The 68,315-nt window shown below is 53.3% G+C and overlaps 3 protein-coding genes across 9 annotated transcripts in view; all 3 read left to right on the forward strand.

Annotated features, from left to right (window-relative positions):
* Nucleotides 1–461: 461 nt before the first annotated feature.
* Per2 (period circadian regulator 2) lies at nt 462–38,875 on the forward strand. 2 transcript variants are annotated; one of them, XM_070003626.1, is made up of 24 exons: nt 462–575; nt 4,929–5,054; nt 6,460–6,708; nt 8,033–8,101; nt 8,720–8,874; nt 12,402–12,523; nt 13,204–13,405; nt 18,211–18,262; nt 18,911–19,053; nt 21,092–21,170; nt 22,964–23,070; nt 23,486–23,639; nt 23,960–24,068; nt 24,743–24,868; nt 25,044–25,128; nt 25,996–26,161; nt 26,250–26,356; nt 27,090–27,254; nt 28,373–28,612; nt 30,625–31,436; nt 32,320–32,506; nt 33,393–33,585; nt 34,750–34,900; nt 36,871–38,875. In XM_070003626.1, the coding sequence occupies exons 3-24, from the start codon at nt 6,479–6,481 to the stop codon at nt 37,018–37,020; spliced, it is 3,804 nt and encodes a 1,267-aa protein (XP_069859727.1). In that variant the 5' UTR covers nt 462–575; nt 4,929–5,054; nt 6,460–6,478; the 3' UTR covers nt 37,021–38,875. The 2 variants fall into 2 exon arrangements, with proteins under 2 accessions (XP_069859727.1, XP_069859816.1); XM_070003715.1 differs by having other exon boundaries at nt 26,047–26,161.
* Nucleotides 38,876–43,218: 4,343 nt separating this feature from the next.
* Nucleotides 43,219–45,411, forward strand: Hes6 (hes family bHLH transcription factor 6). Of its 3 annotated transcripts, XM_070019420.1 has the most exons (5): nt 43,219–43,385; nt 43,463–43,549; nt 43,928–44,009; nt 44,145–44,587; nt 44,844–45,411. In XM_070019420.1, exons 1-4 carry the CDS (start codon nt 43,305–43,307, stop codon nt 44,567–44,569), a joined length of 675 nt encoding a protein of 224 aa, XP_069875521.1. In that variant the 5' UTR covers nt 43,219–43,304; the 3' UTR covers nt 44,570–44,587; nt 44,844–45,411. The 3 variants fall into 3 exon arrangements, with proteins under 3 accessions (XP_069875521.1, XP_069875471.1, XP_069875591.1); XM_070019370.1 differs by having other exon boundaries at nt 44,145–45,411; XM_070019490.1 differs by lacking the exon at nt 44,844–45,411 and having other exon boundaries at nt 43,928–43,969; nt 44,145–44,359.
* A 7,226-nt stretch (nt 45,412–52,637) lies between these two features.
* Nucleotides 52,638–68,315, forward strand: part of Ilkap (ILK associated serine/threonine phosphatase) — a 24,100-nt gene continuing 8,422 nt past the window's right edge. Inside the window, exons 1-8 of one of the 4 annotated variants that reach the window (XM_070007901.1) lie at nt 52,639–52,781; nt 59,788–59,853; nt 60,289–60,345; nt 63,234–63,350; nt 64,422–64,548; nt 66,376–66,482; nt 66,840–66,933; nt 67,421–67,508. In XM_070007901.1, coding sequence (XP_069864002.1) covers nt 52,727–52,781; nt 59,788–59,853; nt 60,289–60,345; nt 63,234–63,350; nt 64,422–64,548; nt 66,376–66,482; nt 66,840–66,933; nt 67,421–67,508 — 711 coding nt within the window. In that variant the 5' untranslated portion in view covers nt 52,639–52,726. Of the gene's footprint in view, nt 52,782–53,582; nt 53,600–59,787; nt 59,854–59,975; nt 60,001–60,288; nt 60,346–63,233; nt 63,351–64,421; nt 64,549–66,375; nt 66,483–66,839; nt 66,934–67,420; nt 67,509–68,315 lie in introns of those variants that run through there. The other 3 variants (XM_070008141.1, XM_070008059.1, XM_070007990.1) reach the window with 3 other exon arrangements.

The raw sequence follows: 68,315 nt of genomic DNA on the forward strand, positions 1-68,315 counted from the left end.
CTGGCTTCGCGCCCTGGGCCCTCCCCGCCGAGGTGGCCGGTACCCGGCTCTAGGCCGCCGCCGGGCATCGCCTGCGCGGGACCCAACCCGCAGGTGCCAGCCGCAGGTGTCGGCCCCCCGCCCCGCAGTGGTACGTGCCACTCCACGCTCCGTGAGGCGGCGGCCCCCTGGGCGTCGTGAATGGAAAGCGTCCAGGCCGGAAGTGGAAGAGACCACTCGCGAGGACGAGAGGGGGAGTGCGAGTGCGCCGCGTCTTCATTGAGGAACCTGGAGAGGTGAACATGGAGTTCCATGTGCATCTTATGTAAAGAGAGCGACAGCCGCCAGCACCAATGGACGCGTAGAGCTCGCAGGCCCGGCCCCCCTGATATGCAAATGAGGTGGTGGTGCAGCCAATGGCTGGCGCGGGAGGCGGGCGCACCGCGCACGGTCACGTTTTCCACTATGTGACAGCGGCGGCCCGAGCGGCGGCGACAGCGGCTTTGCGGGAATTCGCGGCTCTCCGCGGTGGCGGGCGCGGGTCTGACGGACCGACGGGCTGACCGGGGACCGACTCACGGGCGGACGTGGACGCGGTGAGTGGGGCGGCGCGCCGGCCGGCGGCTGCCGGCTCGCCGCTTACGTAACCGGCGGGGCCGGGCGGCCTCGGGAGGGCGGCGGGGGTCCCGCGCCGCCGGCCGCGCTCGACGCCCGCAGGCGGACGGGACGACGTGCGTGCGGACGGCGCGGCTTCCCTGCAGGGCCGCGCTGCCCTGCGCCGGGGGTCCGCAGGCCGGGGCAGAGCTCCCCAGCAACTCACGGGGGTCCGCAGGCCGGGGCAGAGCTCCCCAGCAACTCACGGGGGTCCGCAGGCCGGGGCAGAGCTCCCAGCAACTCACGGGGATCCACAGGCTGAAGGTCCAGGCAGAGCTCCCCAGCAACTCACGGGGGTCCGCAGGCCGGGGCAGAGCTCCCCAGCAACTCACGGGGGTCCGCAGGCCGGAGCAGAGCTCCCAGCAACTCACGGGGGTCCGGAGGTCCAGAGGCTCAGGCAGAGCTCCCCAGCAACTCACAGGGGTCCGCAGGCCGGGGCAGAGCTCCGCAGTAACTCACTGCCTGTCCTGCTGTAAACATTTTTTTAAACCAGACTTCCCCTCCGCCCAGGGGTCATGGGGTCAGGGGGGTCAGGGACTTGGGACTTGGGGAGACCCTGGGGTCACAACAGAGTTCATGCCTGGGGAATTCCATGGATGGGCACTGGGCCAGGAACTTGGCCTGATGAGAAGGTCCCAATGCCAAGCAAGATCTGGGAAGCCTGAGAGCAGGGGACCACCTGATGCCCCCCACTCCCCCTGCCCCTTGCCCTTATTTCCTCTCCCGAGCCAGACTGGTAGTTCCATTGAGGGCGAGTCATCTCATCCTTTTGGGGGTATCCTTGGCTGCCTGGCACAGACATGGACCAGGTGGTGGGTAGTGCTGGCTTCTTCCTCCCGGAAGGCCAGGGTAGGCATGACAGCCTGGTTACCAGGGTTTCTGTAGCCTCTACAGAGGGAGGCTGTGTGATTCACACTCAGAACAAAGGAGCCATCAAGGCCTAGCCTCAGGTGAACTGATGAAGAAGTGCAAGTACGTGGCAGGCAGGTCTTCTTGGCCCCTGGGTCAGCATGAGCTCCAGAGCTGCAGGCGGGGCCTAGGATGGTGCATCCTGAGCCTTACTGGATTCCAGGAGGGGCCTCAGCACCTTGGCAGGAATCCCTAGGTGACACAGCAGGGCCACCGGCCTAGCCTTTGAGAGGAGCCCCCTCAAGTTCCTCACCCCAGACTGGGTTTGGCTGAGAAGCGAACAGGATTGTATCTGAAAGTTTTAACTGAAAAAAAATTTTTTTAACTATAAGGCCAATCACTTTTGGTAAGTTTTATGTGCATAATGAAGCAAGTGTCTCCTTTTATTTAAGTGGTAGCTATGTGGTGTGCCAATTCAGGGATGGCACTGTCGGTGTTTGCAGTTATCGGTCACTGTCGTCTTGGCGTGATCCATGGGTACAGAACCGGCCCAGTGCTGGCTTTCCGTGGAAGGTAGCTCTACACCAGCCGGCTGCTGCCCTGTGACTCAGCTGTTGCTCCAGGATCTGCTTCAACCCTAGAGTTTATCGTCCCAAACACCTACTCAGAAGGTAGAGAGGTTTCTGGTGCACTCCTGCCTTTAGGGTCACATAATGTCACCCTGTAAGGCATGTCTGTGTACTCAGAAGGAAATAGGAAAGATGTGTCACTGTACTGCCTCTCTCAGAACTTTCTGGAAAACACTGGAGCTGTACATGCCTGTTTTTAAATGATGATGTAACTTCCCCAGGCCTCCACAGACCACAGGCTCCAGCTCTGGAAAGTCAATGAGTGGCCAGAGTACAGAGAAAGGGAAGAGCTGCACTCTGGGTGTGGCTTTCACCCGGCACAAACTACACGTTCGGCTGAAGTGACAACACACAACCAGCCGTTTTAAATTCAGGGCTAACCACTTCTTGATAACCAGCAGCTTTATAGACACCCAGGTGATCTGTCCTCTTGGCACATTGCCATCTGCTCACCCAGGAGATAGCTAGCACGTGTAGCCTCTGCTGCCTTCGGCCGGGGCCAGCACTGCCCTCTGGAGAGTTGATCCTCATTTCAAGTCTTTCTGCCTATGATGTGAGGTCTCAAGATGCTCACAGTATTTCCAGATCTACAGTAAATTAGGAGCAGCGGATGAGCATCGCAGCCAGGGACAGGCCACAGCCACTTGGTCAGAGGCTGGCGCTCCTGGCAGAGTGGGAAGTATAGAAAATTAGAACTGCTTGCTTAAACACTGCGTAGAATAACAGCTCTGGCTCATGAAAGGAAAATGCTGGGCCTCCTAGAAGCCACCTGCATGTGGGACAGCTCTGACCCCGAACACAGAGGCCTGCTCACCATCTTCGCATCATTTTGCCTTTCAGGACTGAAAGGGCTGTGGGAGAGTCCTGGTGAGGTAGACGCTGTCTCACCCGCCGGCCTCCTTTCCCTCCATATTTGGACAGCCTGCCACATTTTCCTTGCTTACCCAACCGTCACCATGGAGAGCGTGGCTGTTTATTTAGCAGGACAAACATTTTCTCCGGATTACAGCAGGCAGGCCCCAGGGAGTTGGCTCCTACCAGGAAGTAGAAAACATTTTTAATATTTGGGGTTGTAAAATACCGCAGGGCTTGCAGACGCACTGGGAGGCTGTCTGTTCCCTGTTATGTAAAGTGGAAAAGAGGCAGAGTGAGCAGGGCTGTGGGAGGCAGGGCTGGGGGAGACCCGGGAGTGTAGGCTGGTCCCAGGGTGTGCGTGTTTGGCGAAGCACACCCAGCTGTGACTATAAGATGTACATTTCTATACTTCCATGTCAGAGAAATGGGCCCCACAAATGACAAAGCCCTTTGCTGATTTTCCCCAGAAGAGGCAGGAGGGAGGAAGGGCCTGAGGCTCTCCCATACCAGTGGCTGTGGAGGTTAGAGCTGGGGCCCAAGATGAGCTATCATTTTCTTCTAAAATTAAAAAACAGAACAAAAACCTGTTACTGTTGATGAAGGAAAGAGTGGCTAGCTGTGAATGTAGAGAGGGCAGGGCAGTGAGTCCAGCTCCCATCAGACAGACAGCCCTTCCCCTGTACCCCTTCCACCAAAGGCCTTGGTTTCATCCCTCACTGTACTCGCTCAGTGCCTATCTGCTGAGGCCACCACAGAGGTGGCCAGGTGACCCCCACCTGGGTCTCAATCTGATCCTCGCATGTCCTAGATCTGACCATTCTTTGGGGCAAAGCCAGTGGGCAGGCATTTAAAGGGGTGGCGGGACCTCAGAAATGCTCAGGCCTAGAGGCTCCCCGGGCCCCCCTGGGCCGGGCTGGCCTTCTCCCTCCCAGCCCCTTTCCCTCCCCACTCCACCTTGGCAGAGCCAGGTTTCCAGGAACTCCTGGCTGCTGCCCAGCGGTTCTGGGTCCATGTCTGAGTGCGGGAGGCAAAGTCTGCTTTTACTGTGGTCAGGTCTGCCAGCTTGGCAGAATGAGGTCGTCCATTAGAGCAGCTGGTGCTAGGCGGCACATTTTCTAGAATGGTGAGGTTTCTGAGGATTTGGCTTACTTTGTTGTTTGGCATGCTAGATGGACCCTCTTAGCAAAAAGGTTCATCGTCCCTCACGGGTAATTTTGTACCCACGGTGAATCCTATTCAAACAGCCTCCTGGAAGCTGGAGCACACAGGGTGCAAACAAGTAACCCCGGGAGCCCATGCAGAGGCCCCAGGGCCCATATAGAGATTCTGAGCTTTTAGTTCTTTGTATACAAGCCAGACCCAGCTCCCAGGGCAGTGAATGCTCTCCCCTCATGCCCCTCAAATCACTTTCGTGGCCCAGTCTGTTTCCTTGTCATGATTACTTCTGATAATGCAAACTGATATTTCTTGGGCACTTGCTACATTCCGGATGTTTCACCGGGGTTGTGTCCTCTAAACCCCCTAACTTCCAGAAAGAGGCAGCACTTGTTTGGTTCTTTTGTTGTTGTTGTTGTTTTTGGTGGGGCCTGAACTCTGGGCCTGGGCGCTGTCCCTCAGCTCTTCAGCTCAAGGCTAGCGCTCTACCACTTGAGCACCACTTCCATCTTTTTCTGCTTATGTGGTGCTGAGGAATTGAACCCAGGGCCTCATGCATGCAAGGCAAGCGCTCTACCACTGAGCCACCTTCCCAGCTCTGCACCTGTTCTCATATCACCTTAGGGCCTAAGCTAGATTATCCATTGCTTTTAAAGAAGAAACACAGCACAGAGACGTCAAGGAACTCTTCCAGGATGACACAGCCAGGAAATGGTGGGGCCCAACTACAGTCTTGGGCCTCCTGGGCCTGTTAAACAGCCACTCTGCCACTGCTCTAATCACCTTTCTTTACTCTCATTACATTAGACAGAACTCCCAGCACAGTGCTCAAGAAGGCCAGAATACTGGACCTGCTAAACTGGAACGATGCTGGCATTGTAGGTTTTCAGAGTTTGGGATATTGGCAAACTCCAGTTCTCCGCACCATAACAAGTAAGTGTCATTGCCGTGGCTCCCTTCGCTGAAGCCCTTCCTCTCAGCAATGTGGACAGGAACTTCTGAGACAAGATGGCTTGTACTGACGTGGCTCTTCCTGTTTGTAGTTGATCTGTTTCTTGTGTGATGTGAGTGCTGATAGGATTTTCTTTGTTCTTGGAATTTGGTATGATTTTCATTGGGATTTCACTAAGCATCAGACTCTTTCTGTAATTTTGCCAGTGCTCAGGGTTTCTACCTATGGACAGGTTCAAATCTGTCTTCAGTTTCATGTGTATCTTCATTTTGCTTTCTGCTCAGTGCTCTGAGCTTTTCAGAAAGAGCTATTATCCACAAGCAAAACTGCAGGTTTCCTCCATATCTCTCCCCTCCTTGTTAACTAAGTAGGCCATTTCCTTTCCTTTGCATTAAATAAAACAACTTTGTCAGCTAGGCACGGTGTTCTATGCCTGTAATCTCAACACTCAGGAGATGAGTCACAAGGATCAAGAGTTAGAGGCCAGCCTGGGCTGTATATAACAAGACTCAAGAAGGTCTGAGAGATACAGAGAGACAGAGAAAAGGAGGAGGGAGAGGAAAATCCATGAGACTCTTATCCCTAATAAACTAGTCAGAAAAAGCTGAAAATGGCACTGTGGTTTAAGTGGTAGAGTGCTAGCTTTGAGCATAGACAAGCTCAGCAATAGAGCTCAGGCCCTGAGTTTAAGCTCCAGGACTTGCAAAAACAAAAACAAAAATGCATACTTTAGTAACCATCAGTACCCATTTTCTCATTTACAAGTTGAGACTGTTTTGTGATCTTGAATCCAACACTTAAGTATGGTCAGAACAGCAGAGCATGATGGCACACACCTGTCATCCCAGCAGGCTATAGAATGAGATTTGGTCTCAAAAAAAAAAACAAAAAGCCAGCCAGGCACCAGTGGCTCACGCCTATAATCCTAGCTACTTAGGAGGCTGAGATCTGAGGATCAAGGTCCAAAGCCAGCCCGGGCAAGAAACTCCGTGAGACTTTTATCTCCAATAAACCACTAGAAAACTGGAAGTGGCGCTGTGGCTCAAGTGGTAGAGCACTCGCCTTGAGCTGAAGAGCTGAGGGACAGCGCCCAGGCCCAGAGTTCAAGCCCCACAACCGATTTAAAAAAAAGCCTTCCTCACACATCTTCCCTCACTGAAGCCATCTTCTCCCCTCTTGACTCAAGTCAAGTGTTCTGCTAGCGTGCCATTTTCCTCTCAGCCTGCGTTACCTCTTCCATCAACTCCATCTTCTGAGGAAAGGCAGGCACTGCTCTGAGTGTGCCTTTTCTGTGGTGTGTGGAAGGGTCAGTGGACTGCTGTTCCCAGTGCCGCAGTCATCCCTGCTTGCTCCTTCTGGTGTTTGACCATAGGCCTCTCTTCCCAGCTTCGTTCCAGAGCCGGAAATGAATGGCTACGCAGACTTTCCCCGCAGCCCCAGCAGTCCTGCTGAGGCGTCCAAGGAGACCCAGCCGGGTCAGGCTGCGCTCCAGGAAGATGTGGACATGAGCAGTGGCTCGAGTGGAAATGAAACCAACGGCAACTGCTCCACAGGCCGTGGCTCCCAGGCCAGCGACTGTGAGGACAGTGGGAAGGAGCTGGGGATGTTGGTGGAGCCTCCCGACTCCCATCAGAGGTAGGGGGCGAGCGGCGCTGTGCGGCAGAGCTGTGGGTGTGCTGTTCATGGGAAATGGATGGCTTTCGCATCTTTGAACCATCGTCCACAGGTTGATCAGTACTTCTGTAACTCTTACAGAAAATGTACTAGAGTCTGTCTTCTTCCAGTGATGCCAGTGTCCTCTTTATATGTTGTGTGCCTGATGCCAAAAGACAGACACAGTGCAGTGAGTTCTTTCAAGGCAGAGGGGCTGGGTAATCCAGCCAGCAGATGCTCATACTAACACGGCAGGTTAGAGAAGATAAACTTGCAAGCTGGGCACTGGTGCTTATGTTTACAATCCTACCCCCTTAGAAGGCTGAGATCTGAAATTTCTGGTTTGAAGCTAGCCTGAGGGGACAAATTCAAGATGTTCTTATCTCCAATTAGCCAGCAAAAAGCTGAAACTGGAGGCATATCTCAAGTGGTAGAGGGTCAGCTGTGAGCAAAAAAGCTAAGCAAGAATGTGAGGCACACTAGGTGCCAGTGGGTCATACCTGTAATCCTAGCTACTCAGGAGGCTGAGATCTGAGGATCAAGGGTCAAAGCCAGCCTGTACAGAAAAGTCTGTGAGACTCATTTCCAAATAGCCTCCAATGGTCTGGAAGTAGAGCTGTGACTCAAGTGTTACAGTGCCAGCCTTGGGCCAAAATGCTAAGAGATGGTGCCCAGGCCCTGAGTTCAAGCCCCAGGACGGGCACACGTATACACAAAGTATGAGGCCCTGAGTCCAAGCCCTAGTACTAACATACACAAAAAAGGAAAATGAGATTGTAACCCCTCTGTACAGTATTTTCACAACAAAAAAACATAAAAAAAGAAAATGAAAATGAACTTACATTGAGGGAGAGACTTAAGTGGTGCAGTACCTTGTTAGCAAGTAAAAGGCCTCGTGTACCTCCCCCCCACCAAAAAAAAAATAAAAGAATCAACTTGTTCCTTCTGTTTCAGTCATTCATGGATCTGATATTCATTCCTATGTTCCAGTTTTATCTGAGCTTCATCTTCTTCCTCCTTCCCTTCCTCCCTCCCCCCTCCCTCCCCCTTCCCTCCCCCCTCCCTCCCCCCTCTCTCTTTCTCTCTCTCTTTTTTCTTTCTTTCTCTTGTTTTTGTTTGTGGTGCTGAGGATTATACCCAGGGCCTTGGGCATGCTAAGCCTTGCCCCACTGATCTGAATCCTAACCTGGCCACCCGTCTTCTTAAATCTCTTACTGTGGTGTTCCTGGCCTGTTTTAGCTGGCTGGAGGGGGAGAAGTGGATGGAGCATGCGATGTCTGAGTTTTGCTTGCATCTGTTTCCACAGTCCCAGTGCCTTCAGCCTGCTCATGGCGGAGACTGAGCACAACCCGTCTACGTCTACCAGTGGCTGCAGGTGAGGCCCGCCACATTCTGTACACAGGTTCTTTCTGGGACTCAGAACACTGGCAGAGGTCAGGTGGAATGGGGTGACTTTTTTGCTGGTCATACAGCCAGGTCCATGTGACTGCCAGTACCCTTGCTTTACACAAACACACACACACACTTACACAAACACACACACACGTACACATGCACACATGCACGCACGCACACACGCACTCTCTCTCTCTCTTTCTCTCTCTCTCTCTCTCTGTGGCTCCTCCCACTGGGAGGCCCTCCCAGCTCTATTCCAAGGCAGCCTTGACTGGGTCCTTTCCTCAGTCTTTTGGGGTTTGTAACAAACCTCTTGGGGAGGGCCCTGATGGAATGCCATTTTCTCCAGCAGCTCTCTCCTCCTGAGAGAGGACACTCCTGGGAACTTTGGTCTCCTGGACAGAGACATGCAGCTATGTCTGCAGACTTGGTTGGTGACCACAGCCAGCAAGGGTGCTGGGTGCAAGGGTGCTGCTGGCCCATCGTGGGTGAGGCCACAGATGCCGCTGCACACCCTGCGGCACCCTATGAAGAACTCCCTACGAGACCACTCAGGACAACTAGGAAACTAACAGTATTGCTTCCTTGAACTCTGCAGCAGCGAGCAGTCTTCCAAGGCAGACACACACAAAGAACTGATAAGAACCCTGAGGGAGCTGAAGGTCCACCTCCCTGCAGACAAGAAGGCGAAAGGCAAGGCCAGCACGCTGGCGACCTTGAAGTATGCCCTGAGGAGTGTGAAGCAAGTGAAAGGTATGTCTGCCCCGCCCTTGTTGTACCTGCAGAGACAAAGTTTAGGGCCCCCAAACTCCAGCTTAGGTTGTGTTGACTCTGTAATGCACTCCTAAAATAGCAAAGGCACTGATGGAAACCTGATGTCAGCACATTGGTTGGAAAGTGCAGTTCATTGGAAGTTTTCTTTTAGAGGAGAAGCTACTGGATAAAAGAAATACTTATAGCCGAGTGCCAGTAGCTCACGCCTGTAATCCTAGCTACTCAAGAGGCCGAGATCTAATGATCATGGTTCAAAGCCCAGTCTGTGAGACTCTTATCTCCAATTAACCACCAGGAAATCAGAAGTAGCACTATGTCTCAAGTAGGAGAGCATTCGCCTTGAGCTGAAGAGCTCAGGGACAGTGCCCAGGCCCAGAGTTCAAGCCCCATGACCACCACCACCAACAACAGAAGAAATATTTACTATATAAACCTTTTATGCTCTAGACTGGATCAGGTCATGCTCAGAAAAGTCTACCATCTTAAAAGTTCTGCCGGGAGAGTTGGTATTGTGACGATTGTCACACATTGCTCATGAGTGATCCCAGTTTAGAGTAGAGGTAAAACACAACACTCCTCGGAGTACTAAGTGTGGTGGTACATGCCTATAGTCCTAAGTACTTAGTAGGTAGAACCAGCAAGATCCTGAGTTCTGAGTCTTCCCAGGCAAAGTTAGTAAGGCACTTGGCTCAAGTCATAACAACAATAATTTTTAACGTGCCACAAAAAACCCTCAGTACTTACCTGTGAACTTGTTTCCCAGTAACACAATGTGAAAGACACATGAAAGCAGGCAAGGTCAAACCCCAGGACTTCTTAATTCATGAACTCCGGTGACTCAGTTCTTGTTTGTCTAAATATGTTTACCTAAAAATCTTTCCTGCCTGGTGGCCACTTCAACCAGGAAGGAGGGAGGCTGGCAGAGAGCTGCTCTCCATCATGCACGGGGCCTCCAAAGTGCACATTCTGCTCTTCCTGTGTTTGGACTTCAGAGCAGAAGGCAGAATGTACAAGGGCTGGGGCTGGGGGTTTAGCCCAGCGGAAGGGCACCCGCCCGGCATGCGCAAGGCCCTGGGTTCAGTCCTCAGCCCTGGGGGAAAAAAAAAAAAGAATGTACAAGGGCTTTTAGAACTGGCTGCCGAGGGCTTAGATGGAGTTTTCATGTGAGCACGTGTGGACCTCTTCAAACACCAGTTCAGGGATCCACAAGCACAGTGCTAGTCCCAAGAACTGCCCAAGACCTAAGGGGTGTCCTGTTCCCTGCACCCCAGGCTCCTGAGAACCTCATGAGAGCTTGGTCCTTTTCCGGGCAGGTTCCTCATCTCCTGGGTCTCAGTAGGCAACCCTGCCTCCAGGAGAGGGAGGAAATGCTGGCCCCTGGGAGAGGCAGGGCCCTGGCTAGAGGACTGCAGTGACAGCCTACAGCCCCTCCTGGAGTTCAGACCCAAGACCCCTGGCGGAGTTGTCCAGGCCAGCCTAGTGCTGATCCGGTAGCCTGTGGCTGGCTGCTGAGCGACGGCGGCGGCGGGATGTGTGTTTCCTCTGGTGTGCGGAGCGCACAGCCGGCATGGGGAGGAAGTGTCCACTCGAGCGTCTCTGCCCTCCCAGCACTGCGCACTTATGCGTTTCCCTTCTCTTCGCAGCACTAACCATGGAGAAATTCTCTAGCTCGTGGCCTCATGATGGGCAGGCAGTCCAGTGTCTCCCCGGGGCCTATCTCACGTGATAAGCACTTGCCTACCAAGTGCGATGCCCGGGGGTCAATTATCAACACCTCAAAAGAAAAAGAAAAACCATGCATCAAAACAGAGTCTAGGCTGTGATGCAGGCAGAGCCGTGGCTCCATCCCGGTGATGCTGTGAGGCGCACACAGGGAGCAGCCTTGTCTCCACAGACATGAGGGTGAACCACACTTCAGTCTTCATGTTCTTCATGCCAGCTTTCATCCAGTGCCGGTCTGTGGGACCCCCAGAGCCAGTGGGAAGGGTGGCTGCTGTGCTGGCTCGTGCTCATGTGTCTGGTCTGAAGACTCCTCTTTTCTAACCTGCTGTCTGTTTTATGAGGTCTGATATGGTCAAAACAGTGCCCCTACTGCCGGGAGGCCCAGGATACCACATGGGGACCTGGTGCCCCTGGTGCCCTGTCTTACCCGGAGGGCACAGCTCTGAGGCACATGCCTGGAGCAAGCCAATTCACTGAGAGGAGCAGCTGGAGGGAAGTCCATCCAGACTGGCTGGAAGTCTGCCCTTAAGATACTATGTCGGGGGGCTGGGAAGGTGGCTCAGTGGTAGAGCACTTGCCTTGCATGCCTGAGGCCCTGGGTTCGATTCCTCAGCACCACATAAGCAAAAAGAAAAAAGCCGGAAGTGGCGCTGTGGCTCAAGCTGTAGAGCGCTAGCCTTGAGCTGAAGAGCTGAGGGACAGCGCCCAGGCCCGGAGTTCAGGCCCCACGACCGGACCAAAAAAAACAAGATACTATGTCGGGATGGATGCCAGTGGCTCACATCTGTGACCCTAGCTACTCAGGAGGCTGAAGTCTGAGGATTGTGGTTCAAAGCCAGTCTGGGCAGAAAAGTCTCCACGAGACTCTGATTTCCAATCAACTACTCAAAAACTGGAAGTGGTGCTGTGGCCCAAAGTGGTAGAGAGATAGCCTTGAGCAAAAGAGCTTAGGGACAGTGCCCAGGCCCTGTGTTCAAGCTCCACAACTGGGGAAAAAAAAAAAAAAGATGTTGGTCAGGGTGTAGCTGCTTGACCTCTGCAGTAGCTTCAGACCTTGGGAGCTCTGTCAATTCGAGAAGTTTACTGTGCTTTCCAGCAGTCTATGGCTTGACCTGAGAGCATACTCAGAAGCCTATGGACTTCTGAAGGTGGAGAAATCAAACCAGAGGAGACCCAGTTCTGGGTCCAGAAGTCTCACCACCATGCTGTAGGAGGCTCACCCTTGGCAGGAGCCCAGCTCCAACTCCGGGATGTAGCCTTGGACACCATCCACCTGAGCTCCAGGGCAAGGGCCAGATCCTGTATGCCTGTCTGCCCTGGTCCTCCGCAGTGCCACTCACGGAGAGGCTCAGTCACCTCCGACCTGGGGTGAGTGGGAGCTCAGGTTGGCAGTCTGGATCTGCAGTCTCTTTGAAGCCCTTTCTTCCAAATGTGGCTTTTGGTGCCTGCGGCTCTTTGAAGCAGTGGATTTTGCCTGGCTGGAAGCTGAGGGGTCACCCAGGGGTCAGGCACCAGCTGCCACCAAGGTCCACCAAGAAACGTCCATGTCACGTCGCATCCTGACTCCATGGCCCTCTGGACATTGAACTCGGCACTTATTCTTGGTGCATTTGTCACTCGCTAACCTCTGTCACCGAGGCCCATGTTGCCCATTTCTGTGCCTTCTTGTGCTCAGAGAGCATGGACCCTGTGTGCATCCACTTGCTCATTGAGAAGAGTGGGTCTTGTGGATGCTGTGGGTGATGGCACAGGGCGGTTAAGCCTGAGCATTGTTCCTCCCACAGCTAACGAGGAGTATTACCAGCTGCTGATGTCCAGCGAGAGCCAGCCCTGCAGCGTGGACGTGCCCTCTTACACTGTGGAGCAGGTGGAGGGCACCACCTCCGAGTACATCATGCAGAATGCGGTGAGTCTCTCGGGAACTCAGGTCTCCCTCAGGTCACCTCACTGGACCCTGCGGCTGGTGGCTACCTTCCAAAAACAAGAGGGGGATCTGGTGTTTCCACCGCACAAACCCCACCTCCTTCCTGGAGATGCCCTCGTTTCCTCTCCATGCTGTCCTTAGCCCCTGTGTGTCAGAGAAGCCCGGCTACAATGGACTGGGCCCCAGGGGGAAGAGACAGGCCTGGTACGTCCAAGCTTCATAGTCACCCTAGGGCTGGGACCAGGGACTCAAGCACTGTGAGTTTCTGAGTGCTCCACAGAGGTGGGCCCGGGGGTCTTGGGGAGGAGGACCTGCCCTGAGTTCTCAGTCAGAGAGATCACCTGGCCTATGGAGGAGGCTGGCCTCCACTCAGGCACTCTGGCCCCTCCCAAATCCTTCCTCCAGCCTCATCCCCAGACAGCCCCCCTTTCCCCAGCAGTCCCCAGAGCCCTGGGGGAGAAAAGGGCTGGCGGAAGGGCTGTGACCAATGAGGTGAGGGGGACGTGGTATCCTATCAGACCTTGGAGTTGAGCTGTGCTGGTCAGGACTGAGGCCAGGGCCCAGAGACCCCATGAGACCCTGCCTGCAGCCTGCACTCTGCCCAATGTCTTCCCTGCTGTCTGGTCTCCTCTGTAACCACCAGTCATGTTCTGCCTCCCTAGGACATGTTTGCTGTGGCTGTGTCCCTGGTCACTGGGAAGATCCTGTACATCTCCAACCAAGTTGCCTCCATATTTCACTGTAAGAGAGATGCCTTCAGTGACACCAAGTTCGTGGAGTTCCTGGCTCCTCACGACGTCAGCGTGTTCCACAGTTCCACCACCCCTTACAAGCTTCCGTCCTGGAGCGTGTGCGGGGGCGTAGGTGAGGCCCTTGTGCCCTGTGCAGAGGGGGGGAGAGCTGGGGGGGGGCAGAGCCCACCCGGAGGGCTGCCAGACCCCTCCCACCCCGCTCTCCGTCAAAGCTGACCGGACATTTAGCTGAGATTAAATTTAGAAAAAAAAAAAAAGTGACCTTTTTGTAAATTTCAGGGATTCTTTTAAGGCACTAGGCAGTTTTGAAGCAAAGTGGGGAGAGTAAGAGTTGTTCCTGAGGTGACTGCTGTGTGGGGTAACAGGGATGCGGGCAAGGCTGAGTGAGGTGCCGCTCCCCGTTGCTCCCCGCTGCTCCCCGCTGCTCCCCACAGGCCACTGTGGCCTTTACCTTGGCAGAGCCCATTTCTTCACCCAGGCCGGGAGACCAAGTCTGCGCAGTGCCAGAGGCCTCCTTGGCTACCCAGCCTGCGAGCGGGCCCACCGTCTTGTCTGCCTCATGTCCATGCTTCTTAGCCCTGCCCAGCCCTCCCTGTGCTGGCAGCTGGGCCAGTGTCTTCCTGTCTGGAACTTCTTTGGACATGAACTCTGACACCACCCACACTTCTGAGCTCTCCCCTGTCCCTCTCCTTCCTGCCCCACCTTCTGGGGTCTGAATTTGATTCATCCCCTTCTAAAACCCATCTTGAACTGTGCCGTGGGGCAGTTAGAGGCGAGAGGCTGGTAGGAGCTGGTGCCTTCTTGTGAAGCACGGGCTCCCCTTCCTGGAGAGGCTCAGTAACCAGCAGGGCTGCCTCCAGGGCCCCTCTCTTCTGCATGTTCCCTCTCCTCCTTCACTTCCTGCCGTGGGTTGAGGCAGCATGGACCCTCACCAGCCCCAGAGCAGGTGCTAGCACCGTGCTATTAGATTTCCCAGTCTTTAGAACCATGAGCTGAATGACCCTCTGTACTGCTTATGAGCCACCTACTCTCCTGCAGCTTGTCATAGAAAACATGCTAAAGGGCTGGGAAGGTGGCTCAGTGGTAGAGCGCTTGCCTTGCATGCCTGAGGCCCTGGGTTCCATTCCTCAGCACCACATAAGCAAAAAGAAAAAAGCCGGAAGTGGCGTTGTGGCTCAAGTGGAAGAGCGCTAGCCTTGAGCTGAAGAGCTGAGGGACAGCGCCCAGGCCCAGAGTTTAGGCCCCACGACTGGACCCCCAAAAAAAAAAAAAAAAAGAAAACATGCTAAAGCTACGTGTGGTGATTCGCCCCAGTAATCCCAGCACTGGGGAGACTAAAGCACCAGGAGTAAGAGCTTGAAGCCATCATGAGCTACATAGCAAGACTTTGTCTTTAAAAAAAAAAAAAGGAGGGGGGGGCTGGGAAGGTGGCTCAGTGGTAGAGTGCTTGCCTTGCATGCATGAGGCCCTGGGTTCGATTCCTCAGCACCACATAAGCAGAAAAAGCTGAAAGTGGGGCTGTGGCTCAAGTGGTAGAGTGCTAGCCTTGAGCTAAAGAACTGAGGGACAGTGCCCAGGCCCAGAGTTCAAGCCCCATGACTGACAAAAAGAAAAAGAAGAAACAAAAAGACTAAGACAGAAAATTGGTGCCACGAAGTGGGTGTTAAAGTAAGGATACCTTGGGCTGGGAAGGTAGCTCAGCGGTAGAGTGCATGCCTTGCATGCATGAGGCCTTGGGTTTGATTCCTCAGCACCACATAAACAGAAAAAGCCAGAAGTGGCGCTGTGGCTGCAGTGGTAGAGCGCTAGTCTTGAGCTGAAGAGCTGAGGGACAGCGCCCAGACCCAGAGTTCAGGCCCCATGACCGGCAAAAAAAAAAAAATATATTAAAAACAAACAAAAAAAATAAAGTAAGGATACCTGGAAAATGTGGCGGCTTTTGAACTGGCAGTGGGCGTGGCTGGACCAGCTTTGCAGAGGCAGCTGGAGAAAGCCTGAGCTCTAAGGTGGTGTGCTGTAGGCTCAGGAGAAGATGGGGGACCAGGGAGGTGTGGGGCTTCTCAGCAGTGGCCTACACAGTGGCCTGTGTTGATGGAAATGTGCGTGGCAGAGGCTATTCTGTGGCCTCATGGAAATGAAGTCTTCATGGCTTATTGGGAGGGAGAATGAAGGCCACTGCTGTTATAAAACAGTGGAGAACTTGTTAGGATTCTGGCCACACCTAGGAGCTGGAAGGCAGAGCTTCACAGTGTTGAGCCATGTCTGGTGGACATAACTATCTAAGCAGCCAGCTGCCCCAGGAGCTGCCTGGCTACCTGAAGCCTTAACTGCAGGCAGTAGGGCAAGGGAGTGGGATCGCTGCCGGGCAGGATGGGAAGGTTTCATCCGCCACAGAAGCGGGACTGCAAGCAGAGACTGCCCAAGATTCAGCAGCTAGGGGCAGTGGGCACCATTCATTAGGACAAGGTAGTGAGCCCCAGCAAAAGCTCAGAATGCTAGCACTAGGGCTGTCTTTGGCAGGTGCTCTCTGCCTCCCTCTGAGCTCTTTGCAGCTCCATCCATGGCTCTGGAGGATGCGTTACAGCCCCTGGGCCAAAGCGTGGAAGCCATATACCTTGGCAGCATCCATAAGCTGCTAATAATCCTGCAGGTGTGCCAAGTGCAAGAGCGACCAGGCGTGGCTCCCTTAGCCTGGATTTCAAAGGAAATCACAGAAAGCTCTGACCCCAGGCAGAAATCAGCTACACAGGCAGAGCTGCTGTAGCCTCCAGGCTGCCGAGCGGAGCCTTCAGAGGCTCAGGCTGCTAGCAGTATGCCACTCCTGGGAAGGCTGCACCAGCAACATACCACTCCAACCCTGAGGGCCAATGCCAGGTGGACAGGGCCCAGGATAGCCCGGGGAGCCCAGCCTTCCCCAACTTCTGGCGTGTCCAGGAGGGGTGTGTGGAGTGAAGATGATTCTGCCTTTGTATTTTAGCAATGGGTGGTTGTTTTCACCTCACAAGTGTCAGCTGGATTTTGGACTGTTGAGTTGGTTCTGGAACAAGTGGAAACTGCGAGTGGGGGGTGGGGTGGCTGTATTGCAAACGGTGAGGCAGGAGTTTCAGCAGACCAGGAACGCGTCCCTTGGGATCTCATGTGAAATTTGCCTTTTTCTGTGGCAGGGTTGTAAGAGCCATCAGGTGGTGGGAGGAATGGGGTGGGGAGGAGAGCTTTCCCTCTTGGGGGCGAATCCGGTATTGAGAGCAGGTGGTTGTAGTGAGGCTCCTGGTGTTCTGTATCTTTGACCTCCCCCCCGAACCTCGCTTGCCCTTTCGCTTTTCCCCCATGAGATAGCAGCACAGAAGCCCTCGGACTTCCCAGCCTTTAGAACTGCGAGTCAAGTATGTAAATGGTATTTTATATATATAATCTTCACTCTCAGGCCATTTGTTAAGCAACAGAAAAAGCACTGTGACAATCTAAGTCACGTTCTGGCGGCACCTCCGGGCTAGGACTGGTCCTTCCTCCATCCTGACTGTCCCCAACTGCTGCCCCCGGGCAGTTGCCATTGGGCTTCATATGTCTTTGTCCTACTTTTCCAAGTTGGTTGGCAAGACAGAGCCTGGAAGAGCTGCGAGGCTTTCCGAAGGTAACAGCACAGCTGTGGGACGCGGGGTGTTGAGAATGGCTGGCGGATCTGCACAGTCCTAACAAAATTCCTGGGAGAGGCGCGGCTCAGCCAGTTACCTCGGCCGTCCCCTCCCTCCACACTGCACTGACCGGGGCAGCCTGGCCAGTGTGCGTCCCTCAGCATCTGTTCCCTGCACACCTCAGCCCCTCGTGGGCTCTAACTGGACCCGGAGAGACAAGAGGGCAGTGGACAGGCCCAGGAGTTGCCCCAGTCAGACCTTACCTGGATCAAAATCTTGACCCAGCTCCTGCCCTAACCTGCTCGCCAGGCGCCATCTGCAGTTTTATCTCCTCAGCCTTCCCTGACACCACACGGGGAGGCCCTTGCAGGCCTGAGGGCCTCCCGTTTGGTTGGCATCGAGGATGGACACTGCCTCCAGGCCCCTGCCATCTGACCCTGTACCCAGCAGGGGGCCACCTGGGCACGCGCTGGCTTGGGAGCTGCCTCCGGAGGAGGGAGTGCCTGCTCTTGTTCCAGATGTAGTGCCGCTGCTTTCTCCCCACATCCAACCCTGGACTGTCAGGTCAGACTCTAGAGTCTGCAGTGTGCAAGGACCCATCAGGGCTGGCTCGGCCCCGCCCCGCAGGGAAACAGGCATCCTGGGTGCACGTCTCCAGCACCAGTGGCCTGGCTACCTCCCCAGCATGGTGGCCGCTGAATAAAAAAGAAAACTGGGCGACTCCTCAGAGGCTTTCCAGGCTAGTAACTTTATCTGTTTCCATGATTAGTAACTGTCTAGCTGTTATTGCTTTTGAACAGAGGAAACTTCAAGGTGAAAGATTAAGTGTTCTTTCTTTAATTTCAATTCCTTAAAACTACCCTAGAAACAATCCCTCACTTCTAATGAGATGGCCCCATTGATCTCACATTTTCACTAGATATTACAACTTTTAAAGTGAATCAGTATTATACAGAGAATTGATGGAAGTTAGTGGGTACCCTTTGTTGTTCTAGCAGAATTGCAGGGGCTGGGGTAAGTGTGTGTTTGAAACATTGAGGACTTGTATTTACACTCAGTAGGTCTCCCGCCATACCTGCTAACTGGTGTCATCGTAGCAGCATTGGGTGCCATCCCAAAATCACTTTGGAGCTGTATCTGTATTAGAGATACATAATGGAAAGGACGCCCTCTGTGCTTGGGTAGGACACTCAAGTGGCTTCTCAACAGTCTGTGAGACGCAACACGTGACGTCTGTCTTCAGTTGGTTAAGTGGATGCGTGACTTTGGGCTTTCTTTCTTGCAGATTCCTTCTCTCAGGAGTGCATGGAGGAGAAATCCTTCTTTTGCCGTGTCAGGTGAGGCTGTTCTCAATGCTCTCAGCTTAACCCCAGAGGCCCCTGCCACCCTTGGTGCCTGGGGCACATTGGAAGGTGCTCAGCTGTAAGGCTCTGCCCGTGTGAAAACATGCAGTAAACTACAGTCCAGTGTGCACAGAGGCTAGGAGAGCGCAGCCAGCTGCACTCAAAGCACCCTGGCCACTGGTTGCACAGGAAGGCAGTCCTTAGGACCCACAGGGAACCCGGAAGCTGTTAGATTGTGGGCACACTTTGGGGGTTTTCTGAGCAGCTTCTTGATCCAGAGTAGGGTGACCACTGAAGTATCCAGGCAGTGTTGGCAGCGAGGTGGGCCCAGGACCCCACTGAGGAAGCAGCTGCTTCGCTCTGCTTGCCCTGAGCTGAGCACAGAGCACCCAAGAGCAGGAAGAACTCCCACTGGTGAGGGTGCAGGCTCAGCTCACTGACCCCAGGGTGACAGTCTGACAGCGGGGGCACAGCCCGCTGTGCGCAGGGCTGCCCGCTGCCCACAAGAAGAGCTGGTGTGGCAGCCTGGCCTAGCTCCAGGACCTCTGCTAGAACAAATGAAAGGACTGCTGAAGCCAGCAGGCAGCCGGGGTGGGGCTGCCAGGTCAGGATTCCAAGCCCTGATGTTGCTCTCCTCCCCAGTGTCGGGAAGCGCCACGAGCATGAGATCCACTACCAGCCATTCCGCATGACGCCCTACCTGGCCAAGGTACAGGAGCAGCGGGCACCTGAGAGCCAGCTCTGCTGTCTGCTGCTGGCAGAGAGGGTGCACTCAGGCTATGAAGGTAGGATGCCTGGCCCCGGGAGCACCTGTGTCAGGTGTCACACAGTGGTCCAAACATGGCACATGTTTAAATGGCTCCTAGCTGTTCTTCTGCCTTGGCTTCCCCACCTCCAGACAGTTCCCTTCTCCCCCCCCCGGGACTCACTCACCCACTGTGTTATCTGGCCTTCTGAAGACATCTGGACACTGGCACTCTCACCCACGTGGCGTCCGCTGTTGTGGCCCCTCCCATCCTCCAGCTGCCCTGCCTTTCAGGCTGCAAGTCTAGGTCCTGCCTCCCCTCTCATCCTGTTCCCTGCTCTACTGCGGCCTCATGCCACCTCAGTCTATCCGGAAGGCCAAATCATCCCTCAGCCACCTCAGTCTATCCGGAAGACCAAATCATCCCTCAGCCACCAAGAGGTCCAGTACTGGATGTATGTCCCTCCTCCCTCTCCCCTCCTGACTTCCACCTGGGCTTGCCTTCCTCCCAGCCTGCTCTGCCTTGTGCAGATGGGTCAGGTTCTATGATAGGCTCACGAGCCCCATGTGTCCTCTATTCCTAGCCTTTGCCTGCCTGGCCCTCTGCCTGGCCCTCCCCTCAGCCTGTGGTGTCCAGCAGCCCTGCTGCTGTCCTAGCTATAGCTCCTTAGACTACCCTGCCCCAGACAATCAAGTTTCTGCCCTGGAAGACTGAAGGAATGCAGGCACTGACACACTGTGCATTGTCTCTGTGACCCCTCTTGAGGGACAGTTTTGTGACACCACAGTCCTTGTACCCACTACAGAGCCTGGCTAGGAACTGTCTTGGCGGTGATTCTCAAGTCCTGCGGTCCATATTTCCTAAGAACCGGTGCCTGCTATAAGGAATGAGCCACAACAGCTCAGGCTAGCCTGGCTGTACTGGACTCTAATCTGCTCTCAGTGAACAACGGTGACTTTTTTTTTAACAAGGCACTTCTCAAAGCAATAGAAACGTGCTCTAATGTATGACTCCAACATGTTTTAACAGTCTCTGCATCCCTGCACAGAGAATATCTTAAGTATTCACTTGGGATTTAGGTGGGTGCTTAGATTTCAAGACACTGTTTCCCCAAAGTATCAGTCTTCTTGAAGAACAAAAGATTTTAGAACTCAGGAGTTGAAGAAAATGTTGGTTATGTAACTGCCTTTATGGAAATTACTCTAATATTTCTACTCACCTTAGAAACTATAAAATTTTTCCAATACAGGGTCTGGGAAGGTGGCTCATTGGTAGAGCGCTTGCCTTGCATTGCATAAGGCCCTGGGTTCGATTCCTCAGCACCACACAAGCAGAAAAAGCTGGAAGTTGTGCTATGGCACAAGCGTAAAGTGCTCGCCTTGGGCTGAAAGCTGAGGGACAGCGCCCAGGCCCAGAGTTCAGGCCCCACAACCAACAAGAACAACAAAAAATTCCAATACAATGGCATTTGCTGAGAATTTTAAATCCAAATATGTAACTCACTTTCCTAAAGATAGTTGAATTTACTGTAGTTTTATCTTAAAAACTATAAAGATGGCTGGGCACTGGTGGCTTATACCTGTAATCCTAGCTACTCAGGAAATTTAGACATGAAGATTACCATTCAAAGCCAAATGGGCAGAAAAGTCTGTGAGACTCTTATCTCCAACTACCCACCAGAAAAGCAGAACTGGAGCTGTGGCTCAAAGTGGTAGAGTGAAAAAGCTCAGGGACAGTGCGCAGGCCCTGAGTTTAAGCCCCATGACTGACAAAAAAACTAAAACAGAAAAGATGGCCTCGCATGACTCTGTGAGGAGGCTGCAGGTGCCCCACGTGGCGCTGTTCGCAGGGCCGTTCCTGGCTGACGCAGAGAAGTTGGGGAGCTGGCTGCTCTGCACCAGCCTAGCGTCTGCCGCATCTCCCAGCCGAAGGCTGCTGGCTCAGGCCGCGTCTTCATCTCTGTTAGCTCTTCCCATTACTGTGAGTAGACATGCTGTTTTCCAGTAATTGTATTACAGCTACACTGAATAAATATTTCTTAGAATTGGGTAATTGGAGCAAAATTCTGTTCTTCCAGCCCCCAGAATTCCTCCGGAGAAGAGAATCTTCACAACGACTCACACGCCGAACTGCTTGTTCCAGGATGTAGATGAAAGGTGAGTGGCGTCACGTGGTCTCCGTGCCCAGCCCACTGCAGCCGCTCACCGAGGAATTAATCTTGCGAGGTTCCTCTCCTCGACTCCTGAAAGGTTCTTCTTGTTGTGTCACATCAGCTGTGCCTAGGGACAGCTAAAGGGACTGGGAGAGGGTCTATCCACACTGCAGCATCAAAGCATTGTAGCTGACTCTAGGGCCGCATGTTCATTCCACCAGCACAATCATCTGCACATGCTCGGCTGCACGGCGCCTGTGGCACAGCGATGCAGCAGGTGGCAGGCCCCAAATGCGATAGTGACCCGCCAGCCCGTGAGGCCCGAGCATCATGGCATTACTGGAGCTGTGGTGCGGCTGGGGTAAGCTCCAGCTTGCCTGTTGCTCTGGTCCTGTGGAAGCATGGCGAGGTAATCACTGCAGCAGGGAGTGCTGGTGTGCTTGCATCTCTGCAGACTCGTACCTCTTCTCTGTCTCTTCTTGTAGTCTAGTACTCGCAGCAGCCTTGCTCTCTCTGCCTCAGTGTGTGGCTTGACGGCACCAAGGAGGCATGACTAGTGGTCGGCCTGTGCCGTCCAGGTTTGTGTCACTTTGCCTGATGCTGTCTGCACCATGAAGATACCTAGTGGTTCGCTTCCTAGCCCATGTCCTCATGGTTGAGCAACACATGACAGGAAAAGCAATTGCAATTACTTTGCAAGACACCAAATAATGTCTTCAGAGCCAGATGTCATGGTGCATGCCTATAATCGCAGCACTCAGGAGGTTGAGGGAGGAGAATCAAGACCTCAAGGAAACCCGGACTACATAGTGAGACACTGCCTCAAAATAAAACTTCTCCCTCTGGGGGAAGCTGGGGACCCTTTTCACCAGCCCCAGGCCACACGCCTGTGTTCCATGGACCTCTGTGACAGAATCATTGCCGGACAGTTCCCAGATGCAGGTTCCTGGGTCACACCCTGCCCTGCTGCCCTGCTGCCTGGGATCTTGGAGGTGGAGCCTGGGAACTGTGTGTGTGAAACAAACCTGCAGGCCTCCATTCCACCAAAGGTGCAGAGGGACCTGCAGCCTCCCCTTCCTGGTGCAGAGCAGAGAATAGGCAGGTGGTGTGGAGAGCAGGTCTGCAGCGCTCTCCTTAGTGAAACCTGCAGGCTGCCAGTCCACACTAGCTGGCCAGGGTAGAGGTAGGGCTCTTTTTCATCCTCCTCCTGCTCTTGCTCCTCCAGCCATGCCTGCCCTGGCAGGGTGCCAGGGACATTGTGTCCAGGGAAGCAAGAGAGTGCCTTAGAGGAGGACAAAGTCAAAGGGCAACTCCAGGCCCAAAGAGCTGCGTACCAGAGGAGTAGTGATACATCCCTAATCTAAAGACTGAAGCAGGATGTCCTCAGAAAAAGAGCTTGAGAAGACTTCTTGCTGGGGTGGGAGGAGGATGCTGGCAGCCTCCAGGACTGGAGCCAATAGCCAAAGGCACTGAGGTAGCTCTGCTCTGCCAGGGACAGGCACAGCTAAAAGGAACATTTCCTCTGTCAGGCGAGCAGACACGGTGCTAAGGTGGTGCAAGGCCCTAGCTGACAGAACCTTGTTGCTCATGGGTCGCTAGGCCCCTCACTGGCTACTTTGATGGCTACACCAGCTGGCTGTGAGCCCAGCTCTCCTATCACAGCCTTTGGGGATTTGGTACCAGTCTCCCTCCCCAGAAGTGGTGAAGTTCTGATGTGGCCGGACTCACCCTCGTCAGCTAGCTTGTTCCATCCAGTCTGTGCCCTGTGCTGAGGCTCTGGGTCTTTTTGCCTTGCAGGGCAGTCCCCCTCCTGGGCTATCTACCTCAGGACCTGATCGAGACACCCCTACTCATGCAGATCCACCCCAGCGACAGGCCCTTGATGCTTGCCATCCACAAAAAGAGTAAGGGCCCAGGCACCGTGAACCTCAGGGGGTGTGGTCACACCTAGTGACCGAGGGCAGCTGCCTCCCACCTCGGTCCTGGGCTGCCAGCCCGGGAGGGGAGGGGAGGAAAGCTCACGTGGGGTCCTGTGTGGGCAGGAGCGCCCGTCTGCTTCTCGACTGTACGTTGGCTTCCATCGCAGATGGGAGGGAGATCAGCTCAGCTGTGGCTGGGAAGGTTCATGCGCAGGACGCATGTCCTAATAGGGGATAAAACCATCAAGGGGACAGCTTGAAGCAAACATGGGGGTGAAGGCAGTGATTTGGAGGTCCCCGTGTCCCCAGAGAGTGCCAGTGACCCAAGCTGGCACACTCAGTGTGTCCGTGCTGCGCACACGCGGTCCCTCGCACCCTGAACGCTGCTTCTCTCCCCCAGTCCTGCAGTCCGGTGGGCAGCCTTTCGACTATTCTCCCATTCGGTTCCGCGCCCGGAACGGGGAGTACATCACACTAGACACCAGCTGGTCCAGCTTCATCAACCCGTGGAGCAGGAAAATCTCCTTCATCATCGGGAGGCACAGAGTCAGGGTGTGAGTGCTCCCAGGGCTTCGGCACTCAGGGGTCTCAGGGATCCTGGCCTGTCCTCTCTCCCCACCAGCAGGTGGCGTAGACGGGGCCCAGAGACCGGGACCAGAGTCACCTCCTGCCACCTACCTGTGGGGGAGCCCCAGCCAGGTGGGCGGGTGAGGTGGGGGGAACCTCACTCAGGTTGAATGGGGAGTGGGCAGGGGTGTCTGGGATCACAGGGAGGAGGCAGCGGTCCCGGCCTGCCACGCAGCATGGGTGCTGTGTGCTCAGGCCAGAGGTCTTCCAGGGGGCCCTACTAATGAGATGCATTAAAACCACACAGGGGCCCCTTGAATGAGGACGTGTTCGCAGCCCCCCCGGGAGTGGAGGAGAAGGCCCCACACCCCAGCATTCAGGAGCTCACAGAGCAGATCCACAGGCTGCTGCTGCAGGTGGGTGCCGGGCCTGCACCCTCGGCCCTCATGGTATACCCTGCACTGGGCCTGGCCTGGCCCCTTGTGCTCCCATGTGTCTGTGATTCCCTGGCCCCAAGGGGCTGACCCAAGAAGCTCCCAAGTACCCTGGAAGTGCTGGTTTAGGGTCACGGCTTTGGCACTGAGGGATCTAAGCTGCGACCTTGAGCAAGCAGTTGAAGGGTACCCAAATCCCATGGCCTGGCCACATACTCCCCACAGCACATCTGGCATAAGGCTCCACCAGCCTGGACACCAGCACCGGGAATTTCCAGACAAGCCTGAAAGACTAGGGCAGCCATGGTGATCTCCACGCCAGAGCACATCGCTGCTTCTCAGTTTCCGGCCATGGTGTCCTACCTGCACCCACACCCTCCCAAGAGCTGCCAGTGTGACTGGTGTTCACGCTGAGGCTGAGCAAGTTCCCCGTCGGTGGAGGCCCTCTCAGTGACTGCCAGCCTGGACTGGCAGCACCGTGGGAGAGGCCGGGTCCCCATCGGTCACCTGACTCTGGGGCTCAGACCCTAGCCAGCCCCTTGTGGTTGTCTTATGACCTTGGGGAGCCTACCGACCCCAATGGGAACATAGCCAACCCCACTCTCCGCGGTACCCCTCCTCCACGTCCACAAGTTCTATTTGCTGTCCCCCCACAGCCCATCCCCCACAGTGGCTCCAGTGGCTACGGCAGCCTGGGCAGCAATGGGTCCCATGAGCATCTCATGAGTCAGACCTCATCCAGTGACAGCAACGGTCATGAGGAGTCTCGCCGGAGGAGATCCGTACGTCCCTCTCTGTTCTTCCTAAGAAAATGAGTGTGCAGATATCTGTGGAAAGCTGGAAGGCAGGGTGGAGGAGAACTCTGGAGTGACAGAAGCCAGCATGACCTGTCTCACTGGGGCGTATGGAAGGAAGTCTCCTAGAATGAATAACCTGTTCCTTTTGTTTTTCTTCAAGGAAATTTCTAAAAATGGTAGCAAGAGCAAAACCAAAAGTCATTTTTCTCATGAAGCTGGAGCACAAAAGAAAACTTCAGTTCCAGGTGAAAAGAACTCTACATCCCCTTAATATGCTCTGGGCATGGCAGAGTGCCGGGCCCCGGGTTAAACGCTCAGTCAGGATGGGCAGAGAGGTGGCTTCTATGTGTACTCCATGTGGCAGGACCGTGTTCAGTCAGCAGGTGCAGAGATGACTACCTGAGTGGGTTCTGTCGCCTTGCTGGCCTGGTGAGGTGGGGGGGGGAGTAATTCCTCTGTCCCCAACACCCAGTCTGCTGAGCATGCTGGGAGACATGACGGCTTGCTCATACTGCTCTGTGGGCGGGCTGTGCAGCCATGCGCTCACACATGTGACACAGCACACAAGCATGCACACACACATTCTTGCACACACACACAGCTGGGATGTGGAGTCTGCACTTCTCAAAACAGACCTGTGGACAGTGCAAAGTGCAGGGCTGGGTATTGGGAACACACTGGTGAGCTGGACAGAGCTATTTGCTTGAGGGCCCAGAGGGGGATGGGCTTGTGCCATTGCGGTGAGGACAGCAGCATTTTGCCCGGGCAGCCCTTACCACAGGCTTCTTACAGCCAAGACCCCTGTCCAGGAGCAGAGAGCTCCTGGGATCTCATTGCAGTAAAGTTCAGGACCCAGAAGGCCTGGCCTCTCCACCACTGAGCCTGAACCCTGAGAGAACCCCTGGGGGGCAGCGCAGGCCCAGTGCCACCCAGGCCTCACCAGGGCAGCAGAGGCTCTGAGCTCCCTCGGGAGCACATCCCGGCAGGGCTTGGGTGTCTGCTCTCTGGTCTCCAGGCCTGTGAAACACTGTGGGTAGAATAGACTTCCCCGCCTACATTGTGTCCTTGGGGGGAAAGTATTCAATGAGAGAACAATGTTGTCATCTTTTCAGAAATACAGAGTAGCCCTCCAGCTACTCAGGTAAAAGTTGTTCCTGCCACAGAGAAGGAGAGCCCCGGGGTGAGCTCACCCAAGGCCAGCTTCCCTGAGGAGCTGGCCTGCAAGAACCAGCCCGCCTGCTCCTACCAGCAGATCAGCTGCCTGGACAGCGTCATCAGGTACCGGGGCGGGGCGCTGTGGCCTTCCTGCCCTCTCCGCTTTCCTCCCCTCCCTCCCCCACCCACAGTCCTCTGACCCTCCACACAGGTACCTGGAGAGCTGCAGTGAGGCATCCACCCTGAAGAGGAAGTGTGAGTTCCCTGCACACATCCCGTCGCGGAAGGCCACCGTCAGCCCCGGACTGCATCCCGGAGGTACTCTGTCTGTGTTAAACTGTGAGATTGTGATGACTGAAATACTTGGGGTGCAATCAGAAGTCATTTCTGGCCTGAGGGGCCCCTCTCCTCCTCTCCTCCCCCCCCCCCCGCCCTAGATCCACTGATTGGCTTCAGGAGTCCAATGTAAGGGAAGTTGCTCAGGTCCTCTTACACACCAGGTCCTTCTTACACACCACTAGATCAAGGTGGTTCTGGGCTTAGAGAATAGGACACTGTTAGGGCTGCTGGAGGCATGGGAACATCCTGATTCTCGCTCCCACGTTACACTGGTCCCAATATTCTGGGGCTCTTTTCTCATATGTCTCAAGGGGACCTTGGCCCTTGCAGTGACCCCAGAGCTCAGCCTTCTTAAGTGCTTATGTTGCTGATGGTCATGGCCAGGATGAGGAACAGGGTGTCCCGGTTGTCAAGATGCAGCAGGAAGATTGGGCAGTCACTCACAGAGGGTGAGCTGTTTGCTATTACCAGGGTTATTGCTGACTCCTACCTACTGAGAAGTCCCTCCCCACAGGCCACCAGAAGGCCAATTTCCTCCTCGCCTTTCTCCTGTGAACAGATGTCTGAGGACAGGTTGCCCAGTGTCTGTGAGGTGGGGTGTGTGAGCGGGCCAGGGCCTCTGGGTTCTGTGGTCACTGCCCCTTAGCTAAGCCAGCCATTCATTCTTGATTGTGCATTTGTGTTTCCTTCTGTTTTCTCTAACAAATTACAGAGGCCGCTGCACCCTGCAAGGTGAACAGCCACGCGGAAGTCAGTGCTCACTTGACCTCCCTAACGCTGCCCAGCAAGGCCGAGAGCGTGGTGTCCCTCACCAGCCAGTGCAGCTACAGCAGCACCATCGTTCACGTGGGGGACAAAAAACCACAGCCCGAGTTAGGTATGCTGGTGGGTTCTTTTAGTATCTCAACAGCAGAGTGATCTTCAAAACTGGTTTGCCATTTGACAATGTGATCTTTAAAGCCGGGTGCCACTGGCTCATGCCTATAATCTGAGGATGGAAGTTTGAAGCCAGCCCAGGCATGAAAGTCCATGAGACTTTTATCTCCAATTAATTACTGGGGGGTGAGGGGAGGAGCCAGAAGTGGAGCTGTGGCACTAGCCTTAAGCATGCTTGCGCGCACACACACACACACACACACACGCACGCACGCACGCGCGCGCGCGCGCGCGCACGCACACACACACACACACACACACACACACACACACACACACACACACACACACACACACACACACACACACACACACACACACAGTTGCTCAGTAAGTTGACCAGCATGAGAGGTAGGTTGTCAGCCTTTGCCCTATTGCGCTTTGGCGCCACCTCATGGTGACTCTGTGCTGTGTTGTAAATAAGGAAGGTGCAGGTATACCCCTTATCAGGCGGCAAAGGACCACTGGGAATGAGGCTCTACCCCCTTGCATTCCCACAGAGCTTGAGAGCCTTTCCTCCATCCCACTTTGCTCACAGCCAAAGGTTGGTAGCACTCGCTGTGTACGGACAGGAACCAGTATAAGTTGTAACAAAACATGACAAGTCATGGCCTTGTTCCCGGCTGCGTTCTCTTGTGTTTTAGCACACTGTGATTGAAATGAATCCTGCATCCTATTCTTTACCAGGAGATGGGTCCCCATGTGCCCAGACTGCCTGCCCCTTGCTCTCTGTTCTCATAGGCCACACAGTCACAATGCCTCTGTGTCTGGCCCTGAACACAGAGAAGTGCAGAGCACTCAGCCTTGATTGTTCCACAAGATGGGATCGCCCTCAGAATGTCAATAACAGGGTTAATGCTCAAGTCCCCACTTTGCTTAGAAGTCTGATTTCTGAGCCCCCTGTACCCATGCCTTTGGCTTGAGCCATCTCTGAAGCTGAAGACAGACTCTGGGGATGCTCACCCTCAAGTCATCTACATCACAGGTCCCCGTGTAAGTGATCTGTGCTGCCCATAAGCATGTGGTATCATGAGGACCAAAACCTGCTTCTGGTTACAGAGACGGTAGAAGATGCTGCAAGTGGGCCTGAGTCCTTGGACGGCCTGCCTGGAGGCCTGAATCAGGAGAAAGGGCCCTTGCAGAAGCTGGGCCTCACCAAGGAAGTGCTGGCGGCCCACACACAGAGGGAAGAGCAGGGCTTCCTGCAGAGGTTCAGGGAGGTGAGGCGGCTGGGTGCTCTCCAGGCCCACTGCCAGTACTACCTGCAGGAGAGATCCAGGGCCCAGGCCAGTGAACGAGGTAAGTGGAAAGCCTGAATTGACATGTGTTTTTAAAAGTGTGATTCCTAGGATATTGAGTCCAGTGCTGATTTCAGAATGCAACATGTGTCAGATGAGAGGACACAGTGGAGGGTAAAACCAAGATTTCCATCTTCCTCGTCTAGCTTCATTTTCTGCAGCTTCAGTTACCCTTGCTTCCCATGGTCTGAAAAGACCACATGGAAAATTCCAGGCATAAGTAGTGCAGAAGATTTTTTTTTAATGTGAACTCTGCCGAATCCAGAAGTCTCCACATGTAAGACAGGCTTGGCGCTCTGCTGATGATGCAGCCTGTGTCTGCAGAATTTAGCAGCCTGAAGATCTTCTCCAGGAAGTAACCTGTGTTCTCAAGGAAAGAGCATTACAAATAGCCACACAGTGCTAGGCTAGACCATTTGGATGTGGAGTTAGGGTCCTAGCCTTGTACTTGCCAGGTAACTGTGCGGCAAAGGGAACCCCACTATATACTCTCCACCTCAGACAGAACCCTGAGATAAAAAGTGAACTCAACCCAGAAAGAACAAGCGCAGCACTGGATGCAGCGGTGGCTCCTGGGAACAGAGCGCGATTGTCTGCCTCCCAGCCCGACTCACCCCGCCTGGCCAGGCTTCGTGCAATGTCCACAGTACACGGACTACACAGCAGTCCTGGGCAGTACTGCCCTTACATGAATACGATAGCCTGGGAATACAGTGCTTTAGCCACTGTAACCTCCAGGGAAAAGATTGCTAGTTAAAAAAAAAATAGAAGCTGGGCACCGGTGGCTCGTGCCTGTAATACTAGCGACTCAAAAAGCTGAGTTCTGAGGATCACAGTTGAATGTCAGCCCAGGCAAGAAAAGCCATGAAACTCTTATCTCCAATAAACCAATAGAAAACTGGAAGTGGCACTGTGGCTCAAGTGGTAGGGCGCTCGCCTTGAGCTGAAGAGCACAGGGACAGCGCCCAAGCCCAGAGGTCAAGCCCCATGACCGACAAAAAATAAAAAAAGAGAGAGAGAGGCTGAATCACAAAACCTGCACACTCAGAGCAGTTTGCTTGGGCTGGTCTGTCATTCCTCAGCATGTAAAAACCCATAGCACAGCTGCCATGTCCCTGCGCATCTGCCATGAACCCCCCAGGAGACACCTAGCGTTCCAGTCACAGGAGAGCCCCTCCTCCTCCAGAAGAAAGCCTAATGTCAGCTGTGTCATTGGACAGCAAAGATATTCCAAGGGCAAATGTGGCTGTCTGTCAACTTCCTGTCTCTTACAGAGCACCTAAGAGAATCAGAGGATAGATTTATTTTGGTTCATGGTATTGGAGGTTACAGTCCATGTTGCTAGGCCATTCCTTTGGGTCTGTGATGGCACAGTCTATGGAGAAAGAGAAAGCTGGGTCCAGTATACCCTCTGAGGCCATACCCCAAGTGACCTTACTTCCTCTAAGCAGGCCCCGCCTCCTAAAGGCTCCACCCCCTCCCAACAGCTCCACCATCTGAAGACCCAGCCTTTAGCACAAACTTTGGCTCTGCTCAGGCTTTGTTGGACATTTTTGTTAAGGAACAGTAGTGATAAAGCTTGTACAATCAAGAACTAGTAGATCAGTAGTCCTACCTTTCAGAATTTAGAAGCCATTTCTTTTTTTCCAGATATTGGGGAACAACAGAGACTGCCCACCTTTTAAACTTTTTCAGTTTTATTTTCCACAAATAAGCCTTTTAATGCCAGCTACTTTAAGAGCAAGGCCGTGGAAATATGAGAAACTGATCTGGCAATTAGAGGGGTTGGTCCTTTGACCTGATGGGATTTGGTTTTCTGCAAAACCTAAAGTTTCACCTTGGTTTCTCTCCCTTGCCGGGGATGAGGGGAACGCAAGTTGTGGAGCCAGTAGGCTGGCACTTAAGACTGGGAGGCGCTGTCTGTTATGAAAGTCCGTGTGTCTCTGTGAGCTGACATAATGGGAATCATATGCATGTCAAAATTCCAACTCTGGTTATTTTTCCATATTTTAGCTGCCCCCGGACTAAAAAATAGTTCTGGACTTGAGTCATCTTGGAAAAAAGCTGGGAAGAATAGAAAACTGAAGTCCAAGCGGGCCAAGCCTCAGGACTCATCTGATAGCACGGGTTCTGGGGGGCCTTGGCCCCATCGGCCCCCACTTGTGGGCCTGAACACCACGGCCTGGTCACCCTCGGACACCTCCCAGTCCAGCTGCTCTGCTGTGCCATTCCCCGCCCCAGTGTCAGCTTACTCTCTGCCCGTGTTCCCAGCACCAGGAATAGTGCCCGTGCCCGGGGCTGTGGCAGCACCACCTGCAGCCCCGCAGGCCAGCTTTGCAGTGCCCGTGGTGCCCGTGGATGCCCAGCACGAGTTTGCAGTCCAGCCCCTGCAGCTCGCGGCTCCCTTGGCCCCAGTCATGGCCTTGATGCTGCCCAGCTATCCTTTCCCACCCGCGACCCCAAACCTACCCCAGGCCTTCTTCCCCAACCAGGCCCACTTTCCAGACCACCCCGTGCTCCCCTCTGAGATGACCGCCACCCCGCAGCCAGAGTTCCCCAGTCAGACCTCACTCCTCAGACAGCCGTGCACTTGTCCCGCCACCCCGGCCACCCCACCGCTATCAGCCACGGCGGCCACGGGCAGGGCCTCCCCGCCACTCTTCCAGTCTCGAGGGAGCTCGCCCCTGCAACTCAACCTGCTGCAGCTGGAGGAGGCGCCTGAGGGCAGCGCCGGCGCCACGGGGGCCACGGGGGCCACAGGGACAGCTGGACTGGACAGCATACCTGGCGCTTCCCAGGACTGGCAGCCAAAGGCACCTCCAACAGTAAGGAACCTCTGATGCCCTTCTCAGAGCAAGCAGCAGAACATATACCAGGCGGCCGGTGCGCAGCTTCGGCTCAAGCCAGGCTGCCTGGTACCATCCCATCAGAGAGGTTTACTTGCAGCTCTTTAGAATCTGAAAGAAGGATGATAGGTTGGGGCAAATGCAGGTCCTAATAGAAGAATATGACTTGTTGAGAGTAAATGTTTATTGGCCTAAAATGTCTTAAGTGAGTATCGAGGTGAAACACCGGACGTCAGGCTCAGGAGGGGGAGAGCCCGGCCCGGTGGGCACAGGACCCTTCGATGACCCCCCCCCAGAACTATAGCAGAGGAGGTGGGGATGCTCCTGCTTCTCACCTGCAAGCCGGCCTTGCCTGGTGTCCATCCCCCACAGCCTTGAGGATGCTGGCCAGAGGCTCCTCCGCTCATGTGTGGCTGAAGGTGCTCAGTGTGTAGTGGCATGAGTCCAAATGTAGTCCATTGCACTCCAAGTCGGAGATAACTGAGGGAACTGCGTGCCCTTGTGGGGCCTGGGTACCAGACCCTCTGACTGCTAGTTCTCAGGCCCGCCAAGGCAGCCTCACCCTGCCGAGGCTGCCCATGACGCTGAGGAGCAGCCTGGGTCTCTCCTTCCTGGAACCTGAGCCCCCGTCTGGCTTGCTGCTCCTGAAACCATGTTTACTTCCCGTGGTTCATAAAGCACCAGAACTTGCCATGGTCTCAGCACAGCAGGGGCTGCTAATGGAATGGCTCCTGTTCCATGCACCCTAGACACAAGTCCGCCCTCACGTCTGCCCTTACCGCAGGGCGCCCAGCCTCTGTGTCTTTGCTGTGTGGTTACTGGGCCCTGTGAGCCATGGTGTCTTCTTCTCTCATCCCTAAAGCACAAGGAACCCTCCGACCCCCCGAACAGCGATGCTCTTTCCACATCCAGTGACCTGCTCAACCTCCTACTCAACGAGGACCTCTGCTCAGCCACAGGCTCAGCGCTGTCTGGGAGCGGGGCCTCGGCCACCTCGGATTCTCTGGGTTCTAGCTCACTGGGCTGTGATGCATCCCGCAGTGGGGCAGGTAGGCCGGTCCTAGGCCATAGGCATGTGTTCAACATGTGGCTATCACATGATGCACCCGGAAGGTTCTCACAAGATGGTCTGCCCCAGAACGGTAGACTAGCACTTGTGCTCAGCCATGCTCCATCCTGTCCTTGGAGCTGTGGCGGGCCATACAGACAATGTCCTCCTGCCCTCCATCTTGGCTGGGTAGGCCCTAATGGGTCACAGTTCTGTGTCCTGCTTATTGACTTCAGATTGTAGTGTCAACTGAAGTCCTTATGTCCCCGTCAATGCCTTCTTGAACTATCCCTTAGACACTCTAGGATAACAGTTTATCTTCTGTGTTAGTTGCACGATAGGGAATGGAAGTTTACCCTCCCGGGCTGGTTGTACAGAGGCTAGCTGCTTACTCTTCTGTGGTACTCTGTGCAGATGTGTGGTAGCTCCCAGCCTTTCTCACCAGGATCTTCACTACCTTCAGGGTCCAATCCCTTCCTTCCTTGGTGAGCTTTACCTCCCCTCAGCTCCACTCTAGGCCTCTCTGCCCCGTGGCACTAGCTGAAGGGGGCACAGTCCAGCTCCTCCACTCTTAGGATACTTCTCTGCCAGTTTTCAGAGTCAAAACAAATGGGAACCTGGTTCAAGGTCAAGGTTCTACTTGGTTCTGCCCAAGTGAAGGGCTCTCCAGGCCAGAACCACCTTCATGGGGTAGCAAACACATGTTCTATGTTCTAACCCTACAGACCATTTGAAAATCAGGAAATCCACCAGCACCACCTGTTTTCTTGCCTAACGAAACACCAGCGCTCCAAAATGGACATGACTTTCCAGAAACATGATAAGGAAAGGTATCATAGTCAGGTTTCAGGATTTTGACCTGTCCTATTTCTTTCATGTTTCTAAAGGCAGTAGTGACACAAGTCATACCAGCAAATACTTCGGAAGCATTGACTCTTCAGAGAATAACCACAAAGCTAAGCTGCATGCAGACATGGAGGAGAGTGAGCATTTCATTAAGTACGTCCTGCAGGACCCCATCTGGCTACTGATGGCAGACACCGACGACAGTATCATGATGACCTACCAGCTGCCCTCCCGGTAACCACGGGGCCCTTTCCTAGGAGCCTGGGCAGGGAGAGGTTGAAGAGTTCCCAAAACAAGATCTCTAGACAGGCTGAGACACCCATCCAAAGGCCTGCCTTCCAGCCAGTGTGGCAGAGAGAGAGAGAGAGAGAGAGAGAGAGAGAGAGAGAGAGAGAGAGAGAGAGAGAGAGAGAGCGCGAGAGAGCACGAGAGAGCGCGCGAGCAGGGCGCATCTGGTCACCCTGTGAGTGAGCTGAGCCCCACACAATGGCCAGGACAGCTGGCGCTCTGGGGAGTTGCCTCCCGCGGGGTGCCAGGCTTGGCTTTTGTGACACCTGTGTGCTGGTGCCACCACTCGGGCTCTGTCGGAGATAGGGTCTGGAAGTTGAAGAAGGCAGGGTCAAGGTGGATGACCCTGGGTCTCTGTGTAGCCTTTGAGTCTGGGTTTGGTCTGCCCTGTGGCGCTGATATGGTTCCTGCCTGGGCAGAGCATCCCTGGAAAGGGGAGGCTGGGAGTGAGGAAGGCAGGACGGGAGTGTAACCCTGAGAGAGCATCTTGGCCTTGGGAAGGAGGAGTAGGAGACCGGAGAGGGGTTCCAGAGCCCTTGTGGTCCAGGCCAGGGCTGGGGGGGCAGTGCGGGCTGGTGCCCCGGGTCATGCAGTTGGTAAGAGCAGGCCCAGAGAGGCATTTGCCACCCACAGAGACCTGGTTCCCATGTCCAGCTCAGAGTGAAACTGAAACCTTCACCCAAGTCGGTGGCGCACACCTGTCATCCTAGCTACTCAGGAGGCTGAGATCTAAGGCAGGAAAGTCCATGACACTCTTATGTCCAGTGAACCACCAAAAAGGTAGAAGTGAAGGTGTGGCTTGTGAGGTAGAGTGCCAGACGTGAGCAATAAAACTAAGGGACAGCACCCAGGCTCTGAATTCAAAGCCTTAGTACCAACACAAGACAGGAGGTGCGGGGAAGGAAGGGAAGGAAAAAGACTTGCTAGGGAGGTAAAGTTACATTAAACAAGGTAATTTATCTTAAAAGCAAATTTGCATAAAGCAAAACCACTTAAGAGTACATTAAGAGTATTGAAAGTGTTCGTAGAAAATGAATGTTTTCTTTAAAAACAACAACAAAAAGAAACCTGCCAGCCATGTGACCCTCGACTGTGTCTGACTCTGTGAAGGGATCTCGAAACGGTCTTGAAGGAGGACCGAGAGAAGCTGAAGCAGCTGCAGAGGTCCCAGCCCCAGTTCACAGAAAGCCAGAGGCGGGAGCTGCTCGAGGTCCACCCATGGGTCCAGACGGGCAGCCTGCCCTCCGCCATCGACGTGACGGTAGGCCTGGACCACGCGGCCCTGACGGGCCACTGCGCAGAGCTCTCTGTGCTGTCCTCACAGCTTCTCCAGCAGCTAACACATCCAGAGTTAAAAGGTGTTTTTAGAAAAAGCAAAGGAGCTGTTTATGGTAGGCTGTGGTGTTAATCCCAGTACACTAAGGAGGTAGAGGCTGGAGGATCAGGGGCCGAGGCCAACCTGGGCTATTAGCGAGACCCCTTCTAAAAGGAAAAGAAAAGAAGCCGGGTGCCGGTGGCTCACGTCTATAATCCTAGCTACTCAGGAGGCTGAGATCTGAGGATTGTGGTTCAAAGCCAGCCTGGGCAGGAAAGTCCATGAGACTCTTATCTCCAATAAACCACTCGAAAACTGGAAGTGGCGCTGTGGCTCAAACGGTAGAGCACTCGCCTTGAGCTGAAGAGTGCAGGGACAGCACCCAGGCCCAGAGTTCAAGCCCAACAACTGACAAAAGAAAAGGAAGAGAGAAACAGAGATTCTGAAATCCTGGTAAATCTTTGAGGAAGGCCTTTCTAATGGCTACCTAATCTTTTTTTTTTTTTTTTTTTTTTTTTTTGGCTAGTCCTAGAGCTTGAACTCAGGGCCTGGACGCTGTCCCTGAGCTTCTTTGGCTTAAGGCTAGCACCCCACCACTTAAGCCACAGTACCATTATCGGCTTTTTCTGTGTATATGGTACTGAGGAATGGAACCCAGGGCTTCATGCATGCTAGGCCAGCACTCTGCCACTAAGCCACCTTTGCAGCCCATGGCTATCTTATCTTTATGGTCTGCTAAAAGTTGTTTATTTTTCCCCTTTCTCCAATTGTGTTTTCTATTTAGCCAAACAAAACACTTCTCATGTCATGAACCTGAATTCTCCCTTCAGGGATCCCTGGCTCGGAGAATTTCAAGCCCAGTGAGCTTGTGCACATGTGTATGTGGGCACATGCCCATCAGCGGCCCTGCCCCGCATGCAGGGCCACCCCCTCTCTGAGACCAGGTCTCGCCTAGGTAGGGAAGCTGGTTTTTTGCCGAGGGCTCTTTGGATGTTTATAACATTGTTCATAGATCACCCATATAAAATGATCACTACAGAGAAGTGTGGGCCGCCAGTAAACAGCCCAAGTGTCTGACCTGCTATGTCCTCAATGATGTTGCCAGGTTATACAGCCACAAATCTTTTTCTTTTTCTTTTTTTTTTTTTGTGGGTTGTGGGGCCTGAACTCTGGGTCTGGGCGCTGTCCCTCAGCTCTTCAGCTCAAGGTGAGCCCTCTACACTTGAGTCAAAGCGCCACTTCCAGCTTTTTTCTGCGTATGTGGTGCTGAGGAATTGAACCCACAGCCTCATGCATGCGAGGCAAGCACTCTACCACTGAGCCACCTTCCCAGTCCCCATGAGACTGTTACCTCCAATGAACCACCAGAAAACTGGAAGTGACACTGTGGCTCAAGTGGTAGAGCTGAGGTTCAGCGCCCAGGCCCAGAGTTCAGGCCCCATGACCCACAATAAAAATAAAAAAGAGGCTTGTGGCTGTATAACTTGGCAAAATCATTCAGGACATAGCAGGACAGACACGGGCTGTTTACTGGCGGCCCACACTTCCCTGTAGTGAGCATCTTATAAGGGTGGCCTGTGGATGATGTTATAAACATACAAAGAGCCCTCTGCAAAAAAACAGCTTCCCTACCTAGGCGAGACCTGGTCTCAGAAGTCGCCCAGTTCCTAAGTCCAGCCACACCTGCAAGCCGGGAATGAGGGAAGAATGACCGAGATACCGGCGGTGGCACAGCCCCTGGCCATTGAAAACCAGCCCTCCCTGGAGGGGCCACCCTGTCCTCGGCAGCACCAGGCCAGGCTTCTGACAGGGGCCTGGTGAGGACCCGCCTCTCGAGGGCTTGCTTGGTCTGAACCACGGCCCCTCAGATCTCAGTGGCCCTGCTTCTAACGGATGGCGCCTCTCTTGTTTTGAAGGAATGCGTGTACTGTGAAAGTGAGGAGAGAGACAACGCTTGCGTGCCATACGAGGAAGGCATTTCTTCCCTGGGACTCAGCGACACGTCAGACACCAAAGAGGAGGAAAGCCGTGGCCCCCTGAGTCCCAGGAAGGAAGAGCAGACATAACCCCACCCGACAGGCAGTGATCTACATTAGATGGTGCTTGGAAGAGAAAAGATCTTCATATTTGTTTCTAATGAAATGAACATATATATTTATGTTGCCTTTTTTGTTTTAGAAAAAATCATCCTAGTCTCCTGAGGGGTGACTTATATATGGTAGATAAGGGAGGTTAATGGAGAAATACGTTTTTGTATTTTAAACACAGTTTGTAGAATGGGGTCGATTGGGGTTTTGAACTTGAGGAGGATGGCAGCCTCTGCGGGGAAGTCGCCCTCCACGGTCCCTTGACTTAGACGAGACCTCTGTTCTGGGCACCAGCGTGCATTGGCCTTTGGTTGTCCTGAGATGCCGTACCCGGCTGTGACAAATAGCCAGGAAGCCATTTGTGGCTCTGCGTGGGGCCTCCACCTTTCCAGAGCTTTTCCAGGGTGTGCTCAGATCAGCTCTCCTGGGGACTGCTTTCCATCTACAGGATCGCTTAGTCCAGTAGCTGTGCGATTCCACACACAGAGAAGCCTAGCTCAGTTTCCTTTTGAAGCATTTTGTATTAAGTGGTGTGAAGCAACATTGGCCGCTTTGGCTTAGGGTACTGTGGCGGCGAACGTTTCAATCTGGCCTGTCTTTTGTTTGTAGTAAATTGAGTTGAATGCCACTCCCTCGGGACTCACAGAACCTCTCGGGTTTTGTGACTAACGCCATCTGACTGATGCCTACCAGACACTTTGTCTATTTCTACGCCATTCTGGAATTCTTGACCACCGTGGCCAATTGTAGAGAGAACGATGTTCTCCCTCCTGTCGTCCATTCCCACGGCGTCCTCCCAGCCAGCACCGTGTCCTCCTGGTCAGCACACCGGGCTGGTGCTGCGCTGGTCCCGGTGCATTTTTGTTTGGAGCCTCCCAGTTACCAGCTCCCATCCAGAGCTGACAGGTCCCCACTTGAGGGATGAAGGGAGCTCAGCTTTCCCTGCAGCACCTGTGACGAGTCTTCAGCCTCTGGCTGACATTCACCTGTGTTGCTGGAACTTTCAGAGCAGAAATGCCGCGGGCCTGGGGGAGACTGAGCCAGCTGGTCCTTAGAAAATCACTAGCTGCGCCAGAAACCCAAAGATGGGAAATGTTCAGAATGGGCACCTGGCATGAATGAGAGTCCTTACTGATAAACCAGCTGGCTTAAAATGGGTCCAGGCTGTGGGAAGCCGGCCTGTCCTTCTTTGACAGAGAAGCAGTTATGAGAAAGGGGTCTCTTGGTTCTGCATTGGTTTTCACAGAAAACTGTCTTATGCCTGAATGCCAGTCCTATTTTTCTCTGACACAAAGTCCTTTAAAAAAAATGTACGAAGTCAGATCGTGTTTGGATGCCCAAGATAAGGAAGTAGCCCGTTTTATGACAATTAAGATCTTAATGGGTAGATGAAGGCCTGAGGGTACACTTCCATTACCTACACACAAAACTGCCACAAACATTCTCTCTACTGTTATGAATGTCTGCTGCCAGCGTTATCTCATTATTTAATATGTGCTAAGAAACTGACTTTCTAGGATAATCTTGTGAATCTGTTTACATGCTGCCAGCATCCTGACCTATTCTTTAGTGTGTGTGCTTACACGGGTGTCATGGAGCTTTTTCTCTATTTTAAACTGAGCCTTCTTTTTTAATCTATTCCTGAGAAGATATGTAAATACGCTCTCAGAGTTTATGTGGTGATTTGCTGAGCCTTGCCGGACAAGTGGTTTGTTCCTGGGCAAACCAAATTTCTTCACTCAGTGCAATATATTTGTGTGACTGCTTGTGTCTTTTTATGACTTTTTTGCCTTTTAGAAAATGGATAAATAAAGCAGGTATATTTTTTATTTTCCATTGTATGTTCTGTTTCCTGGGGCCCTGTACCTCGCACCCTGCCAGAGCTAACCTCTACCCCTGTACATCTTCCTAACACGACACACCAAAAACTGGAGAGATGAGATTATCAAAGGATTATTTTTTTTACAGAACCCTAAAAATTCTCTTGTACAATTTCTTTTTTGTTCTTTGGTGTGTGTGTGTGTGTGTGTGTGTGTGAGAGAGAGAGAGAGAGAGAGAGAGAGAGAGAGACGGGGGGGGGGGGAGGGGGGCCCTTGGCCTGGTTTATAACAGCCCACAGGACTGAACTCTGTAATGCAGCTCCACCCATGCATGCTTTTCATTTTTCATGCAGTCTTTTCACTTGCAAATGCAGAGTTGGGGCTGCTTGGCTCCTCTCAGACCCCTTTCCCCCACTCCCCTGATCCAAGCACCCATCTCTGTCGTCACCCCTGCCTGGGCTGGTCACAGGTTGGAAGGCAGAAGTCAGACAGCGCCAGGAACTTGTAACACTAGCTAGTCTGGAAGCTGAGATCTGAGGATCACCATTCAAAGCCAGCCCTCATTCTCTTACCTCCAATTGAAAGACCAATAAAGACAGAAGTGGAGCTGTGGCTCAAGTGGTAGAGCACTAGCCCTTGAGCAAAAAAAGCTCAGGGAGGGGCTGGGAAGGTGGCTCAGTGGTAGAGTGCTTGCCTTGCATGCCTGAGGCCCTGGGTTCGATTCCTCAGCACCACATAAGCAGAAAAAGCTGGAAGTGGTGCTGTGGCTCAAGTGGTAGAGCACTAGCCTTGAGCTGAAAAGCTGAGGGACAGCGCCCAGGCCTAGAGTTCAGGCCCCATGACCGGACCCCCCCCAAAAAAAGCTCAGGGACAGTGCCCAGGCCCAGAGTTCAAGCCCCAGGACCTGCAGAAAGGGGGATGTGGCGGGGGCGGGGGCTATGTCCACTCTGGAGACAAGACAAGCACACACAAGCCTTAGGAGACCTGCCTTCTACCTGGAGAGCTCCACTCCCCTTCCATCCCACTTTCCAAAGCAGGGCCCAAGAAACTGGACTAGAGAAAGGGATGAAGGGAGGCTAGGCCCAATGTCCCGCCTCCAGGGAGCTGTGCAGCCTAGCTGCTGAAGAGGGGAGGACCTGAGATAGAATTCTGGCCAGTGTGGCAGCTCCAGCCAACTTCTGGGTACCTTTGGGGGACCCTGGTATTTTTCTTTATAACCCTAAGAGTATCTCCTCTGCCTTATCTCCAAACCAAAAGGAGATTCTCCAGGCTCCCTGGGCAGATTGCCCACAAGGGGCCTGGATGTCTGCAGGCTGGCTACTGCCTTTGTTTCCTTGGGGATTTATGGCCTTCCACTCCTGCTAACAGGTCCCCTGTGGCCATTCTGGCCCAGTCTCCTGGGTTCTGTTGCTGTCTGGGGGAGGGGGGTGGCTGGGGGAGGAGTCAAAGGTCCCAAATGCTCAGGAAGTCTGTGCCCAAACAATGCCCTCATTTTCAACGAGCAAATGGCAGGAAGTGAGTAGGCTAAGAGAGGTGGAAAGGAGAGAGGGAGGGCTTGGTCCCAACATGGGGAAACCAGGCTTTCTGGACCCAAAGTCTAAGCCACCTATTCGACCTGTAAAGCCACTAAAGGAGGCTGAGTGTGCAGATGGCATCTCAGGCAACTTTCATGGAGTCTGTGTGAGAAAGGATTTTCTGGTCCACACCTGCTCTATGCCCATGCTTTTCCCTCTCACTCGTACCTGATGACACAGGCAGGTTCCACAGCAGTTTCTTTTTCCTTCAATGCTAGGTAGTATTGAGCACCCCACCCCACCCGACCTGACCCTGGATCACTGTGTCCCACAAGCTTTTTGAGGTCCCTCACCCTTGTTTCAGCAAAACTCCCTCTCCCAATTCCTGTTGTCTGGGTGTTTATAGAATCAGCTTTACATGGTGTTCTCTAACTTTCCCTACCTTCTCTACAGATGGATGCTAAAGCTCGAAACTCAGTATTCATTATTAGGTTCTGAGACAAATGTAGAGTGCTCACTATACATTTGGGAGGGTACCTCCTTTTCCTGGAGTTCCTCCTTGCCTTTCTCTCTTTTTCCTTGCAGCGATGGTCCCTGGCAAGCCCCTCTTTCCCACCCTCCCACCAGCTATTTCTCCAGGCTTCCCCGGGACCCTCATCTTGCTGCACTGAGATGACTGCTTGTCACCAAGGGCACTGTACACCATGTGTGGCCTCCACGGTGGGTCACAGATCACCAAGGGCACTGTGGATCATGTGTGGCCTCGTCCACAGTGGGCAGTGGATCACCAAGGGCACTGTGGACCATGTGTGACCTCGTCCACAGTGGGCAGTGGATCACCAAGGGCACTGTGGACCATGTGTGACCTTGTCCACAGTGGGTCACAGATCACCAAGGGCACTGTGGACCATGTGTGGCCTCGTTCACGGTGGGCAGTGGATCACCAAGGGCACTGTGGGTCATGTGTGACCTTGTCCACGGTGGGTCACAGATCACCAAGGGCACTGTACACCATGTGTGGCCTGGTCCACGGTGGGCAGTGGATCACCAAGGGCACTGTAGATCATGTGTAGTCTCCTCCACGGTGGGTAATAGATCACCAAGGGCACTGTGGGTCATGTGTGGCCTCACCCACGGTGGGCAGTGGATCACCAAGGGCACTGTGGGTCATGTGTGGCCTCCTCCACAGTGGGCAGTGGATCACCAAGGGCACTGTGGGTCATGTGTAGTCTCCTCCATGGTGGGCAGTGGATCACCAAGGGCACTGTAGATCATGTGTAGTCTCCTCCACAGTGGGTAATAGATCACCAAGGGCACTGTGGGTCATGTGTGGCCTCACCCACGGTGGGCAGTGGATCACCAAGGGCACTGTGGGTCATGTGTAGTCTCCTCCACGGTGGGCAGTGGATCACCAAGGGCACTGTGGATCATGTGTAGTCTCCTCCATGGTGGGTCACGGATCACCAAGGGCACTGTGGGCCATGTGTGGCCTCCACGAGCGGCAATGGAAGGAGTTCGACAGGGTTTGCGGACGGGAGTCAGGCATGCCGCCGGCCCGGTCTCTCCCTGACGCCCGGAGTGAGGCCCCCACGGTCACCCGGGGCTCAGGCCTGGGACCGGATGGCGTCTCCACGGCCAGGCGGCAGGTGGTTGGCCTTTGGCCCGCGACCCCGCAGCCTCGAGGCGCCGGCCCGTGGGGCCCCGTGCAGCCGGGCGCGGGGTGCCCCTCCCCCCCGGGGTCCAGGCCGCTCGGCGCCCCCGCGGCGAGGCGGGGCCGGCAGATGGCGGCGGGGCCCGCGGGGCGTCCGGGCGACCCAGGCGCGCCCGCCGCCGCCGGGACAAAGGCGCGGGGGACAAAGGCGCGGCCGACACCTGTCGCTCTTGGCGGGCCGCCGCTTTTCCGCGCCGGGCGGCGGCAGCTGCCAACTGTCACGGGCATCAAGTTACGGGGGCCAGACGGCCGCTCGGCGGGCCGGCGGGGGGGAGGAGAGGCGGAGGGGGGGAGAAGGGGGGATGGAGGGAGGAGGACGGAGGGGGGAGGACGGAGGGGGAGGAGGGCGGGGGGGGACGGAGGCGCCGGGGAAGGACTGAGGGGAAATGAGGGGTGCTCCCGGGGCTCCGGGGCGGGTCTGGCGGGCCGGGGCGCGGGGCTGCGCGGGGCAGTGGCTGGCGGGAGGGGCGCGGGGAAGGTCGGGGGGCGGGGAGGGGCAGTGGGGGACCAGGGAAGAGAGCCTGGAGAAAGTGGGGTTCAGGCGAGGGCCTGGCCGCCCCGAGGATGGCTGCGGCGTCCCCCACCCCCCACAGCGCCGGGGCCCGGGACGCGCCCGCCGCCGCTGCCCAGCTGGCCCCAGCCAGGGCGCCCTCCTAGCCCGGGGCCTGGATCGGGTCCGGCTCTGGGGACCGGCGCTGCTGCGATCTCCTTCGGGGACCCCGGGAAGGGCCGGGAAGGGCCTGCAGGGCGCAACCCCGAGGGAGGAAGGGAGGGCAGGCAGGATGGCAGAGTCGTGGACGCGTGGATGGAGGAAGGGACGCTCCAGACACCCCTGCTGCCCGGCAGACCGGGGGTCCTCACTCCGCGCGGGCGAAGCTCGCACGAACGCGGCGGAACCCCAGGTCACAGCCCGGGCGCCGCCCCCCCGGGGGAGGCGGGCGGCGACGCCCGGGCCCGGCTGGAGGCCGGGCCCCGCCAGCTGCCAGTCCGCGGGGGCGCCGGAGCCAGACAAAGCGCTCCACTCCTATTGGCCACAGCGCTCCTCGCGGCCGGGCCCTCACGTCCAATCGGCGCATGGAGATGCAAATAAGCTGCTATAAAAGGGGAGGGGCGTCGCGGGCCGGAACGGGCGGCGGAGCGGGATCCAGGGACTGCGGCCGGGTAGTGGCGGGGACGCCGGCCCTCGCAGTCCCCGCCGCGCTCCTGGCCGCTCGGACCATGGCTCCGTCTCAGGCGCCTGGCCGGGACCGTGCGGGCCGCGAAGAGGAGGAAGGCTGGGAGGCGCTGGGAGGCCGGAAGGTGCGGGTGCGGGTCGTGGACGGACGGGCGAGTGGGAGGCCGCGCGGGGCCGGGGTTCAGTGGCCCGCTTCCCACAGGCCCGGAAGCCCTTGGTGGAGAAGAAGCGGCGTGCACGGATCAACGAGAGCCTGCAGGAGCTGCGGCTGCTGCTGGCGGGCACCGAGGTGCGCGAGGGCCGGGCTGGCGGGCGGCCCCGCGGACCGTGCGCACGGCGGGGCGTCCCGGGGACCGTGCACGGAGCGGGCGTCCCGGGGACCGTGCACGGAGCGGGCGTCCCGGGGACCGTGCACGGAGCGGGCGTCCCGGGGGACCGTGCACGGAGTGGGCATCCGGGAACGGTGCACGGAGCGGGCGTCCCGGGGGACCGTGCACAGAGCGAGCGTCCCGGGGACCGTGCACGGAGCGGGCATCCGGGAACGGTGCACAGAGCGGGCGTCCCGGGGACCGTGCACGGAGTGGGCATCCTGGAGATTGTGAACGGAGTGGGCGCCCCGGGGACCGTGCACGGGCGGGCGCTCACACCCCGGCCCCGCCCCGCGCAGGTGCAGGCCAAGCTGGAGAACGCCGAGGTGCTGGAGCTGACGGTGCGGCGCGTGCAGGGCGCGCTGCGGGGCCGGGCGCGTGGTGAGTGGCGGCGGGACTCGCGGGCGGGGCTCGGGCGCCCTGGGCGTGTGGGCCCCGGGTTAGCCCTGAGGGGAGGGCTGGGCAGAGCCCACTCACCGTGCTGGCGCCGCCCTCTCCACCCACCCTGGGGCGCAGAGCGGGAGCAGCTGCAGGCGGAGGCCAGCGAGCGCTTCGCGGCCGGCTACATCCGGTGCATGCACGAGGTGCACACGTTCGTGTCCACGTGCCAGGCCATCGACGCCACGGTCTCGGCTGAGCTCCTGAACCACCTGCTGGAGTCCATGCCCCTGCGCGACGGCAGCGGCTTCCGGGACCTGCTGGGGGACGCCACAGCCGCGCCGCCGGGAGCCGCCGGGAGACGTGGCTGGCCCGCGGGAGGGGTCCCCGGATCCCCCCTGTCCAGTCCCCCACGTCCCGGAGACGACCTGTACTCTGACCTAGAGGAGGTCTCTGAGGCTGAACTAAGCCGGGCACCTGCGGAGGGGCTGGACTGGGGGCCCACGGCCTTGGGCGGCCTGACTGCAGCACGAATGGCCCAGAGTGTGTGGAGGCCTTGGTGACCTTCCCACCACCCAGAGGTGGGCCTGGCCTTCAAGCTTCCCCTGGGGTTCAGACGTGGTGGAGTAGGCCCCAACATATGTCCCAAGTCTGCCCTGACCCCTGCTCCAGTGGATGTCCACCCCTGTCAGGCCCCTGGCCCTGTTCCTTCAGGGAGTCCCTTCAGGGGACTCTACAGCTCTGGGTGGGGGAGGGGAGTTACAGGGGGGAGCTCCTAGGGCACCAGGGCTTTCCATTCACTGGTTCCAGGCTTCTCGGACCCCCCCACCCCCGCAGGGTAGAAGTGGCCCTAATGGTGCTTCTCAGGACCTGAACACTACTGTCCCAGGAAGGGGCTGGGACCTGAGCTTGCCACTTCAGTCTGGAGACCACGAGGCAGACACATACTGCAGCCGACCTCCGCCCTGACGCCACAGTGTGCACCTTGTTTGCAGCACGTTTGAGTCTTGTCTATTTTGCTGCCCAAAATTGCTCCAAATGAATTTTTTAAATGTGGGAATTAGCTACCCCTGGTGTCCTGTTAATGTGTCAAAGGTGCTAAGCTAAAACACATTTTCCCATCTGACACAATTTTAATGTCTTAACAACTCTAACCTTTGTCAGCAAAGTGAGTTAATGCATACTTCCAAGTTGGGAGGTACTGGATGCCTGGCCTGCTTCTCTCCCCGCGCCCCCACCCCCCAGGGGCACTGGGTGTGCCTTGGAGGACTCCCCTGGGCTTGGGACTTGACCTGAGTTCAAACTCCAACACAACCCAAAGCAAAAACAATTGCCAAATCCCTGGTCCACTGTACTAATTTCCCAAGGCAACCACAATAAATGATTATGAACATGGTGGTCTAAAGCAATGCATATTTATTATCTGGCAGCCCACGGGTTACAAGTTCCACAAAGGACCCCAGGGCTCAAATGGGTGTCTGCAGGCAGGGCTATATTCCTTTCTGGAAGCTTGAGATATTCCACTTCCTTGTTGCTTGAGAGACTACCCCCGCCTGGCTGGCTGACGGCCCCTGGTGTTGTCAGCAGAGGTTGTGGCTATCTGCCCTTCCCTCCGCCATCTCCTCTTCCAGCTAGGCCTCCTTTCTTCTACTTTTTAAAATGGCATCTACTAGTTGCACAAAGGTGTTGCATTTTGACATAACCAATATTTGCTTACAACATACTACGATCCAATTCATTCTCCATTGCTCTCCCGCCTCTCAACGATATTCTACTTTTAAGGATTAGGCCCACCTGGATAATCCAGGATGCTCTCCCTAACGTCAAGGACTTTATTATTGATCATATTGGCCGTCTCTTGCCACATAAAGCAATCTATTCCCAGACTCGGGTTTGGGACCGGGATTGGGGCAGGGCTGACCTAGGACCAGGTACCTCTGCCTTCCATCCTGAGGGGCCAACTTCCCACAGGGATACTGGATCTCATGCTAAGTGACTGCTCCCTCCGCTGCACTGACTTCTTTCTGTCAACCTACGAACAGCCTTAAAAACCTCTATCTGGAAGAAAGTGAAGAAACTCCATAGGCCTGAGGTACCCAGTCTGCCTGTGTCCTCTACTCAAAAGCAAAACTTCTCAGAAGCATAGACACTCTATGTACCTCACTGTCCATTCCTGTCCAGTCAGCTACTGCCCCAGCTCTTCACTGAAAACCAGGTCGAGATCTTTAGTGGCAAAAACTGGGCTTGGTGGTAGACCCTGCAATGCCAGTACTTGAGAGACAAGACTGGATAATCATGAATTTGAATCTCCTTGGTGATAAAATGAGACCATGTCTCAAAAAGGATAGAGAGCCAGGCGCCGGTGGCTCCACCTGCAATCCCAGCTACTCAGGAGGCTGAGATCTGAGGATCTCGGTTCAAAGCCAGCCCAGGCAGGAAATCCATGAGACTCTGATCTCCAATAAACCACTAGAAAACCAGAAGTGACGCTGTGGCTCGAGGTAGAGCGCTCGCCTTGAGCTGAAGAGCACAGGGACAGCGCCAGGCCCAGAGTTCAAGCCCCATGACTGACACACACACACACACACACACAGGAAAAGAGAAAAAAGAGAGGGAAAGAAATAGCTCTACTTTTGACTGCCTTAGTCTCTCCTGGGTTATGACGTGCACTCATGCACACACATGCCAATCTGGAAAGTTCTTTAAGTTCAGGGCACATACTCCCCCCATTGTCCCAGCTTGCTGACTACCTGCGCCTCCTAGTGGATACTCTTCTCATTGACCTGAGTGTTCCTAGGCTAGTCTTGGGGCTCTGATCTCCACCTTCCGGGTTGCCTTCCTTATCTCAGTAACCCCACCCATCCTCCGTCCACTTGGCCATGCCTCCCTCTTCAGCCTCTTGTCCACTTGGTGTCTCCACTCAGGAAGCACCACCAACAGGGCTGGCTCTCCACCCTCGGGGCACTGCCGCTTCCCCAGCACACCACTTGATACACCCCATGGATTGGTCAAAAAAGTCTTTTTTTCTGTCACTTGCAGTCAGTCCAGTGCGAGAGCACACCGTTTTGTTGTTGTTGTTGTTGTTGTTGTTACTCTGGGGCTTGAACTCAGCCTGGGTGCTGTCCCTGAGCTTCTTTGTGCTCAGTTGAGCGCTCTGCCCCTAGAGCCACAGTGCCACTTCCGGTTTTCTGAGTAGTTTCTTGGAGATAGGAGTCCCACGGACTTTCCTGCCCGGGCTGGCTCGAGCTGCGATCCTCAGCCTCAGGCTCCAGGCGGCTTCCCACGTGGGCCCAGCAGGGGCTGCGATGGCGGAGACTGCGCCCAGACGGACCAGGTTGCGCCCAGACGGACCAGGCACGCAGTGGCAGGGGCAAGAAAGCCCGCGCTCAGCCAGTCATCGCTGTCAGTGCAGGGATTTCGGTGTGTCAGGAAGTGACCGCCCACACCGGGGCCTGGCCATTCCCCACTGTGGCCTTCCCGGCTACCCTACGGATCGTCCCAGCCCCATCGCGGCCTCTCAGTGCCTGCCCCACTGTTTTCTTCTCCGTCAAGCGGCTAATAATCTTAATGTCCTCACCTCCTGCTCCCTCGTCACACTTTCAGCAAGGTCACGTTTCCTGCCATTGTCAGGAGAACCACAGCCGGTTCCTGGGGACACCAGCCACCCAGCAGGCCCTGCAGTGCCCACAGCCCTGACGCCGCTCATGGCCTGTGCGTCCTCATCCTAGCAGAGCCCTCCTGTGCTGGGTACCAAGCACTACGAAGCACTGTTTCTTTTCTAGGCCTCTGATCTCCATCCTGTAATCTGATCGTCGTGGCTTCATCTATTCTGTTGCTGACTCAAAATCTGCTTTCTCTCATTGACTCTATCCAAAGACCCTTGGTTACACATGTCAGGTTGGGCAAAATTCAGTTCTGAACTTTCCAGAAAAGTCTACCCTTGGAGCAGTAAGAGGAGTTTTCTAGGCACCCACCCAACTGCTGAGCCACACCTCAGTTCATTCCACTGAGATGGCATCTCCTGGACTTGTTACGCTTGGGATGGCCTAGGACTGTGATCCTCCCAATCCCAGCACCCCCCCACTTGGTTTAGGGTGACAGGCATTTGCCACTATGCTCAGCTACTGATTGAGATGAGCTGTAAACTTTGCTGTAACCAAGGAGCCAGAAGTGGAGCTGTGGCTCAAGCTCCGGCCTGAGTGAAAAAGTTAAGGGGCAATGCCAAGGCCCTGAGTTCAAGTTCTAGTACTGGCACACACGCACACACACACACACACACCTGCTCCCCATTTACAAAGCACCAGAGGCCCAACTCTCCTGTGGGACCACTCAGAACTCCTTAGCTTTGCCTCTGAACTTCCTCCTTCCCTGGTGTTCTCACCCCCTCACCAGGTTTTGTTTTACCGCATTGTAACCTTTTGCTCTGCTCTTCTTGGCTGGCTTTCAAGGCTGGCTCAGAGAGCATGTCCTGGTTTTCCTCCTCTTCGCATCCCTCACCCCTCAACCCCCACCCCTGGCCTGTGTTGTTCCCAAGGCATACTTCCTTCTTGGCGTATTATAAATCTTGCTAATACCATAATTGTTGGATGCCTACTCCTTGCCAGATACTATTCTACCTGCTGGAGCTAAAAAAAAAGTCCCTTCTCAAGCTTATGCTGTAATGAGAGGAAACCCTTTTTGTGATAATGTGGGCATGTCTCCATACAAGAAGAAATATCAGTAAGGTCAGGACTCAGGTATGGTGTATGGAAGCAGGGTGCAGTTTTGACAGTCTACTGAGTATACACCGATTAGAATGGCCACATTACAGAAAGGAACAACAGCAAGTGGGGAGAGGAGCAGAGCAACACCAACTCCCCTTCGCTTCTGCTAGCAATGAAAAAGGTTACAAATCCTTTGGTACATGGTTTGAAGACTTCTTCTAACCCTAAACACACTCACAATAAATCCAACAAATTTATTCCTTGGTATTTATGCAGAGAACAGAAAACACATCTGCACTCTCTCTGCTCTTTTCTAGCTCTTTCCTTCTCTTCTCTTTCCCAGCTCCCTTCTCTTTCCTAGTTCTCTCCCAGATGTTCTCTTTTCTAGCTCTTTTCTCTCTTTCCCAGCTCTTTCTCTTTCCCAGCTCTCCCAGCTCTCTTTCCCAGGCCTTTCCCTACCGCATAGAGGACCAAGATGGCCTGGTGCCAGCCGGAATAATGAATAAACCCTTACCTGAATACCACGTGCGTGGTGCTGTTCTTACTCCGCTACCTCTTTTTAAAAAACCTAACATAAATGGTGCCGTGACACGGATAAAGGGCTTAAAGTCAGGATAGGTGGGATTCCTCTCCGTTTTTTTTCCTCTTTTTTCTTTTTTGTTTGTTCTTCCCTTTTTGCTCTGAGGAATACCCACAGTTCTGACGGCCTTCTGCGAACCCGTCTGTCTGCTGTGGACACAGCGCATGAATACCATTGCTGCCTTCACATCCACGTCCACACCACTTCTCTACTCTGGTGAGTGAAACTACTCTCTACGGTTCTCTGTCACTCAGTCTCTGTCCAGATGTGGCGCCACGCCAGAGAGCTCCTACGGCCTTTAACTGAAGCCGAAGACGCTTGGCTTTGGGGGAGTTGGCTATTTCTCTCTAGAGGGCTCTGGGGGAAGTCGGGACACCGCTTCTGCCTGGTCAGCTCTCCTTCACTCACCAGACTGACTCTCCTACACGTTTAATGGGGTGCTGCAAATCACGCCTGAGCCATGAAACCCCTTTGAAATGCCTCCTGCGCTCCCTGGAAAGCCAGAGCACCTCATTTTATGCCATTCTCAGATGTAGACAGTTTTTGCTACAGCAATGGTAAATAGTCAGAAGTCTTTTTTAATTTCAGGCTTTCTTTGCTCTCTCTCTGCCATTCATGTCCAACTTTCTATCCTTTTTTCTACAACTTTTTGGCTTGTGCCTTAAAGAGTACGATGCAGGCTGGGTCCCAGGGATCCCCCTCTAGGTTCCCTCTCAAAGGCTAGCCAATGTAGGCTTGATCTATTTGTTCAAGGTTTCTTTGCATTTTTTCAGAAATTCGCCATCTTGGCCACATGGTGGGTTAAGGGTTTGGCCCCATCTGGCCCTTACCCTTCCACCAAGCTTACTACTCCATCCAGCTATTCTAAGGTGCCTTGCTAACAAGTTGCTCTTTTCACAGGCCCTGGTAACTGAGGCCCAACTATCTGATGTGCTTTGTTAGCAAAGACATCTACACATTGTTGTCAAAATTTTAGGTTTTGAGTTTTGTCTTTTTAGTTTTGTGTTATGTATTCTGGTACTGACTTAATTATTGCGCATGGGGCTGGGAAGGTGGCTCAGTGGTAAGAATGCTTGCCTTGCATGCATGAGGCCCTGGGTTCGATTCCTCAGCACCACATAAGCAGAAAAAGCCAGAAGTGGCACATTGTCTCAAGTGGTAGAATGTTAACCTTGATCTGAAGAGCTCAGGGATGGATCCAGACCCAGAGTTCAGGCCCCACAGCCGACCAAAAGAACAACAAAAAACCTGGAGTTGTTATGAAGACATGGGGGAAACTTCGACTGAATGTGATTTAGTGCAAGAAGCTGTCTGTGGCTTTTCCGCAGCGCCACCCATGTTGAGGCTGTCTCCAATACAGCACAACTGAGTGGTGATGGGTCTTTAAGAGGCAACTGGGGGCTGGAGGCATGGCTCACGTGGTGGAGGACTAGCCACAAGCAAGTAGCCTTGCAGACCCCAGGGTTCCATGCAGTTCTCATGAGAGCGGGGTCCTTACCTTGAGAGTACTTGTTTTATGCAGTTCTACCTCCCTGTCTCTCCTTTTATGTGCCCCCATTTTCTGCTTCAATGCATTGTGGCACATCATGAAGCACGTATTGGGAACTAAGGAAGTGCCAGAGCATGCTCTTGAGCCTCTAGAACTCTGAGAAAAAGAACCCTCTTGTCTTTGTAAACTTCAGCTTCAGATATTTTGTTACAGCAACACAAAATGGACCAAGAGAAAGCCAAACAGAAAAAGCTGTATATGCACTACTGGGGATACAGTCTCTCTGGCAACAGTAAGATCATTGACTGATGGGGGTGGTGGGGGGAGGGCAGAGTGGGCAGAGCATGTATGATTTTTAGGGTAATGAAAATACCGTTAGTGGTGATGCATGTTGTTATCTGGTGGCCCAAGCCCACAGAAGGATGGACATACTCCTCAACACTGTTTCTGAGCACCTATTTTGGGCCTGGTGCTGGGGGCATAATGATGAGCAAACTCAGAAGTAGATCTGAACTTACCACAGCATACATTCTCATGGGAAATGAAGTGATTCATTAATTTGTAAGTAAATGAAAAATGGTAACCGGCAAAAGTGATGGAGAGATGCCAAAAGAGCATGCAAAGGGGGTGTCATTAGGATACTCAAGAAAGATTTACCTCTGGAATTGATGGCTCACATGAGTTGCTCATGGAGTTTACCCAGAAGAGAACATTCCAAGCTAAGAGTCCCACATGAGAAAATGTCCTGGGGCAAGGAAGAGGGGGGGAGAGAAGCGATGGTGAGTGAGCCCGCTTTCCTCCTGTGACCAAACAACCAACCTGGTCACTTGGCTCATTATTTCTGGGCCTGGGGGAAGAACACGCAGGGAGCATGTGTGGAGTGGGGTGGCTCACCTCAGGCAGCCAGGAAACGAGGTGGAGGCCAAGGCGGCCTCCCAGGGCACACCCACAGACCCAGTCCCTGCAGTCGGCCCCACGGCGCGGGTCGCAGCTTTCCCCAGTATCATAAAACCCAGAACCCATTCGATGGCTGAATTCACGAGACCGGGGCCCTCATGACCCAGGTCCTCCCAAGAGCTGCTTGGGGGACCAAGCCTTCACCCACGGACTCTGGAGGGGCATGTCTGTTCCCGGCCGTAACTGTGAGGGAGAAACCTGAAAGGAAGGTAGAAAACGTGAAATGATTTGGTGACAGGCCCGGGATGGTCTGGCTACTCGGGGGGCTGGGGTCGGAGGAGGGCGGTTCGAAGCCAGCCCGGGCAGGAAAGCCGCCCAAAGGGGCGGCTCCGGGGGCAGCGCGCCAGCCTCCGCTGGAAGAGCCACGGTGCGGAACCGAGGCTGGGTCGAGGCCGGCCCGGGCGCGCGTGCGCGCTCGACGGACGCCGGTCATCCGCGGCCGGCCGTGAGGTCCGCGCGGCGGCCCGGTGGGTTTCCGTTAGCGGCGTCCCGGCCTGGCTTCGACGTCGTCGGAGGCAGCGAGGCGCGGCCCGCCCGCGGCGGTCGCTGCCCGCTCCGTCGCGGCGGCCGGACGCGTCCGGTTCTGACGCCCCGGACGGCCCCCGCTCCCCGGCGTGCAAAGCGGGCCAGCACGGTCGAGAGGAGACGAGGATGAGGTCGGGGCTGCACACGGGGCTCGGCTCCTCCGGACCCGGCCCGCGGCCGTCCGGAGCCCGTCGCGGCACCGCCCGCGGCCAGCGGACCCCAAGGTCCCGCCACGCCTCTCACGCCGCGGCCCGCCCCCGGGCGCTCGCGGGAGGCCCGGTGCGCGTGCGCAGCCAGGCGCCCCGCCCGACCTCCGCCCCTCGCGCGCGGCATTCTGGGGCGGCGAGCACGTCTCACGCCGATTGGAGGCGTCCCGGGCCGCCCGGTGACTGACGGCGCCGCCGCCGCCCGAGTGTGGAGCGGGGCCGCCGCCGGGCTGCGCGTCCGCCGCCGCCCAGCCTCGGCCATGGACCTGTTCGGGGACCTGCCCGAGCCCGAGCGGGCGCCGCGCGCGGCTGCCGGTAAGCGGCGCGGTGGAGGAGGGCGGCGGCCTGCGGCGCGGCGCGGGGCGGCCGCTCGGGGCCTGCTCCGCCGCCCGCCGGCTCCGCCATCTTCGCCGCGCACGTAGGAAGCGCCGCCGCCCCGGCCTGCGCGCCCGGCACGGCGCGGGGCTCCGGGGCCCCGGGGCCTGCGAGCTGGAAGCGGGACGCGGCCCCGGGGCTCGGTCGCCGGCCGTCCCCGCGCTCGCCGGGCCCCGCGCGCCGCGCCGCCCCGGGCCGGGCCGCTCGTCGCCGCCGCGGCCCCGCGGCGGGCGGTGGCTGCGCGGGGCGGGCGGGCGGGCTCCCCGCGGCCCTCGGCCCAGCGCCTGTCGGCCCCGCGCCGGGCCACTGCAGCTGTCGCCGGGACGAACGCGCGAACGTTCCCGGCCGGACGCCGTCGTTCATCGCCTCGGTCACCAGCCGAACGTGGCGGGGCGGAGGGCCTGGCAAAGTTGAGCAACAGGCCGGGGCCTCCCGACCCCGAGGCCTCCCGGCGGGGTTCCAGAGCCTGGCTAAATGGCCCGGGCCGGGAAGGCCGACCCCGGGGTCGCCGAGGGGAGCGTGCCGCCGCCCGGGGCGAGGCCGGGCGGGAGGGAGACTCGTGGTGAGCTCGTGTGCTGCGGGACGGCGTGCGGAGCAGGGCCTGTCGGTGCGGGGCGCGGGGCTCGGAGTCCGCCCCGCAGCCCCTGCCTCTGGGCTTCCGCCTCTGCGCTGCCCTCCGTCTTGGGTTTTGTCTTTTTGTCCCCTTCCCTCGCTGGCCGTGCCGCCGGTGCCGCCTGGGCCCACGGTTCTTTTCCAAGGTAACTAGTTACGGCTGCGTGCAGTTAGCATTCTCCGTGGGTCTGAATGTGTTTGGAGCAGAGTCTGGATTCCCACGTGTGCCACAAACCGTCTTTTTTCCTTTTTTTGGGGGGGGGGTGCGGTTGGTCGTGGGGCCTGAACTCTGGGCCTGGGCACTGTCCCTCAGCTCTTCAGCTCAAGGCTAGTGCTCTACCATTGAGTCACAGCACCCACTTCCAGCTTTTTCTGCTTATGTGGTGCTGAGGAATTGAACCCAGGGCCTCATGTATGCAAGGCAAGCACTCTACCACTGAGCCACCTTCCCAGCCCTCTTAGCTTTTTTGTTTTTTTTTTGGTAGGTCACGGGGTCTGAACTCTGGGCCTGGGCGCTGTCCCTCAGCTCTTCAGCTCAAGCTCTAAACAATTGAGCCATAGCACCACTTCCAGCTTTTTCTGCTTATGTGGTGCTGAGGAATCGAACCCAGGGCCTCTTGCATGCAAGGCAAGCGCTTTACCTCTGAGCCACCTTCCCAGCCCCAAATCGTCATTTTTTTAAAAAAAGTCTTACTTTTTTTTTTTTTTTGCCAGTCCTAGGGTTTGAACTCAGGTCCTGGGCACTGTCCTTGAGTTTCTTTTGCTCAAGGCTAGCACTCTACCTCTGGAACCACAGTGCCACTTCTGGCTTTTTCTGTGTATATGGTACTGAGGAATCAAACCCAGGGCTTCTTGCATGCTAGGCCAGCACTCTACCACTGAGCCACATTCCCAGCCCCAGAATGTCTTACTACTTTTTTTTAACCTGAAATTAATTTGGGTCTCCTCTCAGGAAGGCTCCCATGACAGGATGCGAAACCTGACCACTGTCATACAAGTTGGTACTTAGTCTGGAGGGCACATCCTGCTTTTGTTTTCCAGAAGCAGCTTCGAGCTCTGGCTGACAAGGTGGCTGAAGGGCTGCTTGGGCTTAATAAGTGTCTTGTCCCTTGGGAGTGCATTAGGGCATTGACGCTGTATTTTTAAAAATAGCGTTGTAAAGAATCTGTACTTTAAAAGAAGACTAACAGCCAGGTGCTGGTAGCTCTCACCTGTAATCCTAGCTACTCAGGATGCCAAAGTCTGAGTATCTTGATTCAAAGCCAACCTGGATAGACAAATCTTAGAGACTTCCCTCCAATTAATCAGCAAAAAGCTAGAAGTAGAGATGTGAGCACCAGCCTTGAGGAAAAACAGAGCTCAAATCCTGAGTTAAAGCCAGGTACCAGTACAAAAGAAATGGAAGCAAGCTGGGCGCTGGTGGCTCACACCTGTAATCCTTGCTACGCAGGAGGCTGAGATCTGAGGATTAGGGTTCAAAGCCAGCCGCTCAGGAAAGTCTGTAAGACTCTTATCTCCAATAAACCAGTAGAAAACTGGAAGTGGCACCACTGTGATTCAAGTGGTAGAGCATTCTTGAGCTGAAGGACAGCATTCAGGCCCAGAGTTCAAGCTCCAAGACCAACAACAACAACAACAAAAAAGGAAGCAAACAAACCAAATAAAACCAAGTGTAAGAATACAATGCTTTCAGGAAACAGGGAGAGACTAATGTGAGGAGCAGAACTGTGATTAATTTCACAGGTAGTTGATTAAAACCAATAAGATGAAGCACTGCATGGTGGTATGTTCCTGTAATTCCAGCACTTGAAAGTGGAGGCAAGAGATTCATAAGTTTGGAGGTAGCCTAGGCGAACATTGTGACCCTGTCTGAAAACAAAACCAAGAAACCAGTAACAAATTAAAATACTTTTCTGAAGCACTGATTCTGTTAAAGAGTAACTTGCATACTGTATTTCATGAAATCACATAGATTGCTAAAGTGGGTTGAGAAACAGCTAATCTGCATGAAGACTTTCACTATGAAATGCTAGTGCTACAAACTTCTAAGTTATACAGGGAACAATAAAAGACCTAAAAGTTGGGTGGGAAATATAACTAGACTGGTTTGAGATCCATGTATTCACTCACTTGTGCTGCTTTCTGTAAGGTAGACTTGTGGCCACATCTGTAGATTAGGTAACTGACTTGTTTGCTCTCATCCTGTGCCTTGGCGCAGGTGCCATAAAATAGCACATAGTGCTTTATAGATGCTAGTCAGTTGTCAGTATAAGCAAGCATTAGAAGTCTACTTCCTCTGTATAGGTACCTACGGTAAGGTCTGGTTAATTAGGCATAATGAGAGATTAACAGAGCAGTTCAACAATACACTGTAATAAAAGTTAGTGCTTTGTAGACATAAGTAAAAGTTACACAGGTAATATGACAGTGCAGTCAGAGTGGTAGCCAGGACAGCCACTGAGTCAGTAATGGACAGGTTGAGAGTAGAGAAGATAGATGGGTGGAAATGGATAAGCTGTTATCTGGGCAGGAGGGGCAGGCTGACACAAGATTTCACTCTGATCAGAATGATATGCAACTGCAAATAGGAATTGTATGTTGCAGTAATGTTCCATTTAGTATTTGTGGACTGCAGAAGACATCAGGAAAGCTAGACCCTGGACAAGGGGGACCACTCTGCTTCCTTCTTCATTCAGCGGTTCCCCAGGTTCCTGTGTGCCAGTTCATGATTTGATAGAAAAGAGCTATAGAGCTCTTTGATGGAAAGAGCTATAGAGATGGTTACGATTCATGTGAGGCCTAAAACTTTAAAATGTGTTCTTTTGAGTTTAGATAAGAATTTCTCCAGCTGTCTCCTGAGTCTGATATTTGACTTTGAAACTCCTCATTTTCATCATATACATTGAATTCTGCTGTGCAAGGACTGTGACATGTTATGACAGATTTTCTTCCATTGCAGAATGTTACTGAAGTAGGACTTACTAGTACCTGTAAATGGTTGAAGACTTCTTTATTCCTGAAGTCTTGTTTTGAGATACAGAAGTTTTCTTGGAGCCAGATGCCAGTGGCTCATGCCTGTAATCCTAGCTACTGAGGATGCTGAGATCTGAGGATTATGGTTTGTAGCCAGCTCAGGCAGGAAAGCCTGTGTGAGATTCTTGTCTCCAGTAACCACCAAAAGGCTAGAAGTGGAGCTGTGACTCAAGCAGTGGAGTGCTCCAGGTCAGCCCCCAGGCCCTGAGTTCAAGCCCCAAGACTGCCCCCCCCCCAAAAGGTTTTCTTGGTCTAAAGTCAATTTTTGTCTTCTCAAGATTCTTCCTTTTTTTATTCTCTGGCGGGGGGGGGGGCAAGGGGGGGCTTGAGCTCATAGCCTGGGTGCTGTCCCTTAGCTCATTTATTTGCTCAAGGCTAGCGCTCTTCCACTTCTGCCACTTTGAGCCACAGTACCACTTCTGGTTTTCGGGTGGTTAATTGGAGATACTCTTAGAGGCTTTCCTGCCTAGGCTGGCTTTGAACCATGATCCTCAGATCTCAGCCTCCTGAATAGCTAGGATTACAGGTGTGAGTGTGAGTGCCTAGCTCCTGGCTTAGTCTTTTTTTTTTTTTTTAGTCGTGGGAATTGAACTCTGGGTCTGGGCACTGTCCCTCAACTCTTCAACTCAAAGCTAGTGCTCTACCACTTGAGCCACAGCACCACTTCTGGTTTTCTGGTGGTTTATTGGAGATTAGAATCTCAAGACTTTCCTGCCTGGTCTGACTTTGAACTGTGATTCTCAGATCTCAGTCTCCTGAGTAGCTAGGATGACAGGCATGAGCCACCAGTCCTAACTTCTGGCTTATTCTTGAAGTAGTTCTACCAAGAGGTTTTAGTTCAGCATGTCAGTTCATGAGTATAATGCATCGATCAATGTTACACTTTCCATCATTGTTCTCCTAATTTCTTCCAACCCTACCCATCCCCTCAAGTACCTGATTCCATTTTTCACTTATTTAGATTGAGTATTGTGACTATTTCCCCATTTTTCCTCTACATTTGTCTGCCCCCACCCCACATCCTTAACCCCCTCTGACAAAACATGTCAGCCTCTTGGATTTAGGGGGTTGGCGTATAGCTCAGTGGTAGCTAATGTGCTTAGCATGTGTGAGACCCTGGGTTTGATCACTAGCACTGCCAAAGGGGAAAAAAGTTTGATTTTATTTTCCCCTTTTTGCTGGGTTTGAGCTCAGCTACACACTCACTTGGCTTTGAGCTACACCTCCAGCTTGGCATTTTGCTGGTTGACTGGAGATAGAATCTCTCTCTGCCTGGGTTGGCTTTGTCTTGAAGCCAGGTTTTTAGACCCAAGGGCAAACTCCAGGAATCCCACCTTAGGCCACTTGCCCTAAATGCGACATGAAAAGGCATAGTGAGGATGGGCATGTGAAGATACCAAGCACTTCAGTACATCTTCAGCCATCTTCAGGGGACAGACATTAGCTGTAGGTTGAATAGGGTGAGTTGAGGGTGAGAAAAGTATGTATAGTTAAAACAGTTCCAAGACACCAGTATGGCTCCGATTGTATTAGCTCTGGTCTTTGATTGCAGAGGCCTGCCTGGTGGGTTGTCTGTAGCTTTTGGCTGCCTCTTGTCCCAAGATGCTTATTGGTAAATTCTGTTCTTTCTGGAGCCTAAGGTAATTGTAAAGTGACTGCGGGGAACTGGCTCAGATCAGAAGGCACAGATGCAAAATGGCAGGCTAGGTACGCAGCTTTTAAAATGGCCTCTTAGAGAAGTGCATTAATCTTCAGTAGGTTGGATCACAAGTGTGAGGCACCCACATTTGATGAAATCACCAGGAAAAATATGTGGGTTTTTTTGTTGTTATTTCTGTTTTGTCAGTCATGGGGCTTGAACTCTGGGCCTGGGCGCTGTCCTGAGCTCTTCAGGTAAAGGTTAGTGCTCTACCACTTAAACCACAGTGCCCCTTCTGGTTTTCTATTGGTTCATTGGAGATAAGAGTCCCACGGACTTTCCTGCCTGTGCTGGCTTTGAACCGTGATCCTCAGGTCATAGCCTGCTGAGTAGCTAGGATTACAGGTGTGAGCCACTGGCGCCCAACTCAAAAATATGTTTTTAAAGTATGTATTTTTAAAATACCCAGGGGCCCTTAAAATGCCTGTTGGGACATTGTTCCTTGCTTTTTTTTTTTAAATATAGAATATTCGAGTCTTTATTATACAGTTAACAGGCTGTAGGCCGCCAGTTGTTACAATGGCCTGTAGCACGTAAATACATGTAACACACCTAGGAAACATGCTGAAGAGGAAATAACAAAAACAATACCAACAAGCCAGTTCAGCGCCAATGGAGAGCTGAATTGGGATACCATGATGATTGGAGACGAGCCAGGAGGCAAGACACAAGACATGATCACAGAGAGACAAATGGCATGTTCTTGTTCCTTGCTTTTATGTTGACTATAACTGTTGGGAAAAAAAAGGTCCATATTAAATAGCTGTCCAGGAATTTTTTTGTATATGTGCTGGTCCTAGGGTTTGAACTCAGTGCCTGGGTACTGTCCCTGAGCTTTTTTGCCCAAGGCTAGTGCTCTACAACTTGAGCCCTAGCTCCTCTTTGACGTTTTTGGTAGTAATTGGAGATAAACATCTCACAACTTTTTTGTCCATGCTGGCTTCAAACTGTGATCCTTAGATCTCAGCCTCCTGAGTAGCTAGGAGTGCAGGAGTGAGCCACTAGTGACCAGCTAAGAAGTATTTTGTTTTTTATTTTTCTGTCAGTCATGCGGCTTGAATTCTGGGCCTAGGCGCTGTCCCTCAGCTCTTCAACTCATGGCGAGCACTCTACCACATGAGCCACAGTGCCACTTTTGGTTTTCTGAGTGGTTTATTGGAGTCTCACAGACTTTCCTGCCTGGGCTGGCTTTCAACCCCAATCCTCAGAGCTCAGCCTCCTGAAGTAGTTAGGATTATAGGTGTGAGCCACCAGCGCCCGGCATAGGAAGTATTTTTTAAAGTAAGTTTTGTCCAATAGAAAGGAGAACATTTGGGCTGGGAAGGCAGCTCAGTGATAGAGTGCTTGCCTCGAATGTATGAGGCCCTGGGTTTGATTCCTAAACACATAAAGAGAAAAAGCCAGAAGTGGTGCTGTGGCTCAAGTGGTAGAGTGCTAGCCTTGAGCTGAAGAGCTGAGGGACAGCGCCCAGGCCCAGAGTTCAAGCCCCACAACTGACCAAAAAAAAGAACATTTTGCTTGCTAGCAAACCTGTCCTTCAGCAGAAGACACCATAATCTTTTGCCCTTTGAGACCCGCTCCTCAACAAGGTTTCTCTTTTAGGGAAAGACGCTCAGGAAGGACCTCTGCTCTTTGACGACCTCCCTCCGGCCAGCAGTACTGACTCAGGTACAGTCTTCAGGCTCTCCCAGGTGTGTGTCAACCTCTCTACTCATCCTGGGATTGTAGTTGTCTCAATCTTTTTCCCTTTCCCCCATTTTCAACACACAGATGTTTTAGGTGTGGCTGTCTTAAGTTTTGAACACATGGCCTCAGGTAAGGCAGAAAAACCTGCCCTGAGAAGAACCACATAACATGTGGAACAGTCTTCTCTGGCTCATTTGAAAGTTTGCTAGCTGAGATAAAATGCGACTTTTGAAGGCGGAATTGTATTTCCTTTGCAATGATAGGACTTTAAAATAGGTTCATTTCAGTGTAAGTTGCCACTGGATTGACACGAGCTCTGAGTTTATTTCAAAATCCACCTCGGTGTCCTGGTGGGATGGGATCTGAGACGTCGTCCTATTCTTTTTCTTGGCTCACCACGTGTTCTGCTTGTTTCAGGACCAGGGGGACCTTTGCTCTTTGATGACCTCCCACCTGCCGGCAGTAGTGATCCAGGTAAGTGCTGACGGGAATAATACATGCGCTCCTCAAACATCTGGGGGCTTTGTTTGGGGGGCTAGTACTTTGGCTTGAAGTCAGGGCCTGGGTGTTGTCCCTGAGCTTTCTTGCTCAAGAATGGTACTCTACCACTTGGGTCACAGCTCTACTTCTGGCTTTCTGGTGGTTAAATTGGAGATGAAAGTCTCTTAGATTTGTCTGCCTGGACTGGCCTCAGAACACAGTCTTCTGAGTGGCAAGGTTTATAGGTGTGAGCCACAGGCACCCAGCTCTCTATTTTTTTGCTTGCCTTATTTATTATCTATGGATCTATTTCTTTTTTTATTGTGAAGATACTGTACAGAGGAGTTACAGTTACATGAGTAAGGCAACGAGTACATTTCTTGTCAAGCATTGTTACCCCCTCCCTTATTCTCCCACTATCCTTTCCCTCCCCCACCTATTTATTGCCAGTCCTGGGGGCTTGAACTCAGGGTCTAGGCACTTTCCCTGAGCTTTTTTTTTCAAGGCTAGTACTCTACCACTTGAGCCACAGTGTCACTTCCAGTTTTTTCTGTTTGTGTGGTACTGAGGAATCGAACCCACAGCTTCATGTATGCTAGGCAAGCACTCTGTCACTACACCACATTTCCAGCCTGCTTTAATTTTCGGATAGTATTTTGAGTGTTTACTCTATGTGGACCTTGAACATTGATACTCCTACCTTTGCCTCTTACCTGTCTGGAATCACAGGTATATACCAACATGCCCTCACTTAATTGTTGAGATTGGGTCTTGCTAACTTTTTGCACCAGCTGGTCTTGAACTACAGTCCTCTCAGTCTCAGCCTCCTGAGCAGTTGGGATTTCAGGTATGACTCCCTGCACCTCAAAAAAAATGACCTTAAATGTTTTTTGTTGTTGTTGTTGAGCCTGTTCTGATTTGATTTGTTATATTCCTGACAGACCCAGATGTATCCAGCCTTCAGCATTGATTCTATCTGCTCCTGGCAGTGTTCACTTTTCTTTTTTTGTATCCCTGTGAAATAGAAGATAAGAATTGAGCAGATTTCATTTTGTTGTCATACTCACAGATGTTGCTGCATCTTACTGAGAATTTCTCACTTGGACTTCTCTAGTGGGTGCAGGGAAGTAAGGGTTCAGGCAGACCTGTTTGGTATGCAGTTACTTATATAAAACTTCACTTTTATAATACTCACTACCTTTCCAAATAGGTTTCTTGTATTTCTGCCATCAGTGGGATCAGTTAAGAAAATAATACAGTCATCTTATTTAAGAATTCTCTGGGCTAGAGGAGGGTTTCGGGTGGTAGAGCACTTGTCTAGCAAGCATAAGGCCCACCTTTCTGGGCCTTATGTACAGCATGTACATGCTATCTAACCTGAAATCTCTCCAATGAGGACAGGACTTTTAGTTCCAGTGAATGTTAGTATGTGCAGCAAGGCTGATCATGTGTTTAACAAAAGAAATGGCGATTCAAGTCAGGTGCCATTTACTCACGTCTATAATCCGAGCTACTCACAAGGCTGCAATCTGGGGATCTCAGTAAAGCCAGTCCAGATAGGAAGATCCATGAGACTTTTATTTCCAAATTTCCAGTTAACTGCCAAATGCTAGAAGTGGAGCTGTGGCTGTGGTAGAGTGCCAGCTTTGAGCAATAAACGGAGCAAGCACTCAAGGCCTGGAGTTCAAGCCCCAGTACTGGGCACAAGGAAAAAAAAAAAAGAAATGAAGTTTCAGGTTAGCTGTTTTCCACTTATTTGTAGTTTAAAGATGGTAATTTAGTAATGATTTAGAAGATTTAAATAGCACGGGGAGGACACTTGATTTGGGGGGGAATAAGAATAGAGATAAAAGCTTGAATGTCTTGAGAAAACCACACGTTCAGCAGGCATTTTTTCACCATTTGTGAGATGCCTGTGTAGGCCATCACATCAACCCCAGACTAGGGTCTGTTTCCCATGCAGACTCCATTCTCTGTCTCCAGTTAATTGGCTTAAAAGCAGCAGAGCTGGAAAGTTGGTCTGGTGTAAAATTCAGAAGAAAGGAAGCACTTTCACCTACACATTGGGAAACTAGAACCAGCAGTGAGCTGTCAGTGCGGCTGCAGAGCCTCTGTTGTCTGCTGCAGCCGTCTGCCCTGTGCTGCGCGGGGTGGCATGTGTGAGTCAGGTGCCACTGCTGGAGGCATCTGCCCTTCTGCACACAATTGCACCTGGAGGCAGGGACATTTTCTTTTTCCTCAGTACTCAGATGTCTAGTACAGAGCAGGTTTCATGAATAGCTACATATTTTTGTACCTAAATGCAGAGAACATTGAGAACTATTTATTGGGCACTAAGTGTACCAGGTAGCCCAACAAATGTTTTGTGTATCTTACCTGGTTGAATCCCATTCAGATGCTGAAACAGAAGTCTAACCCACTAAGAATCTTCTCTTACGGGCATACTTCTAAGGCTAGACTGTAAGAGCTGCAAGCACCCTTAAGTATGGCTTTTGAATACAGACCATACTCTGCAGGTGAAGCTGGGAAGCCTCCCTCTTCTGCCTTGTCCTTATTTTGAGCCTTCCTGGGCACTAAGCTTTTGAACTTGTTCAGGATATGCTGGTGTGTATACACATTTCGGAAAGCCCCTTGTTTCTCACTAAACACCATGACTCTGGTCATAAGAGTGCACAAGTTGTTCCTACTTGGGGGGCAGATGTTGCCCTGTGTTTTCGCACTAGGCTCCTCAGCACTGTCCTGCCCCTGAGGCCCTACCCACTCTGCCTGTTTGCCAGGCCTCAGTTGGAACACTGCTTGCTTTGTCCGAGGCTGGCTGGAGCCTTGTTTGCTGGTGACTTTTCCAATGGTCTACAGCTGTGTGTCTGGCTCTCTATTTCTAGGTTCTCTTACCACATCAATTCCCCAGGTGAAGAATGAAGGGAAAGGAGCAAAGAGGAAAACCTCTGAGGAAGAGGAGAATGGCGGTGAAGAGCTTGTGGAAAAGAAAGTTTGTAAAGGTTTTCAGACAGTTTGAAAACAAATGTATTAGACTCTATAGTTTAAAACAACCCAGAGCAAAAGCAGTCTTAGCTTTCTAATTATAGCCCTTCCTTCTGTGTCTGAACTTAAGAAATAGGGTTCCTTTTTTGCAAATGTTTTCCAAGACTACCTTTACTTTTTCTCTCTTGACTTTCATGTACATATTGACCCTGCATTAGATCAGATGGGAAACTGTATTTGTTCCTTGAGAAGTTAAGCACGGGTTGTTTTTTCCTAAACCTTTTGTGAAATGTTAGTTTATTGTCTACTAGCCTCTCACACTCCCAGTCTTTAAGAAGCCCTCTTGAAGGGTATCTACTAAGGAGAAATGGCCAGGACTTCACTGCCTGTACTGATTGTTTTAAACTTGACACAGGTTGCCTCAGTGCACAGTAGATGTAGAAAACGAGCCACTTGCAGCTCTGTTGGGCTTTCGGTTGGCCTGTTATTTCTTCTAAAAGCATTCACTTAGTATTTACGTGGCCTCAGGTGTCAGAAAATGGGCTTGGATTAGCTTGCCTTTAAATAGGGCAGCATCTGTGCCTCCTGTAGATTCCTTTCTCTGCCTTGAAGTAAAAGCAGTTTTCTTATTGTTGGGTGACAGTCCTCACCAGCCTCAAATGTGGAAATCTCCAACTTCAGTGTCTCTAATAAACAGGACATTTGGGACAGACTGCTGACTTGCATTTCTCAGACGTAGGAGTTTTCCTGTCCTTGTTAAAATATCATGGGACTGCATTTGCCCAGGATACTTTCCCTCTGGTCTGGTCCCACCTCTGAGCATCGGAGCACTTCCCCTCCAGCTGCTGACTCTCACTGCTCACTATCCTCCCGTGTGTCTGCCCTGGCACAGCCTCGAGCCAAGCCCCATTCATAATTCTGACTGGATTTGCAGCTGGGGAGGTGCCTTGAGAGACTCGGAGTGCTTGTTAGCTCCATTAGGACACAGTTGATGAAAGCAGCCGTTGTTCCTCTCATTTGCTCTGGGACTAGGGCTTCTGGAGGGCAGGACACAGTTTTGTATTGGTTTTTTTCTTGTCTCTCTTTAGCCTCATCAGTGATCTTTGGCCTGAAAGGCTATGTAGCTGAGAGGAAAGGTGAGAGGGAGGAGATGCAGGACGCCCACGTCATCCTGAATGACATCACTGAGGAGTGTAGACCTCCATCGTCGCTCATGTGAGTGTGCAGACACTAGCAAACCTGGGTGGCAATACATTCTCCTCCTCTGGTTTTGTCTTTACTAGAAAGACTGACATATATGAAACTTGAGCCACTTCTGCGTCAGTGGCTCTCAGCTGTTGTGGCATTTTGGTTCTCCTGGGCAAGAATTCCCGGGGACGAATTCCCGGGGACATTTTTGTTGTCACAGTTGGGGGAGGAAACTGCTACTGGCATCTGGTGGGGAGAGGTGCCAGGATGCCTCCCCATATCTGAGATCATGGGGCAGAATCTGCATGAGGAATGGCTAAGCCCAGCTATTGTCAGGGCGGTGGCTGAGTTCTGCTGTGTGGGAGTGACCGGGTGCTGGGTTTACTCCCTCCAGCAACTGAGCAGCTGAGTCTTATTCTGTGTCCTGAAGGACAGAGTTGGGAGCCGCTGATGACTGAGTTGGCCAGGCATGGAGCCTGCCTAACCCCTGGGGGGAGCTGCATGGGACTTAAAATCAGCACTGCTGTCCTTAGAAAATACCAGGCTGCATGGTGGCAGTGTGAGTTATAAACTCAAATGGGGTTTCTCACGGTTCACATTGCCCTAAATGGAAAAGGAATCCCCCAACATTTAGGATTTGACCTTTCTTTTCCTCATAAGCATTTTTAGGGTTTGACAAGACAAGTTCTCTTCCCATAGCTCTTGTTGCTCTTTAGATTATTTTTCACATAGGGTCTCCCTTTTGCTCTTCTGGCCTCCAATCACAATTCTCCTACCTACGCCTTCTAAGTATCTGAAACTACAGTGTAGGGATGGGGGGTCTCACTGGGTTTTTGCCAGGGATTTCCACTTCCTGAGTAGCTGGGACTATAGCCATGCATCATTGTGTCTGGCCAAAGGATTTTGTTTTGATGTCTATTATTCCATCTATGTGGGTTTTCTGGGAAAAACTTGGGAAATAGGAATAAGACTGGGAAGATAGGCCTGAAAACTAATTAAATTTGAATAGGAATTCTAGAACTTATCCTTTCCCTTAACAGACTGTGTGTATGTGTGGGTGGGTGGGTGTGGGTGTGTGCGCGTGTGAGTGCGTGCATGCATGCGTGCAATGCTGGTCCTGGCGCTTGAACTTGGAACCGGATGTTTCCCTAAGCTTTTTTGCTAAAGGTTAATACCCTACTTACTAGTTGAACTATAGCTCCATTTTCTGCTTTTTCCTGGTTAATTAGAGATAAGAGTCTCATAGACTTGCCTGCCTAAGCTGGTTTCAAACCCAATCCTCAGATCTTAGCCTCTTAAGCTCTAGGATTACAGGCATGAGCCACCAGCTCCCACATTGGTTGTGGGGCTTGAACTCAGGGCCTGGGCTCTGTCCCTGAACAACTTAATGCTCAAGGCTAGCACTACCACTTTGAGCCACAGCGCCACTTCCAGTTTTCTGTAGTTAACTAGAGATAAGAGTCTCATGGACATTTCTGCTCAAGTTGGCTTCAAACCATGATCCTCAGATCTCAGCCTCCTGAGTAGTTAGGATTACAGCCACTAGTGCCCAGCTCTTATAGCCCTTTTTAATTCTCCTGGATCAGTCGCTATTTTCCTGTTATTTGATTTAAATGGGAAAAAAAATCTGGATTATAGGGTCAGCATCAGTGAAAAAAATAGAGTGTATGCTGATTTTTGAAACAAGTCTGGGCTTTTATCATTTGTGATGTGACTGCTTTCCCACCATTTGACTTGCTATCTTATTATTAATGCTCGTGGTTTGAGATGAAATTTAAAAGCTTTAGTGAGATTTAAAGCTTTAATGTGATCTTTGCCGTGAGAATTTGGTTGATTCACAATTCTTTCTTCTAGTACTCGAGTTTCTTATTTTGCTGTTTTTGATGGACATGGAGGAATTAGAGCTTCAAAATTTGCTGCACAGAATTTACATCAGAACTTAATTAGAAAGTTTCCTAAAGGTGAGCCAGGATATATCTTGGCTTTGCTCCTTGGGTGGGTGGCCCAGCCTGTGCCTGTGTTTATTTGAGAGCCGTTGTTGACTTTTGAGAGGGGGCTGCCAGTAAGTGACTGAGGCTCCTTGGTGGGGGAGGGGCGCTGCATTTCCTCCCTTTGAACTGTTTGTGGGTGGGATTTTGGCTGCCTGCACCTTGGGAGACCAATTCTCCTGGCACTGGCTTATAGGTGAAGAAAGGAAGATTGTTCTTGCTCAAACTTAGAGGTTGGGTTTTTTTTGTGCAAAAAATAGATTCTGAAACCAGTGGGAGGAAGACAGTCTTGGTTTCATTAGAGATGATTTTCTTTGGCCCTTCTGATAGGAGATGTGAGCAGTGTAGAGAAAACGGTGAAGAGATGCCTGTTGGACACTTTCAAGCATACCGATGAGGAGTTCCTTAGACAGGCATCCAGCCAGTGAGTACAACTCCATGAGAAGGGCAGGTGCCCAGAAAGTGAGCTCATGTAATCATTAGCTAAACCTAAACCAAAGAAAACAGATGTGGCACTTAGCTCTGAATGGTCCTGTGTGCTATCTGACCCAGGCTACTGTGGATGGAGTAAGGGAGTTTTATCATGGCTCACCATTTGGACTTGAAGGCATTGATTTGATGAGATGGCACATCATGATGGCAGCATACATCTTCAAGCCTTGGTCCAGAAAACAGGAGAAGGAGAACTGGTGGGGGTCCGCAGTCCCTCTTCCACCTGTCGTGAGGTCCCACAGTCTCCTTTGAGGGAACTGCTGTGACCTAAGGCTTCCTAGCAATACCACTCTGGGAAGCAAGCCTGGAACATGGGGGCATTTGGGGTCATGACCCATGTTTTAACCGTTTGACACTTCTGGAAGTCAGTTTCCAGGCCTGGCCTGTGGTGGTGACTACGTTTCTATGTGTTTCCCCAGGAAGCCTGCCTGGAAGGACGGCTCCACTGCCACTTGTGTCCTGGCTGTGGACAATATCCTGTATATCGCCAACCTTGGAGATAGCCGGGTATGTGGCTCTCAGCCACCCACTTAGGTGACAGCGTGTCTAAAGCTTGTGATGGGGTTGCTGTAGAGTTCTTGCCGGTGACCCCAAGAAGGGGCCGGCACCTCAGTGTGCCCTGTTGTTGTTATCCTCACCTGCTGCGGTTCGCTGTGACACTGGACCCTTGCCACAGCCACCTGCTACAGTGTGCTCTGATACTGGGCTCCTCCTCTTACCCACCAACTGTGGGGGTTCTGCCTGTGTGCACCACCTGAGTGATGCTGGAGCAACTGGCTTCGCTGTTTGTTTCTCTTACCTCCCAGCGGGGAACAAGCAGTAGCAGCCAAACCTGCTCTCTAGGCCCCTTTGCAAGGGCCTGTAACCTTGAACATTGCAGCTAGAAATTCTGAGATGGTGTTCTACTCAAGAGACTAGGTCCAGGCTGCTGGGCCAAGGAAAAGCCCAGCATGGGGTTTCTTACTGGCAGTGGGTGGACAGTGTCGCCACCTTCCCACCAGCCCCGCTCCTTCCTCTCTCAGTCACGCTGCCCGCACTTGCCTGACACTTCTGGGCAGGCGGTTCACCCTAGTGGTGCAGCGGTGACTTGAGAGATGATAGTCCAACCTAGTTTGTGCTTTGCCCCTCTGGTAGACTGGCTGTATGTAGGCCCAGTAGGGAGCAGGGATAAAATTGGCCCCGAAATATTTTTGGATTCAGGCTCAATTTACATCCTTCTTTGAGCCTGATTCTTGCTGCATTGCAATCTGCGTGCCCCAGCATCTTCGTCTGTGAACCAAACCTAGTAAAGCTTGTGGTTGAGAGCTTACGGAG

The sequence above is a fragment of the Dipodomys merriami genome, unplaced genomic scaffold (assembly GCF_024711535.1).
Source record: "Dipodomys merriami isolate MVZ:Mamm:240054 unplaced genomic scaffold, mDipMer1.0.p SCAF_1, whole genome shotgun sequence".
Taxonomy (NCBI): domain Eukaryota; kingdom Metazoa; phylum Chordata; class Mammalia; order Rodentia; family Heteromyidae; genus Dipodomys; species Dipodomys merriami.

Bases quoted from the DNA above. Each gene is read 5' to 3' on its own strand.
- Per2 (XM_070003626.1), top strand. From the start codon at position 6,479: ATGAATGGCTACGCAGACTTTCCCCGCAGCCCCAGCAGTCCTGCTGAG. The intron at 21,171-22,963 runs GTGAGTGGCGTC...TTTGCCTTGCAG, and splicing joins TTCCAGGATGTAGATGAAAG to GGCAGTCCCCCTCCTGGGCT. The intron at 25,129-25,995 runs GTGAAAAGAACT...TCATCTTTTCAG, and splicing joins AAAGAAAACTTCAGTTCCAG to AAATACAGAGTAGCCCTCCA.
- Hes6 (XM_070019370.1), top strand. From the start codon at position 43,305: ATGGCTCCGTCTCAGGCGCCTGGCCGGGACCGTGCGGGCCGCGAAGAG. The intron at 43,386-43,462 runs GTGCGGGTGCGG...CGCTTCCCACAG, and splicing joins AGGCGCTGGGAGGCCGGAAG to GCCCGGAAGCCCTTGGTGGA. The intron at 43,550-43,927 runs GTGCGCGAGGGC...CGCCCCGCGCAG, and splicing joins TGCTGCTGGCGGGCACCGAG to GTGCAGGCCAAGCTGGAGAA.